At 44.9% G+C, this 60,948-nt stretch overlaps 1 protein-coding gene across 4 annotated transcripts; it reads right to left on the minus strand.

Moving 5' to 3' along the window:
• Positions 1-29,437: 29,437 nt before the first annotated feature.
• PPP1R3B (protein phosphatase 1 regulatory subunit 3B) lies at positions 29,438-40,441 on the minus strand. 4 transcript variants are annotated; one of them, XM_019921610.3, is made up of 3 exons: positions 40,242-40,441; positions 39,391-39,519; positions 29,438-33,772 (listed from the first exon to the last, which is right to left on the minus strand). In XM_019921610.3, exons 1-3 carry the CDS (start codon positions 40,376-40,378, stop codon positions 32,893-32,895), a joined length of 1,146 nt encoding a protein of 381 aa, XP_019777169.2. In that variant the 5' UTR covers positions 40,379-40,441; the 3' UTR covers positions 29,438-32,892. The 4 variants fall into 4 exon arrangements, with proteins under 4 accessions (XP_019777169.2, XP_073654850.1, XP_073654849.1 ...); XM_073798749.1 differs by lacking the exon at positions 40,242-40,441 and adding an exon at positions 38,511-38,680 and having other exon boundaries at positions 39,391-39,601; XM_073798748.1 differs by lacking the exon at positions 39,391-39,519.
• Positions 40,442-60,948: the final 20,507 nt, after the last annotated feature.

Consider the following 60,948-nt stretch of genomic DNA (forward strand, 5'->3'; position numbering starts at 1 on the left):
TGAAAGTACTTGGTAAACTTGGAGCACAATCTAAATGCACTGCTGTGGATGTGAGGCAGAGGGAACATTTACTCTGTCCCATTCATGAGGTTCAAATATAAACTCTCCATTCCTGGGCATTCAGCAGAGAGCAAACACATTCTATTTGGCTTCCGCATTGAATGAAAAGTAAACAGTACCTTTTCAGTTGCTTTGCTTCCTCTCTTTGCCCTTCAAAACAAAGCCAGACTCTTTAAGTGCTTCCTGCTGAGTTGAGAAAGAGATGCTGGATTACAAATCTAGCCCCAGGTCATAGGGCCTTGGAGGAGGGGAAAATGGGGACGTCAGAACAAGGACATCCAAAGACTCATACACCTGGTTCTTAGTTAAGGGATTGGCCTTTTCTCAGTCCCCAAACCAGGGCCAAGTACCCTCAAGACAGTTGCCTTCTTCTTCCATGGGGGTAATGCCAGAACACATAGGAAAGCACTTGGACAATAGCACAGCTGGATTGTATCAAGTGTTACTATGACGATAAGGATGAGGTTCCCTGGGCTGGCCTGGGAAGTTCGGTCCAGCGGCTTGACTTTGGATCACGCCTTTCAGGATTCCTGTGAGAAGATTCCTAAGTGAATCCAAAGTCCTATGAGTTTTGTCCTTGAAATGTCTGTCACTTCCCTTCTGTTGCCATTCTCCATCTGAGGTCCTTCAGTCTCTTTCCTCCAATCTCACCAGTCCATCCTATGTGTCCTGAATACTGCCTTTGTGGTGGGAATTAGGATCTTCACAATCTAGACTAGCCTACTTTTCCTGCCTAAGTCCCAAACAGACTCCTGGCCCCATCACATTTGTGCCGTAGCTCTCACTGTCACTCCCTCTGGAGGTGCTCTTTTTTCTCTCTTACTGTTTACACCCTCACATCCTTCAGGACACTTTGTGTTCCCCTCATCATGAAGCCTTTTGTGACGGTTCAATCCCACTGCTCTTCCTCCGTCCACTGGTAGACTATAGTATAGTATGTATTTTCCGTGTTACTCTTTGGCCTTTAACGATTTTCTGTTCCTTGTACATTCATTTACAACTTGCCTTTGTACCAGGCACTGTACTGGGGACTGAGGAATCCAGTGGTGAAGCAAACAAATGTGGCCTCTCCCCAGAAGAAATTTGCCATTTAGTAAGTAAGAAGGGAGATTTCAAAAAAAGAAAGAGAGAAGAAAAGAAACAATACATAGTAAAGAGCATGGATTTTATTCTAAAAGCAGTGAAAGCCATTGTAGAGTGCTTTAAAACATTTTTAAAGAGCTTCATTGAGGTATAATTGACATATAATAAACTGTGCAATTTTTATTGGGGTATCGCTTTTTTACATACTATACATATTTAAAATGTATATAACTTGATAAGTTTTGACACATGTGTGTACTCATAAAACCATCTTCACAATGTAGTGAGCATACTTATTATCCCCAGAGTTTTCTTGTGCTCCCTCCTTCCCTTAGCCCTTGCCTCAAATGCTGATTAGTTTGAATTTTCTATAAATAATCCTATAGTATATGTAAGGTCGGATCTTAACAAACGGCACCGCGCGAAACAGAGGAAAGCTTCGAGTGAGCTTTATTAGGGAGCGCTCCCGGGCGAGGTTCACTGGTCCGAGAGAAAGGGGCCAGAGAAGTCGCACCCGGGCGAGGGTTGGGCAAGATTTTATAGGGAAAGAAGGGAAAGGGGTGTGGTGAATCTGGGAGGGCGCAGGGTATTCCTTATTTGGTGGTCTTTTCGGGTATCCTGGGGGACCGTTACTCCCACCCCTCGAAAGGCGGGAAGGCTGGGCTGGGTTCAAAGTCCCCAGGTCAGTTCCTGGAACTGGGTGGTCCGGAATGTCTCCAGGGCAGTTTCTGGAACTGGGTGGTCCGGAGAATTTCGGTCTGATGCAACCTGTGAATCTGATTGTGTTCCCCTGCCTCGGGCCAGTTGGCCTTACAGTATATACTTTTGTGTGTGCTTCAGCATATTTATTTTGAGATTCATCCACGTTGTGTCATGTATCAATAGTTCGTCTTTTTTACTGATGAGTAGTATTCCATTGTATGATATACCCATTCGTTTATCCATTGACCTGTTGATGGACCTTTGGGTTGTTCCCACTTTGGGGCTATTATAATGTTGCTGTGCTATTATAATGTTGCTATACCTGCTAGAATGTTGCTATACCTGCTATACCTGCATACAGGTATGTGGACATATGTTTTCATGTCCTTTGCGTAGACAGCTAAGAATGGAATTTCTCAATCATGTGGTAAATTTATGTTTAATTTTCTAAGGAAGTGCCAGGTCTGTTTGACCTCAGGGCCATCATTCTATTCACATCAGCTTATTGTAGAATAATGTAGACATAGACAAAGATGGTGACGAAGGAAAATAATCACTAACATTTATTATGTTTCCCATATTCTAGGCATCGTGCTAAGAATTTTTAAATGCATTATTCCTTAATCCCTCCAAAAAACCCTCTGAGGTAGGCACTATGATTAGCCTCATGTATAGAAGAGGCACCTAAGACTTTTTGAAATTGAATAACTTGCCCAAGGTCTCTGACCTACTAGCAAAGTAGCTAGAACCTAAACCTAGGCTTTTCTGACCCCAAAGTTTGTATTTATAACCACAGTGTACGTAAGAGTAAGCCAGTGGACACTAAACTCAAGACACTTGCCTTATGCTTTGCTTTCTCCTCAGACTCGGGGTGGCAGGGTGGGGGCTGGGGAAAGAGCGTTCTGTGCCTACAGGGGGGGTTCTGTTTCGCTGAGATGCTGGTCTCAGTTTGTTTTAACTGTTAGTCTAAGAATCTGAGCAAAATAGAATGTGCAGGATACACTTAGAATTCATTTTATGGATTACTCTAGAACTCCATAGAAATCATTTATCATGTTGACTCCAAACATATGACTATATTTAAAAGGTATTTCTTTTTTACTCAGTTTAGATCATAGTTTTTTAGAGGGCCTCATCCATCAAAACACAATAAATGGAAAATGACTATATAAAGAATCCTGAGACTCTGTGATATTTGGAGGCAGAATGATAGAGCTGAGAGAACATGAGTTTGGGAGTAAAAGAGACTTGGATTGAATGCTGGCTCTGATATTTTGTACTTAAACTTCATTTTCGTCACCTGTAGAATAGAAATAGTAATTATTTTAAAGGGTTGTTTTGAGGATTACAGAAGATTACAAGTCAAAACCGTAGGTTCTCAATGAGTGCCAGATTCTAGTTTCTTTTTCCACTTCACTTTTTAAAAAAGGACACACACATCCTGGCTTAAAACCTAAAGCCCTGGGCTTCCCTGGTGGTGCAGTGGTTGAGAGTCCGCCTGCCAATGCATGGGACACGTGTTCGTGCCCCGGTCCGGGAAGATCCCACATGCCGCGGAGTGGCTGGGCCCGTGAGCCATGGCCGCTGAGCCTGCGCGTCCGGAGCCTGTGCTCCACAACGGGAGAGGCCGCAACAGTGAGAGGCCCGCGTATCGCAAAAAATAAATAAAAAATAAAAATTAAGGTTTGATTAAAAAAAAAAAAAACCTAAAGCCCTTTCTGCTTGAGAGTGGTGATCCTCCCAAACCATACACAAAATTGTGTATGTTTGTACATGTGCATTTTGGTGGGAAAATGTCCCTAGCTTCCATCAGATTTCAAAGAACTCCATGATTCAAAAACAATTCAGAACCACCATGAGACTTTTTTTTATTCATTTTGTCATTCAGCGATATTTACTGAATACCCACTATGTATGGGTCAAGAATTTTATACAGATAAACTCTGTCCCTCCCTACCTTTAAGGAGTTTCCAGTTAAGAGTCATGAGTAAAAAACTGCAGTGTGTTGTCAATTTGTGTATGACCACAGTAATTACATACATCAGAGAGAAAGCTTGTTGTGTGAAGAAGAAAGCAGAAGATTCCTAGGGTGGAGGTGAGCATGATAGAATCATTGCAGGGGAAAGAGTCAGGAATCCAGGACATACATTTCCTGACTTTCATGTGTTACTGGCAGTCAGCTGCTCCATTGCTGGAGAAGACAGTGCGGGTTGTGCCCTGGATAGAAGTGCCTCGCGGGTGTGTGTGTGTGTGTGTGTGTGTGTGTGTGTGTGTGTGTGTGTGTGTAAGGGGTGGAATGGGGAGTGAGGAAATGCACCTGGCTCTCCCCTTACCAGGTGGAGCTCTGCCTACCTCGAGGGGCTCTTTTTTCTAATTTGCTCAAATGTTCTGTGCGTGCTGCCAGCCCCATACGGTGCTGCTAGACAGTGTCAAATTTCCCTTTAGTAATTTTGCTGTTAAACTTTAAAGTGGATCAGCTCAGGCTTCCCTGGTGGCGCAGTGGTTGAGAGTCCGCCTGCCGATGCAGGGGACGCGGGTTCGTGCCCCGGTCCGGGAGGATCCCACATGCCGCTGAGCGGCTGGGCCTGTGGGCCATGGCCGCTGAGCCTGCGCGTCCGGAGCCTGTGCTCCGCAACGGGAGAGGCCACAACAGTGAGAGGCCCGCGTATTGCAAAAAAAAAAGAAAAAGTAAAGTGGATCAGCTCGAGTCCTGAAACAAAAAAGTGTGCTCTTTACTCCATTGATCTCTTAGTGGACGTATTCAAGATGACAGTTGGATTTCTGTGTTGACAGTGTTTTGAAAATAAAGAAGGTGTCTTCCAGGCAGTTAGCAAGACGAGTTGGAAAAATCCTGAAGCCGGAGGGGAGTTGGGGTATTGTGTAGCTCCGTCCTCTCATTTTATAGATGAAGACCCTGGGGCCCAATTATGTGACTTCTCTGAGGTTACGCGGCTGTTCCTCAAGCACGGGCTGCCGTTGATAAGTAAAGCAGCCACAGAGCGAGTGGCTCATGAAGGCACACTGGATGTTTCCCTCTCATGGCTGTGAGCGCTGAACAGTGGGAAAGGGCCTCTGTGCAGTCAATCCCATTTCTGCCGGCCCTGCCCACAGGGACTGGCTCCACCTGCCCCATTGCATCTTGGGGGCCAGAGCCTGTGCATGTTTATTCTTTCCAATTCTGCACTTTGCTCTTTTATTTTTACTGGCCCTGCAGTTGTGTTTGTTCCTGGAGCCCTCTTCATACATATTGCAGGCGGCCCTGTGTTTACTTGAGCTCAGGACTAAATATAACCTCTGCTATCGCCAGAGACATCCTTACATGTCAGCCCCTTTCCAGTGTGTGTGCAAATGCCACTGCAGCCTGCAGACCCGGGACGGGTACAAATGCTGCTTTCATTTCATGGGAGTTCACTTTAAAATGGAAACTGTGACCGTAAACACGGATGGCCGGGTTCAGGAAGAAATTAGTTCTTATCACAGGCGGCTCTCATGCGTTGTCTCTTGTGTGCAGAAAGCCCGGTCTCCAAATCATAGGTGGGACAGGGCCCTCTTCTCCATTTAACAGCATGGCAGGTGCCCCTTCTCCATCCTGTGGGCCCTTCAAAGGGAAATAGAAAGTGTCTGTAGCATCTGTCACAAGCTTCCCTCGTTTAGGACCTTCTAAAGTATCCCTGGAAGAGTCTGGTTAGTGGCTTTCCATAGTGCCAGAGACCTGAGACCCAAGTTCTCAGGAAATTGCCACCACAGTCCACGGAGCACAAGGACAAGCTTCCAACCCCACACCCTCCAGGAAGCTCTCCCTCACTCTCCTATCAACCTTGCTCTCTACCGTCTATAGTAATACTGTGCTGGTTAAAAGTTGTCTGTATGGTTCATAAATTATTTTGTGGTTTTAATCTGCAAAATGAGAGTGAAAGCTCTTCAGAATTGTAGTCTGTGTCTCCTTACCTTTACCCATTCACTCTAGTCTGTGCTGAGAAAACAGTTGCTTGCCAACTTCCCATCTTCTTGCAAACATGGAAAATTCAAGCTGGCATTTCTCCTCTTCTCTGAATCTGGTAGAATCTGCTATGGCCTCCATTCCAGGGCTGGTGAACTACGGGCAAGAAGAGGTGGCCTCGAGTGACGGCAGGACCTCTTCTAAAATACACTTAGTGAGAGAAGAGCGAGGACCCTGCTCAGCTGATCGACCTAGGGACAGTAATAGAACTTGAAACCACATTGCCTTCATATCCTCAAAGTGGGTCTGAAATCAGATCCTTTAAAATTTCTCCAAGGTTCATAACGTCAGAGATTCACTCCTTTGAAAGAATACTATTTGCAGTGATATCATTTCCCAAACCAGCCTCCCTTCCTTCTAGCAATTATTCAGCACCTACTGTGTACACCTACTGTGTGCCCTGGGTCAGCAAGGCAGGCCGACATGTACTTCTTCTACTCACGGCCTTTACTATCTAGGAGAAAAGACTTACCCACCAACGTGTTAGAAGGACTTAGAAAGGACCATTACATAAGCTGTCTGGGCTGCTTCGGGGGTTGTCAGGAGAGCAATTTGGATGTTTAGAAGCAAAAGACACATTGGCAGGGGTTCAGGGAGAGTAAGAAAGTAGAGAAAGAAGATGGTTTTGTTTGATTTTTGAGCTTGTTTCTACCCCAGGAAGGAAGCAAGTGGAGGAGGTAAGATTGCAGGTCCTGGAGAAGGCATGAGAGGGGCAGCAAATGTGATCCCCCCCCCGGACAAAGAGAGAACACATGGGGGAGGGGCAGCACCCGCCACGCTTCGTGTGCTTCTCAGTCAGAATTATTCCTCATCGTCTTGGCTATAGATGGCTAACTAGCGAATTTTCTGCATGGCTGGCCAGCCAGCTACTAAGCCTGTTCTTCAGAAGTTCTCCATTTTTGTGTTCGCCGTGGGTGAGGAAGGGAAATCATTCTCGCTCTTTGCCCCCAGTTGTATTTACAGGGTCACCCCCCTGCTATCAGGACTTGAGTGAGGACACAGTGTCCCACACCGTTCATCAGAACAACTGTCTGGTCAGTGTGCATCTACCATCGGCCGCAGGGCTGTTGCTGGGGGTACGGTGGGCGCTGATGGTCAGAACTGGAGAGTCTCTAGTCTGGCTGTGACATCCAACAGCAGAGAGTGGGCCTCAGGGGGCCTGAGGAGGGTGTCCTTAGGTGCCGCTGAGAACACAGAGGACGGGAGCCTGTTGACAAGGAGGTGGGGCTGGCTGTGAGCTCAAGATGGGGCCTCTTGATTTTCAGTGATTCATTGTCAGAACCGGAATTTCAGGGTTCCTGTGGCCTGGGATCTACATAGGTAGGCGTTTGAAAACTAGAATTACTGGGTCATTAGGTGGTATTCAGTGTGGCTATGTCCAGAGTGTGAAAGCTTCCCCCCAGAATACAAAGCAGGATCTTATCTTTACTGCATCAGTCAGACAAGATATTACACTGGCTGTAAGATAACAGCCCGCATCTCCCTTGGAAACAGGCAGAAATGTCTATAAACAATAAATGCAGATGAAAAATGCTCAGCTTGTCTTTTAAATCAGATTGAAGACCCATTCATTTTGTTCACCGTCATATAGTCTTTGTTATGCCACAGCCCACATACAATGAGAAAACAGGAGTCGTGGGTAGCCCAGCACCTGGTAGATGCTTAGAAATGCTAGTTACCTCTTGACCCCCAACCCCATTTCGCTTGTTCTTGAAGGAAGAAAGTCTCAGCCCCGTATACACTTGGAGGCTTTTTTCACAACCTGCTTCCTTTTCTTGCGTTCAGTAAAACATGAGCACCAATTGTGTGCTAGGGGATGAGATGAAGTCCCCACCCTTGTGGAATTTAGATTCTAGTAGGAGAGAACGTCAAGAAACAAAGTGTATAATGTCAGACAGTGAAAAGAACAATGAAAAAATAAAAAAAGAACAGGGTAAGGGGAGACAGCAACTGCTTTTATATCTTTATTGGGTGCATTTCAGCAATTTCTTTCCCCAGAAATGCTTCCCGACTCCCCTTACTCTTATCTCTCCCACCTTTGTTACGTTGTCATTGATTCAGATCTCATTGCTGTTTGGACTTTTCCATTTGGGTTCAATTTCCTTTGTAAAGTTCACCCTTTTCCTTGAGGGGCAGTGAGTAGTTACATTCTTCCAGTCTTTGTCTGACTGTATCTTTATTTTATCTTTTGCTTAGTAGCTTAGACCTGTATAGATTCTAGATTAAAAGCGTTTTCCTGCGGCACTTGGAAATATTATTCCACTGTCTCCCGAAGCTGGGGAGCAGCTTTTTATTAGGATAATTGCTGTCCTTTGCATAATTTGTCTTTTTCTCTCATTTTTTCTCTTCTCTTCCCTCTGTTTTTTTTTCTCCCTCACTTTTTCCTTTAGCTGCTTTTAGGTTTTTAAAAATTATGTGTGTGTGTGCATTCTGTAACTTCACCGTGGGTCATGTTGGTATAGGTTTAATTTTCTCTGTTCTGTTTGGGACTAATGACTTCATATCTTCAGATATGAATCCTTATTTGTTCTCCCAAAGCTTCAACTCCAGTGAAATGTCGGTCCTTCTTTTCTTCTTTTATTTCTTTTAATACTCTAATATTTTCTACCTCTTTGTCTCTCTGGCTTCATAGTTGGTAATCTATGCATATCTATTTCCCAATTACAAATTACAGTGACCTATTTTACAATTCACGTAGTCTCTCTTCAGTTTTGCTAATATACAATTAAACTGTACATTGCATTTTAATCTTAATGATGACGTGTTCATTTTTAGAAAAAAATTTCAAATCTTTTCCATTTTTTCATAATGCCTAATATTTTCTTGGAGTTTTGGCCTTTTTTGGAGGGGTCTATATTTAGTCATTTCAAATATTTCTTTTAGATTCTCTTTCAGATTGATGTTCTATTCTCTAATGCCTAATTCTTCATTTTGTTTTGTTTTCTCATTCTCAAAAATGGTGGGTTGTTTCCTTATGTATTTTATAATATTTTTTTAAAATCTAATAGAGATTGTGTGTGTCTGAAAAGCTCCTGTGGCATGGATTTTGAGAACATCTTTCTCATGGTTGCCTCTGTTTCTGCCAAGGACTCTGGGTATCACTGGCCCAGAACCAGGTCTTTACATTAATTCCTGGACTTAGGGTTTTCTAGATCACACAGGTAGATTTGAATCCCTCATCTATGCAAGACACAGGCTAGAGTTCCTGTTTTTTAGGGGAGACTTTATTTCCCCACCCAGAGTCCAGCCAGAAACAGAAAAACTTTCTTGTAATATCTTGGTACTGATGGGTAGATTTTTCTAGTCTATCTTTTACCTGAGGAGGGAAGTCTATTAGGGTCCCGTCTTAATGCAGGAATTTCAGTTCCCAGCTCCACATCTCTATCAGGCTCAAAAAGCCTTGTTGAAGTCTAATACGTTGGCTAAATATTTACTTTATAACCCAGTGCTGCACCAGGGACCTCCAGCAGCATCAGCAGCATCTCCGAGGTCGTTAGAAACACAGAATCTCAGTCTCACCCAGAGCTATAGAATCCGAATCTTCATTTTAACAAGATCCCAGGTGGTTCATGTACACACTGCGGTTTGAGAAGCCCTGCCCTGGATCATCATGTTATATAATGCTCCTGCTTCCAACCCCTCCCCTAGAGAAGGGACAGTGTCAGCTCATGTGTTTTCTGGCTTTGTTTTGTTTTGTTTTTAAACTTTCCTCCGCATTTTTGGGAAATGAGAATTTCACTGTCTTTCTTGGGAGCTCACCTATGCATTTAAAAACACTTGTGTTGAAACCTTCTTAGTCTGCCGTATCACCAGGCCTGGAAGGCCAATCCTACTGTCTTCACAGTCCAGCACTGAGTATTTAGCAGCTTCCTATACAGCCCCTTGCTTACTGCTTTTGTATGCAGACAATCAGTAACTGTAGCTGCCACTGTTCCAATGATAGGTTAGAACTGATCTTTTGAAAGTTACAGAGTAAAATGGATAATTTTTGTTTAGTTTTCTTCCCTTGCATGGTGGTCTCTTTTTTATATACTAATGCTTTTGAGACAGGCTGGGACCTGGGACCCTTTACTGCAGTGCCTGCGCCCGGACAAACGTCTCCTTGAACAACACAATACAAAGAAAGTGTAAGGGACTAAAAATAACTGTGCGCATGCGCAGTTGGGGCAAATTGTGAACAATAAGATACAAAAAGGCCAAAACCTAACTGCCGCTTCTGAGGTGCCAGGAAGCAAAAGCAGGATCCTGTGCACAATCCCCGCACACAGCACCACCAAGGGGGTGGGCAGACCCCCGAAGCACCCCTCCGGCCAGATCCACCTACCTGCTCCCACCCTCATCCCATTTAAGGAACCAGGTCACCCACTGCCTGGGGGAGTGAACAAGGGAAACTCTTACTTGTTTTCTCTCCCTCCAGTCCCAGTAAAGCCTTGCCTGAATTCCTCATCTGGCCTCTTATCAATTTCTATTGGTTGATGAGTCCAAGAACCCAGGTCTGTAACACTTTGACCCATTACATCCTCTGGTCCTACTATGTACTTTTTTTTTTTTTTTGGCTGCATTGGGTCTTCCTTGCTGCGTGCAGGCTTTCTTTAGTTGCAGCGAGAGGGGGCTACTCTTCGTTGCGGTGCGTGGGCTTCTCATTGCGGTCGCTTCTCTTGTTGCAGAGCATGGGCTCTAGGTGCACAGGCTTCAGTAGTTGTGGCACATGGGCTCAGTAGTTGTGGCTCGTGGGCTCTAGAGCGCAGGCTCAGTAGTTGTGGCGCATGGGCTTAGTTGCTCCAAGGCATGTGGGATCTTCCCAGACCAGGGCTCGAACCCGTGTCCCCTGCATTGGCAGGCAGATTCTTAACCACTGAACCACCAGGGAAGCCCCCTACTATGTACTTTTTATAGAGCTGGGTCCGGCTCAAGGCTAGACCCCCTCTTGTGCACCATGGAATTTCTGTAGTGAGATGGGAGAAATCGGTTGTGCTCTCAGAGTCACAGGCACCAAACAACACAGCAGGGGCCACTTTATTATCAGACACCTCTTTCAGAGCCCCAGTTGAACAGTGGGTTATCTCAGCCCGTGCCCAGTCAGCCTACATGTGCAGGCCAGTAAAAACAGCTGTGGAAGCAGCTCTCTCCAAATTCATTAACAGGCATTAATTATGCACTCGTCTATGGCATTGCAGTGTCTCAGGGAAACCCGAAGGGGAGGAGGAAGCAGCCCCTGACTTTGGGCAGCTTATCATCATGTGGTAGTGAGCCATCCATACCCAAAAGAATGAGAAGGAAAATCCCGAGATGTTAGATAAGCAAGTGCCTCCTGGAGAGGTAGGGGCTATACAGAAATGCTGAGGGAACCTCGATTCAGAGAAGGACCTGCAGAAGGAACTGCGGAGGTGCAGGGTGACATCATCCCTTCACTTATTAAATTGCCACTAAATCCTTATCCCCTGCCTGCTTCTTCTTGGGGCAAATCATTCTCCTTTGTTTCAGAGAGAAGTTAAGAGCACCTCTGCCCTCCCCTGCCTGGGTAATCCATCACATCAACCACAGAGACCTTAGCTTTCTAACACCATTTGGGGAGATCTGCTTGGCATAAAAAAACATATCTTCCCTGCATGAGATGAGGAGAGATTTCAGCTTTCTTCCCACCTCCTGTGGGGTACATCTGGCCCACAGTCCCTGATCATTGTTTGCAGAGCTTTAATCCAAACGTGTACATTGTTTTTTGAATGGCAAAAGACTGGGCCAACAATAACCACAGGACTTGATCTGCTCCGTTCATCTGGAGGGCAGGGTTATTATATGAAGCTCCCTTCCAGCCAGTCTGATGTGCTCTTTGTTTCCTGGGGAGCCAGGATCATTGCCTTTGAAACTTTGCTTACAGCGCACCCTCCCCTGGAATCCCTTACCCCATTCCTTTCCAAATCCTACCTGTTCTTGAATGCCCTCTTACACGGGTGACTTTGTATCCGCACTGATTTTTTGAAACTTCATTCATATTGAAGTTCATTAGGAATTGCTTTTTTTGTATTATTAGGAATTGCTATTTTGTCTTTCTAACTTATCTCCTGAAATGTATTTTAAGCTTTTTGAAGTCAGAGAACTTGTAGCATGCAGCACAGTTGGCAGGCATAGAGCAAGTTCTCAAAGATCTCAAGAAAGTCTCTTGATTCCAGACTCATAAAATGACTCATTTTCAATATACACAATTATTCCCATGCTCCAATGAAACATTTCTATATGATGGCCAGGTTGTTGTGGAAATCATACCAAAGAGTGGCTAAGAACATAGGACTGTCTTGTTTATAATGGTTCTAGGAAATGAGCCAGGTTTTCCCTTGTAGGAGGTGGATTGCCTCACTAGTGCTTACCTAAACACGGTGCCCCCCTCCACCTGCCATCAACACTTCCTACCACCTTCTTTCTCATAATAAAATGAGAGATAATAAAATGTCACATCTTCCTCACTTTATATATTTGGAAGCTCTGTTATTAGGTGTATACACATGTGTAATTGTTATGTCTTCCTGATAAATTGATACTTTTATCATTATGAAGTCAACTTCATCTGATATTACTGCCACTTGGCCTTATTATGCTTACTCTTTGCATGGTGTGTCTTTTTCCATCCTTTTACTTTACTTTTGCTTGCAACCTGTCTATCTTTACAGTTACAGTGAATCTCTTGTAGACAGTGTGTATTTAGGTCTTGTTTTTTTAAAATCCATTATGACAACCCCTGCCTTTTAATTGGGATGTTTAGTCCATGAATACTTAATATACTTTTTCTTATGGTTGGATTTAGGCCTACTATTTTCTACAGGCATACTTCAGAGATATTGTGGGTTGGGTTCCAGACCACTGCAATAAAGCAAATATCATAATAAAGTGAGTCACGCTAATGTTTTGGCTTGTGGATGTAAAGGTTACGTTTACACTATACTGTAGTCCATTAAGTATGCAGTAGCATTATGTCTAAAAAAACAATATATGTACATTGATTTAAAAAATACTGTATTGCTAAAAAATGCTAACCATCATCTGAGCTTTCAGTGAGTCGTAGTATAACATCAGAGATCACCGATAACATCACCATAAGAAATATGATAATAATGAAAAAGTTTGAAATATTGCAAGAATTACCAAAATGTGACACAGAGATACAAAGTGAGCAAATACTGTTGGAAAAATGACACCCGTAGACTTGCTCAATGCAGGGTTGCCACAAACCTTCAATTTGTAAAAAGCATAATATTTGCAAAGTACAGTGAAGTGAAGCATAATAAAATGAGGTCTGCCTGTAATAATGACAGTTCATGTATTCTTTGCTAGGCACAGTGCTAAATGTTCCATAAGCATGATCTCATTTAGCCTCTCCAAAACCTTTCAATTCAGTATAACTGTTACTCTCATTATGCAAGTGAATTAGTGAGACCTCAAATGATCAAGTGATTCGTCTCTCAGTCACAGAGCTGGAAGTGTATGGAAGAAGGACTAAAGTCTGGATGTGCCTAAATTTAAGGCCTCTTTTCTTATAAGCTTAGAGTGGATCTGGGTTTTACTTATCCTTCCCTATAGACAAAACATGATCGCATAGTTCACAGCCATGTAAATATATACCCTGAATATTTACTTTTCTGATTCCCTTGTCTCCTTCCTAAGTAGAGAGAATATCTAGGTCCAAGTGGCCCCTGCAGTGCCAGGAGCCCAAAATGGGGGGAATCTCTGTGGATGGTGAAGACTTGCTTTCATCGGAGAGACAGGGGGGTCTGACTGCAGCCCTCATTGTTGCCAACTTCTGGTATGAGGTTGGGCAAGTCATTGTGCCTTATTTTTTTTTTTTTACCTCTGCTTCCTCATCAGTAAGTCTGGAGGAACTCTGAGATCTTTCTCTAAACTACTTAGCCTAATTCTCAGGTTTATTTTTGGTGCCAGGAACTAGAAAGAAGACTCTTGGCAAAGTTTTGCTTGTGGACCATGAATTTAACAGTATCCATGGTAACTGTCCTTGATATCTTTAATACCCAGATATCTTCCAATAACTTAAATCATAAAACCAGGATCTCTCATTCTTAAAACAGGATTTTTCAATCTCTGACTCCATCTACAGGCTGCCTCCCCCCCACATCTGTCATGTTCCACTTAGTGCTATTGGCCTATCTGTCATTGCTTGGGAGAGCCAGGATCCTGGCTGGGTCACTTTTTGGTTTTCGAGCTCTAATTCTTACAGATGAAGCAAACTTAAGGGTGCAGTAGCCATCCATCTTGGTAGCCTGCGCTCTGGAGTTGAGTGGTTGACCTTTCCACCTAACAGAAAAAAATCTACCTGCTTAACCTATTCAGGATGGGCAGAAAAGGTGTTTACTTTTCCAGTTCCCTCATGGGGCTCGGTTTCCATGCCTGCACTTCAGTCACCACTTGCAGCCCTAGACTCACAACACAGTAGGCTGGATGTGGGCCTGTTCTCTGAGGACTTCATCAATCCATAGGTGTTCATTAAATACATCAAAGAATTAAAATCCTGACTGAAATGACTCCCTGTCACCAGCATTATGTCAGTTTCTGGAATCAATAAGGCCCATCTCCCCCCTTCCTCACCCCCACATTGTTGTTGTTTTTTTTAAGATTTATTTGTTTTATTTATTTATTTGTTTATACTTATTTTTGGCTGTGTCGGGTCTTAGTTGCGGCACACAGGATCTTCACTGAAGCATGCGGGATCTTTCATTACGGCTCACCGGCTTCTCTCTAGTTGTGGCGTGCGGGTTTTCTCTCTCCAGTTGTGGTGCGCAGGCTCCAGAGTGCATGGGCTCTGTAGTTTGTGGCACACAGGCTCTCTAGTTGGGGCACGCGAGCTCGGTAGTTGTGGCGTGCGGGCTTAGTTGTCCCGCGGCATGTGGGATCCTAGTTCCCTGGCCAGGGATTGAACCCGCGTCCTCTGCATTGGAAGGCAGATTCTTTACCACTGGAAAATGACAGTTTGGGCCAGAGCTGGTGGAGGCCTTCGACTTCCTGATCTTTCCAGAAATGGTTCTCATAGGTGGAGTGTAAACTGTACTTTCCTTTTGACTCACTGTGTAACTGTGGGAAATGAATTCAACCCTTCAGTGGTCCATGCGTGAATGATAGGTGCCCAGGTGTTGCCTCTCATAATTTTGTGACAGTGAAGACCCTTCAGATATTAGGAGAGTCTTAGAGAAAGTGACCTTACAAGGGTGACATTTCTGGTCACTGCTTAAAATGATAACAATATTTAACTAGGACTTTCTGGTTTGTCATCAGTTTATGGCCTCAATTGCTCCGAGCACGCACTCTCCAGGTCATTCTGGGGATGTCTAAATCAGATGTTGACATTTTACGGTCTGTGTGCTAGACATCGCAAGGACCGGATTGTCCCACATGAGGGGCCAGGTGTTGCCACTTTTGCTGATGACTTCTAAGTGTCTTTTCCCTCTTCACACTTCTGCTGCTTCCCAGCTCTGATCCACAGTTGCTAACCTAGACCTGCTGGGGGTTGGAGTCGCCAAACAAGAAGAGAAAGCCCTTATCTTGGCAAAACTTTTGAAAAGTTTCCACTTCCTTATCTAAAGAGGGAAAATATTCTTGCCTTAGAAGGAAGACTTAAGCTTTCCCAGGACTGCTAAAACAACCATGGGTGAATAATTAAATGCTGTCAAATTCTCACAGCAGGAATTTCCCAGAAGGGCAAAAGGTATGCCATTTAACTTCTCTAGGCCTTAATTTTCTCATCCTTAAAATGAGGCAATAGGAGGCACAGGGGATCCAAGGTTCTTTCCTATCTCAACAGTCTGATTCTGTCTTTTTACTATTATTGTGTTCAATTATCATTATCAAAGCTGGTATACTTAAAATTATTTATTTTATTACCTTTTTTCCCCCCTAAACAAAGTAATCTCCAAGCTCCTCTCCTTCCCCTTCTCACACTTTACTTTATAAAGTACTTTATAAAGTACTAAGATTAGTACAAGCCCATGACTTCTGTCATGTTCTAGGTCAGCAGAAGACAGGAGGATTTCATCCTCCTAGGGAACTATTTCAGGTCTCATCACTGACTTGAGTTTTCCTTGGTATATACAGTATCATGGAAGAATTTTTATTTCTAGCTAACACGTCTCCTCTATGCTAGAGACCCACCCAAATATTCTAGCTTTATCTTCTCAACAGAGTCCTATTCTTGTATTTCCAGCTACCCATAGGAAATTTTCACTTGAGAAGAACGTCTCACTCTAAGTCAATCAACAGGTATTTCTGAGCAGCTATTATAAATCCAACATTATGAGTAATCTAGAAGGTGCATTAGACATCACCCTTGCTCTTAAGGATCTTAAATTGAAACTGGGGAGAAAAAACTAAAGAACATCCAGTCAGGAGACGCTTGTCGAGGGCCTCTGTGTGTGGGAAAACATGAAGCCTGATGGGTAGTGTGGCAACATATCTCAATTTTCCAGGAACCGTCCTACTTATATATGTATTAGGATAATTATTGATTAACCCTCTGACCTTCCGAAGCATCCTAGTTTGGGTGAAAAATTATAAGCTTGCCTTAATGTTGGGGAATGACAGGGCCTTGGTATCCTCACCCGTGGGAGTTAGAACAACAGAGACGACTACCAAAGCAACTGAGAACCGTGAAGATTAGTGCTTTGTTAACACGGGAAAGCCGCTGTCACACCCTGGGCATTTTTTAGTTTGGATGAGGCAGTTCCTTTCATTACCTGAGATATTTGTATAGGCTATATTGTGTTGTTGGTTAATGGAATGCAAAGGGTTATTTTCTCCAGGTTAAAATTCTGATCAGCATTTATGTCTCTGAGATGGGCTTAACCTATTGCTGAGACGTGTCAGATCTTTTATTTATGGGAAATAGACCACGAAGAAGCCTTAAGGAATGGGCAGGAAGTAAATGGCAGCAGCTTGTGTGTCCACATAACGAAAAGGGGCGTGGGGTCTCATCAGCTCAACTCAACACCATGCCCGGGTATCTACTCCAAGCCAAACACTGGCTTTTACTCAATAGGGCAGAAGGAATTTTATGAGCAAAACCTAGAGGTAAGAGGTAGTGTGGGGAGTGTGGGGACCGCCAGACAACTTGGCATCGGTGGGACGTGGGTCAGTGGGTAGTAGGGAATGTGGCTATGGAGGTAGGCAGAAGCCAGATGCTGGAGAACCTACATCAAGAAGCAAAGTGCTTTTTAAGTTTGGAAATGAAATGGTACCTCAGATAGAGCTCCATCCCTAGGGCTCTCACTGCTCCGGCAGCCACCGCATTTGCAGCAACGTGATCTGGTTTTCAGGGTTTCTGATGATCCCTGAAAACCCTCTCTACCCGCTCCAGGGCGCTGTTCACATACGTGCTGCTCATATTTTCAGACATAACAGTGCTGATGAGATTGTTTCTGGAGATCCAGGACAAGCAATGCTAACCAGGAGGGAATAACCAGCCCGGGGCAGACAGCCCCATGTTTGATGTCACCTCCAAGTGCTACAGAGGAACTGGAGCAGGAAGGACCATTGATTCACTGGGTCAAGGCAGTGGTGTTTGTGTTCTTCCTGAATGTGCCACAATCGCGGACAGTGCTGGGCTGGCACTGAGGATCCTGCTGGTTCTTCCATGGTTCCTCCAGTTGGTGGACTTGGATGGCCCCTAAGGCCATGTGACCCAGCACGGTGCACCACCCCCAAGCTGCTGGACCCTGGAGTCCCTCCCACTCTGAACTGCAGTGTACCAGTCAGGTGATCATATTTACCCTGGCAACACACATTCTCAGCAGCAGAAGTGGAGCAGTATGGTTTGGTGCATAAACACAGGAAGTTTAAAAAAAAAAAAAAAGCTCACACCAGTTTGGACTGAGCCAGTAGAATCCACCAAAAAGGCGAAATGTAAAACTAGCAGGAAGCACCGTCTCCAATCATGCGAGAGAGACACGCCAACAGAAATTTTGTTCAAATAATAGAATTATTAACAGATAGGCGACCAAGAACTTCTAAAATTGAATGCAGATGCTTGTTTTCCGGTTTGCTAGACACAAACACTAAGCATGATATTTGTAAGAAACCTCCCTTTTAGGTACAGGGGAGGTTTTCCTTAAAGTTTTATGAAACTTTTTCCCGTCGTTATTTCACTTAGACATGTTTCCTTAATTAGTATTTTTTCTTCTCCGTTGCAAGAATCTAACCAGTGTTCATTCGGTGAAGAATTAATGATGAGCTATGGGAGTAAGGAGAGGTGTTCCCTTCCTTTGAGGGCCATATAGATGCCAAGATGGAAACCATCTTGAACAGAGAACGTCCATGAGGTTGTTGGTACTTGCAGCTTGTGCTGGGTCCCGTGGGTGCGGATCACTTTCATCCAAAATGTTTTGAGGAGTATGTTCTGAGCCGGACACTTGAGAATTATATGCTTATGACTATTTTTAACTGTGACTCACAAGAGAGAACTGCATGGTAACAGCCTGCTTTATGAAGTTTTAATCCATGTTTCACTGTCACTATGACAGTCTCTGATGACATGAGGGGCTGGGTCCAGAATGTAAATCAATGTACTACTTCCTTCAAGGAGGAAGTCAGGCTTTGAAAAACCCATCAGCTGAACCACGGTGTGCTTCATGCGGTGGTTGATGTGCAGGGTGGCGCAAGCCCCTGCTGATGTGGGAGGTGAAATCTGCAGACTGCAGTTTGACACATGCTGACATACACATTACTGTCACTTAGGTCACCATTTTGTTAAAAAATAAATTTATTTATTTATTTTTGGCTGCGTTGGGTCTTCATTGCTGCGTGCGGGCTTTCTCTAGCCGCATCGAGCGGGGGCTACTCTTTGTTGCCGTGCACAGGCTTATCTTTGTGGTGGCTTCTCTTGTTGCAGAGCAGGGGCTCTAGGTGCGCGGGCTTCAGTAGTTGTGGCGCGTGGGCTCAGTAGTTGTGGCTCGTGGGCTCTAGAGCGCAGGCTCAGTAGTTGTGGCCACGGGCTTAGTTGCTCCACAGCATGTGGGATCTTCCCAGACCAGGGCTTGAACCCGTCTCCTCTGCATTGGCAGGCGGATTCTTAACCACTGCGCCACCAGGGAAGTCCCAGGTCATCTTTCTAATCTATAACTCTTAATCTGTCTTGATAGATTTTTTTGAAGTACAGTTGATTTACAGTGTTGTGCCACTCTCTGCTGTACAGCAAAGTGACTCAGTTATACACGTATATACATTCTTTTTTTAAATATTCTTTTCCATTATGGTTTATCCCAGGAGATTGGATATAGTTCCCTGTGCTGTACAGTGGGACCTTGTAGTTTATCCATTCTAAATGTAATAGTTTGCATCTGCTAATCCTAAACTCCCAGTCCATTCTTCTCACTCCCTATAACTATTAATCTGTCTTAATTTAAAAAAAATAAATTTTGTAACAATTTCAAACTTCAAAAAAGTTGCAAGAATAGAACAAAGAACTGTGTGTCTTTCACACAGACCCTTCCAAGTTTCACTCATGATGTGCTTGGTAGCAAACATACCAGTTCTCCACCACATGATCTAGTCTGTTTAGATCTTGAGTTTCATGCCCTTGACCTGTATGAAGATTACATTTCCTAGAACGACCCTTGGCTTAGGTTTATCCGTGCTTCTTCATGATTAGTCCCAGGTTATGCACTGAGAGCAGGATTGTCATGAAGGTGACATTGTGTTCTTATTGTACCCTGTCAAATGGCCTGTGATGTCACTTTGTCCCGTTAACTTTGTGTCCCAGTGGTATCTCTGATCACTTGATTAAGAGAGTGTCTGTCCCATTTCTCCACTGGAAAGTTACTTTTTTCTTTTGTAATTGATACATATCATGTAAATATTCCATTACTCATTCCACTTTCACATTCCACTTCCACTTCTTTTCCACTTTTCACATTCACACATTCACTTTCACTTCCACTTTTGTTTCAGCACCCATTGATGTTTCTGGGCCTGAATTTATTACCGTGATGTTTGCCAAATGGTAATTTTCTAATTGTATCTTTCTTACACATTTACTAGTTGGCATTCTATTGCAAGGAAATTCTCATCTCCCATTTGTAAATGTATCTGTTTATAAACAAATGAGTTATTGTTCATTATAATCTAGTATTCAATGGGTTATTATCTGTTATTTTCATTAATTACCTTGATGCTCAAATTGACCCAGATTTTGACAGTAGGAGCTCTGCAAAACAGGCTTCTGTGTCATTTTGACATGTGCCCATCACTCTTGAGCACTGGCTTCACAACAAGCTGTTCCTGGCTTCTCTTGTACTTTCCCTGCCCCAGCTCGGGATCAGCCAGTTCTCTAAGGAACTTTTCATGCAGAATGATATTAGAAGCCAAGATCTGGGTGCTAAGTGTGTGCAATGCTACTGGAGTGTTGCTTCTCCCAGGCCCTCCCAGTGGACAGAGCTAGGAAATACATGTATTTTTATACACACACTCAGGCATACACACATATGTATGTATGCATGCGTACCTTTCCTTCTTTGCTTCTGTCTGTTTCTCTGGGTCCCATTATCCTTATATGCTTATTTGCTCAATCCACTGTATGTAGCCATTCTTCCTAACTACATGAGGCTGCCTTTCCATGCTGCTCTGATACTATCCTTGTAAAGGTCATCATTCCTAGCTGTTGCAAGCCACCCCTGTCACCTTGCTTTAATACCATCCTTGCCCAGGCCCTGTTAACCTCCTGCTTGTGCCTGCCCAATGACTGTTGGACTGAATTAGGAAGGAAGGGAAGAAAAGAAAATTTTTGTTTCTGTTTCTTTTTTTTTTTTAATTAAAAAAATTTATTTATTTATTTGGCTGCACTGGGTTTTACCTGCAGCACACAGGATCTTCGTTGCCGCGTGTGGGATCTTTAGTTGCAGCATGTGGGATCTTTAGTTGCGGCCTGTGGGTTCTTAGTTGTGGCACCCAGGATCTAATTCCCTGACCAGAGATCGAACCCATGCCCCCTGCATTGGGAGCATGGAGTCTGAACCACTGGACCACCAGGGAAGTCCCAAATTTTTGGCTCTTAATTAGAAGAAAAAGTAAGCAAAGGCTAAATGGAAATTATCTGCAATGATTACTTTTTCGTTCACTAGTACACTCCAGGATTTAAGCTATAAGACAGCCCATCTACCTTTATGGTATGACTATAGACATAAAAGGGTCTTAAGTGCCTCTAAGTCTACTTCAGGACTGTAATTATGAGCAGGAGGTAGGGAAGAGGCAGATGCTTCTGCCTTCTGTGCTGTATTTTGGCCTTGGCTGTAATAGCAGGGATAGGGCTGTCAGCATAGAATGCTTGTCAGCTGGTCTAGACATGCATCATGCCTAATGAAAGAAGAAAGAAAAAACGATTGATTTTTCAGTGGTTCTCACCAAGAGGTTATACTTTTCACCTTCAAGGTGGCCTTGACCTCTGCTGAAATAAGCACCAGAAAAATGAATGTGTTCCCATAGTTGGTAATGACTGTTACCTAATTATGAGGTCACATTTCCTGTCACTTGGGCAATAAGTAATTGCCATTCCTTCCAAGTTGATTGCAGGCTCCTTGAGGGCAAGGTGCAGGATGGTTACTTATGAAATCTCCCACAGAGACTTGCAGTTAGTGGCCGATTCGTAGCTGATGACTCAAGGTTTGATTCTCCCCACCGTTCACCCAGCCAGACCATTAACCGTAATACTGGGCAAAGACTCACACCTATTTTCCTGTAGTGGTTTCGTCACCTCCATTGTTCACATGTTAGAAATTATTCAAATCTGTAAACTTCTGAACTGATTAGGGAGGCAAAAGCGGAAGTCAGCCCTTTTGAATTTCATCATCTCATCCTCCCTTCGTCCTTGCCTCCCTCCCTGCCCCTGATTCAAAGGCTGGCAGAAGTTGATGCAAGAATGACCTTGACCTAGGTAAGAAAATGGCTCTGCTGCTGAATTGTGCTTCTTCAAGTTCAGAGCCGGCCGAGTGGCAGGACATCCAGGCTTGGGACTGCAGTCGGAGCCCTGGTTGTAGGCTGGCTTCTGCTGGGAACTCTCTTGTTCAGCTTTCATCAGGTCTCCTAACCTCCCTGGGCCTCATTGTCTGCATCTGTAAAACTGGAGGTTGGATCTCATGATCTCTTTACAGCCTCTGGTTCTACAGTTGTCTTACTCGGGCCTTGTGAAATACTGTGATTCATGGCCACATCCTGAACGATAGCACAAAGGTAGCAAAGTGACAAGGAAAACTGAGAGTAAAAGTGTAGTTTATGATAACACTAGAAAGACCATTCTCCGAAAACTCAAACCTAAACCTCTTTTTCTCGGTGTGTGTGTGTATATTTGCTTGCAATTACAGGAAGAACTATAGAAAGCCACTTACAGCTGTTGCTGGAGATTATTTTTAAATTTATATGGAAAACCAATCCCTAGAATAGCTAAAACAATTGTGAAAAAGAAGAATAACGTAGGAAGACTCACTACCTAAGACTCACTACCTATTAGGTCTGACCGTACAGCTAGAGCGATCAAGGCTGTATGGTATTGGTGGAGGGATAGACAAATCCATCAGTGGAACAGAATAAAGAACCCAGAAATAAACCACACAAATATGCCCAACTGCTTTTCAATGAAGATGCAAATTAATTCAATGGAGGGAAGAAAGCGTCTTCAGCCACTGGTGCTGAAACAAGTGGATCTCTCTAAGCAAAGAGAATGAACTCTGAGCTCAGCCTTTCATCTTCTATAACAGTTAACTCAAAATGAATCATATATTTAAATTTAAAATGTGAAACTATAAAAATTTTAAAGGAAAACATAGGGAAAAATCTCTGGGATCTTGGGCTAGTCAGAGAATTCTTAGACTTGACACCAAAAGCATGATTCCATGAAGGGGAAAACTGATAAACTGATAAAAAGTAAAAAATTTTGCTCTGGGAGAGTCCATGTGAAGAGGGTGAAAAGGCAACCTATAGATTAAGAGAAGATATTTTCAAACTACACATCTGACAAATAGTAACACCACCAAAATCTGATAGGTTGTGGAGAAACTGGATATATCACCAGTGTCATTGTAAAATGGGGCAGCCACTCTGGGAGACACGTTGGCAGCTTCTCACAAAACTAAACACGGGACTACCATCTGACCCTGTAGTTTCACTGGGCATTTACCCCAGATCAGTGAAAATTTATGTTTGCAGAAAAACCTGTACATGAATATTCATGACTGCTTTATTCCTAACAGCCCCAAATTAGAAACAACGGAAGTGCTCTTCAGTGTATTAATGGTTAACCAAACTGTGGGACATCTATACCATGGGATAATACTCAGCAATAAAAAGGAACACATTTGATCCGTGGGACAAGTTGGCTGAATCTCCAGGGAAGTATGCTGAGTGGAAAAAGACAGTCCCCAAAGATTACATACTATAGGATTCCATTTATACGACATTCTCCAAATGACAAAATTATAGAGAGGGAGAACCGAAGAGTGGTTGCCAGGGCCGAGGACCTGGGTGCGGTGGGAGGACGGAGAGGGAAGAGGCGGCATGCCTATAAAAGGACATGAGAGATCCTTGTGGTGGTGGAAAGGTTCTGTTTTGACTGCACCAATGTCAGCATCCTGAGTGGGACATTGTGTGACAGTTTTGCCAGATGTTCCCACCGGGGGAAGCTCGGTAAGAAGTACATGGGCTCTCTCTTATTATTTTTTAAAATTTCATGTGAATCTACAATTATCTCAAAATAACAAAGTTTAATTTAAAATAAACATTGGCTTCTCTGTCTGGGCTCAGTTTGATACAAGTAAATGGAGTTAAAAAATGTAGAATTTGGGAAAAGAAAAGACTAAAATAACCTTTGGAGGGATTGATTATAAATCGCTTGGTGACAGTGATACGTCTTTTTCTTTCTATATTCCCCAGAGTACTTGGCCCCAACCGTCAGCTTACCCATAGAAGCACTCAGTAATGTTGTTTTGTGTATCACTGTTAGTATGGAGTAGAAGTTGCCTTGTCAAACAGTTTAATTTTTGTATGTAAATGTAAGACACGCACGTACCGTAATAAGCAACTCAGATGTGGTTGTGTGTGAATAAGCCGATGATTTTTTGTGAAAGGTGGTAATTAACCTTGATAACGTAAACAAAACATAACTAAAGTCCTTTTGCATAATATGGGGTTAAATCGTTGTGTTTTTCTCCCATAGAGGGTGTTTGCTTGTTTGTTAGCTTGCTTTTGTTTTATTTTACAAGATATCCTTGACCTACGTTCACTAGCATAGGAAGCAGGGGCAGTGAACTGTGCTCTAAGGCACAGGTTCTCGCCTCTATTTCTGGAGCCCAGGGCTCTTAGGAAGTGTCTCAGGAGTGTGGGGTGGGGGGAGATGGCTGTGGTTCCCTGCTTCCAGCAGTATCCACCTTAGGCAGCTCTCTCTCTTGTCTATTTTGCAAATTGGGTTCTTGTAAGATTTGGTTTAAGAACAGATTCCAGTGCTTCGTAAAACCCCGTCGTTCGCCGTTTTGCAGGGCTGAGGTTGCAGCTGGAACCCAGTGTCTCCAAATCCCCCTTCTGGGGAGATTGTGGAGAGGCTGAGCAGATAAGGGTGAGAGTGCTGTGTAGGGGTGAAAGCACCAGTGGCATCTGGCATCACTCTTTCTCTCCTGCTGCAGTCACTGCCAGCAGTGTTGTGTATTTAGTGTTGCCTTTGCCCTGGCTGGGACAGAACACACCACCTGCAGAAGCTCTGAGGCAGAAGCTCCCCATTTCAAAGCAGAAAAATGAACCAGTGTGAGAGGGAAGTTTGCAGAGAAAATACTTTTTGATTTTTCTTTTCAGTCTGTGTTTTGTGTGTGTGTGTGTGTGTGTGTGTGTGTGTGTGTGTGTGTGTAGTAGTAGTAGTAGTAGTAGTAGTAGTAGTAGTAGAAGAAGAAGTAACACACAAGTAACGTAAGTCATGAAGGACCCAAGGTGTGAGGTCGTTGATCAGTTGATGAGAAAAGCAGCTGGGGACTGGAGAATTCAAACCAACAAATGCTTATTGCATGCAGAATGTGCAAAGCAGTGTGCAAAAAAGAATTTATGAAAATATGTGGGGGATATTTCAGTGTTTGTTTTAATAGGTAATTGATTAATGGTGAATAATTAATATTAAAATAAACTTTAATAAAATGGTGTGATAAGATCAGCAAAATGTCACTTGGCTAATTCCACATTCAAATGGGACCAATATGTCCACCAGAGGGCAACTAACTAGGTGGCCCTGGGAGTGAGCCCAGCAGGTGGGGAGTCATTTTCTGTTTTCAGTGCAGGTTGTGATGTGTGGTGTAGCTATGTTCTCTGAGGAGGGATGAACCCGGGGAAGCTTAACCCACATCTGGTGATGGAGAGCTCCCCTTGGATGTATCGGGGCTTCGTAAAACTTTTTCAAGTCCCTGCAGCACTAGCATTGGGGTCCTCTCCACACTGCCGCCCCTCCTCCAGCACTGGGTGACAGTAAACGCCAGCCATAGGCGGTGACAAAACTTAAAACAAAGAGCATGTGTGTCCACATCACAAAGATGGCCATCGGGGAGGAAGAGGGGATCTTCAGGGCTGAGGCCTGGAGCGTTTTGGAGATGAATTTCTACTTCTTTGGTCTCCTGTGGTGCTTAAGGCCTCTTGAACTTGCTGGGCCAGAGAGAGAGGAGCTGAGACCCTGTAGTTTGCAGAATTCCTGGGAGCACTTAAGTGGTACTTTCTGGGGACTGGGGCTTGGAATACTGCGAGATTCAGCCTGTGTCTCAGTCCACAATGAACAACTTTCTCCGGGAGCTTGGTGATGCCCTATTTTTGGGCACAAGGGTTGGGGTGGAGAGGTAGTAGGACATAAGCCCAAACCATTAATAACCCCTTTCCTTTTAAATTCTCTACTCTTAAGAGTGAATTGGCTGGAGTTTCCAGAGGGCTTTTGGCCATCAGCACTACAATTAGGAAACAAAACCTAACCAACAAAAACACATCTAAACCACAGACAAAATCACCACTCTGTTATAACCCATCCACCCAAAAGCACTACGCAGCCAGAACTGATTCTGGCCCATGACTGGCCAGGGCTTTCTGAGCTCCCTGAGGGTCTGAGAAGATCCCAAAGGCCCAGGATAGGTAAGCCCGACAGGCCTGGCACAGTAGGGTTGGCCCAGCTGCTGGTTTACACGAGCGCTCCAGGGTCATTCAGAGCGCCCCTATTCATTCTCAAAAGCATCCCAGTTTGGACGATAAAATTATATGGTCTTTAAACAAACAAACTAAAAAGCTGACTCCAGGCCTCAGCTGAGGGTCTACAAGTCACCTCTGAAGTCTCACTCTTTCTATGTGACTCTTCAATCGGGGTCAGCAAACTACGGCCAGCAGGTCAAGTCCAGCCCTTGGCCTGTTTGTGTATGACCCACAGCAGAGAACGGTTTTTACATTAAACATTTTTTTTAAAAAAAAGAAGAATATGTGACACAAATCAAATATGATCTTCAAAGCCTAAAATATTTACTATCTGGCCCTTTACAGAAAAAGGTTGCCGAGCCCTGATCTAGCCGCCTGATCTTGCGTTTGGCGTAGAGGGCCAGGGGCCTGGATTATCATTGTCTTTGGCTCCAAAGAAAAGAGTATTGTGTATCCCCATCCTACCTTGGCCAAGCTCAAGTCTGGCAGAGGGCCTGGTGCCGGGGAAGTGCATCAGTGTCTGTGGAATGAGTGTCAGCTACCAGAGAACCCCACGTGGACAAGACCTCTGTTGCGATTCCCTGTCTCCTCTCCAAGGGTGGGTGATGGCAAAGGGGGAGGAACAAGGGTTGGGGCGTCCTGTGCTACAGGTGAAAGGCAGTGCTGGCCCTGAATCTAGCCCGTCTCCTCGAACACATGGGGAGCTACGGGGCCCTTTGGTGGTTTCCTTCCGTCAATCACATCCTGCTGTCCAGCTGGGCCCTAGGATGCCCAAATCATTTAATGTTGACCTTTATGCTTTTGTGTGGTCAGTGGTCCTTGCCATGTGCCTTTTGTGTACAAAGATGCGTGTGTTCACCCCTCCCCTGGCGATCGCATCTTTCTAGCCTGAGGAACTTCTTCTCAGAATCACCCTTTTAGTCTCAGTTCTGTGAGAGAGACTCCAGTTTGGGGTGACACTTCTCGGAAAAAGAAAAAGAGACCCTCGTGCGCAGTCCTCTCAGCTGTCACCGACTGGCTCTGTGACTTTCGGGAAAACACTGAGGGCCTTCAACTCTTCACCCGTAAAAAGAGCTCCCTGACAGCGCTTACAGTGCGAACAGTGATGGTTTTGTGAAGTCCAAGCTGTTGTCTGGAATGCTCTTCGTGCCTGTGATCCTTACAAAGAATACAAATAGTGTATGTGGTACTTCTTCCAAGTTTATATTTAGAACCGTTTTAAAAACAAACAACGTTGGCCAACTCTGAGAAGTACTCAGGCCACCGCCAGAGCCCCTGGTTACCTTATTCCTGCTGAAAACACTCAGAGCCCCGTCAGAGCAGTTGACAGGGGGCGGCAGGGTCAAGGCCAGAACCCAGGCTTTCTGACTGCTGATACCTCTGGTAGCACCACCCACCACTTTACACGGCTCCCAGAGGACTCACCTGAAACATGTCTCTTACAGGGTTGGGTAGAAACAGCACCTAGAAACAGCCTTGCACACAAGCAATAAATGTTCCACTGAATTATTTGGATATTTGCTATTCTGGGGACATTGCTCTAGAAAAGTGGTTTGGTCGTTTTTTTGTTTTGATTCCTTTTTACTCCAGACATCTCTGGGATGTCTGTCTCACAAGTTAGAATTATGTAATGATTATGAAAACCACATTGAATCACAAGTAGACATTCATAAAACCAGTGTTATTTTTTTCCCCTTCCCATTTCTGTGGAGGCAAAAACGTGGGCAGTGTTTGCCAGGCTTGAGAAAGGCGGTCATGCATGTAGCTCACTTTGGGCGCTTACTGACTGGGTGCTAAGATTTTAAATGCTCTGACGTTCCACGACAGAAGCACCACTGCCTTTCCCGGCGTGGCCAAGACCGATTGGCAGGAAACACCTGGCAGCAGTTTACCTCCCCTGCATCCCATCTTCTGAACTTGGAAATAAAACATCTCTAAAATCTTATTTAGGGTGAATGTCCTGTACCCAGTGGAGACAGGGCCCCACCAGGAGCTGCGTGGTTTTGCCGCTTGCAGAGTTTGTCTGATCAAGCAGTGCAAAGCTATGATAGCTGCTTACAGTTTTCCCACTGCTGCGTATACACCAAGTCAAAAATATGCTTCAAGAGCAAGTGACAGGGTAGGAAGAGACCTGCCCTTGGATCATTAAAAATGATTCAGAACAACACGGCCCCCTGTACCACTTCCCTGGCAATCACTCTCTTAGGTGTACCCAGCCTTGGCTGCTGTACAACTTAGAAAGCAATTACCCCCCTTCCTCTGAACTTTACAGCTTTTCTACTTAGCCATTGATTGTGTCCTGTCCCTTTTGGAAACCGGCATTCCAGATGTGGAAATACACAGACTGAAAATGTTCCTCCCCAGCCTCTGACTCTAAGAAGAGAGTAAGTTTTAAAACAGGACACTTTCAGTTTTGTTTTCAACCTTTATTACATTTTTGCATTTGAGATTCAAACAAACCACTCTCTTACACCACACAAAAGGCATCCATTCTTGTGATTTTAAAGTGCATTTCCCCTTTAACTTTGTGTACAAAAATATGTATTTTTTTAAAACCTGTGGAACTTTCTCAACAAGGCACTTTTAGGCATGAAAATGAAGATGAGTCTCCGTTTCTACATTCACATAACATAGAAGGAAGAGTGAACCACCACCATCACAGCTGCATTCTGGGAGTCTTCATGGGTCCAGCCGACTCGAGGAACTGATAAACAAGACTGTAAAAACATTCACAACCTTACAACCTGGGCTGCAACGCTTTACAACCATAACAAGGAAAAGCTGCCCGTCAGCACAGCTGTCCTTCCCCGTCCAGAGGTGTCCCACTTCAGGAAGCGAAGATACGCTGGCAAGTCGTCTTTGATGACCCTGGGAGATCCCACTGTGTGTGTAACTTAGCCCCAATGTCAGTGATCATTTCGGGAGAGACAGGCCATCAGGACCTCCCAGAGCCGACAGCCATGTGCTTTCTCCAGCACACCACATCCATTCGAGGGACTTAACATGTGGAAAACAGGAAAGACACCGAGGTTTTCACTCACTGTCCATTGAGAGGGAAGACCTAGCCAACGACACTTCTGAAAAGTAAGCAAACACTTTTTTGGTTTATAAACATATATATACAAGCCATTTAATGTCCCAGTGACTACAAGTAACGCTTCTTTTAAAAAAAGCAAATTATATGCAAAGATCAAAACCACAAAACATTCTTTTAGCAGTTCAAGATTTACATCTTTAAGAAACAATGAGAGAGTAATGTTTTGCCACCATTAAAATTAAATCTTAGAGAGAAATTAACTCTACCTTGACTCTGAAATTGTTTTGATTTCTGGAGAACTACATAACTCCATTGTTTCTCACCAGCTCTCCTATAACAAGAATACTTAAAAAAAGCAAACAAACTCGCCCAAATGCTTCACATCTTCCAAGAAACACTGAAAGCTTATTGTTTAAAATCTGTCTTTAGATAGTCTAGCTTATTTATTGCACCTAATTTGCAAATGCTCCCCAGGACATAGCGGGGAATAAATATGAAACAGAAATGGAGCTGCCTCCCCACCCATGGACAGCTGCACCAGCGGCAGAAGGCTGGTCCTTTGGGGGCAGGTTGGGAAGGGGGCCACGTGTCATCATAACCAAGAGCTGTCTGAGGGCCAAACCTACAGGTCAGGCTGCATTCATATCTCCAACTAAGAAACCTGTCACTTTCCAAGGGGAGGGGGAAGGGTAAGCTGGGACGAAGTGAGAGAGTGGCATGGACATATATACACTACCAAATGTAAAATAGATAGTGGGAAGCAGCTGCATAGCACAGGGAGATCAGCTCGGTGCTTTGTGTCTACCTAGAGGGGTGGGATAGGGAGGGTGGGAGGGAGACACAACAGGGAGGACATACAGGGATGCATGTACATGTATAGCTGATTCACTTTGTTATACAGCAAAAACTAACACATCATTGTAAAGCAATTATACTCCAATAAAGATGTTAAAAAAAAAGGACAGCTGCAAAACTCATGGGTGAGCCTATTTTTGGCTAGGTAAATGAATCATGGACACAAACGATATTAAAGTAATTCAGTTGAAAGAAAGCATACAACACACAAACTTGGGGGTAGAAAATGACTGTGGCCTTGAATTATCCACGTGCACAATCTCCTTTGCGTGGAAAATTCCCTTTCTCCTGCTCTTTGTCTGCTGTTGACCTGCTGTTATCAGTTCTGATTGGGTTTTTTTCCCCACCTTTGTTTAGTACCAGTTGTAAGAATTATCAATTGAGTTTCAAGCTGTTTCCACTGGAAGAAAAAAAAAGATGTTTTTCTTAATTAAAATGGTGACATTATAACCTTGCAAGTGAGAAAAAAAAAAAGAAACCGGTCACTTTCTGCAATGTGTCACCTGTCTACTGCCTGTGAGCTATGAACAAGGAGAAGGCCCATAGAAGGAGCAGGTCCTGAGGCCATCTGTTGATTTCCTGGGACAGAACCGCCCCAAAAGGAGACAGACTGATTGGTAAAGAGGAGACTATTTTTCAGGTGCTGCAACCTCACTGCATGACCGTGCTGACAGGGACCTCGGGCGGGCACTTGCTTTAGTCAGAGAAGCGTCTTTGCCAGCAGGTGAGGACTTGCCTGGTGGGGTGAGCAGCCCAGGTGCACCGGCAGGGGGCTTGCAAGCAGTGCCCCTGGCAGGAAAGCAGGGGTCAGCTGGGAGGAAAGAGGGGTGGGGGAGCGTTTGTGGTGTTTTAAAAGACATACTTATCACTGAATTACCATATTTCAAATTCTGACATGGAAATGCCTTAAGATCCTTATTACTGAAAACCATACAGAAGTCACTTGAGGCATTTTTCTTACGAACAGGGAACGATCTTGATACCTTCGGTCTGTTAATAGGGAAAGGACAGTACACCTTGTACCCTTCATAAACTGGAGGAGGAGGGTGGGACTTCCTAAAGCAAAATAAATTCATGACCTATATAAGATCAGTTTTGCTTCCCATGGTGTATATTTACACTGTTACATAATAGTTCTGATCACCTGATTTGTAACACAGGGAGTACTGTCTGTGTACCTGATGTAAGACATGCTTAGATAAATCCCAGTTCTGCCCAATGTCAGCATAAAATAAAAAATGTGACTGTCCCATAAATTAATCATGTAACCCGCAGTGCTGCCCACCTAGGAGAGACATAAAAAATAAAGCAGTAGATTGCAGACTAGTCACAGCCAGTCTTAGGAACAAGAACTCCGTGGAACACCACTTGAGAGCATTTAAAAAGTCAAAACTTTTTAAAGTTCAAGAAAGAAAAACCCAACCACAAAACTCTAGGAGCCAAGACACTCCAGACCTGCTTGATGCTAATTTACAAAGCCACAGAAGCTGGGAGGTCTCTTCCAACTGATCTGGATAATGCAAGTGAAAGAAGACTCTTTGCTTGCAGAGTCCAGGAGCTGTGCCCCCAAATCCAGGCAGTGGGGCATCCCTCTTCCTTCCTCCCTGAGGAAGACCTCACTTTAGTAAGGTCAGGCAAAAGAAAAATGAGGCAGTCATTTAGCTAAGCTCCAAAAACAAAAACAGAACAGAAAAAGACCCCAACCTTCTACAAATACACATGTAAAAATATTTTTAAACACCCCCAAGGACCAACCAATTTTGCCCAAGAAAAATCACAGGGTTTGGGGGTCCATCTGACAAGGAAAGTCCCAGGAGTCTCACAACAGTATGAACCAACAGACTTTTAATGCTTTAGTCCAATGTGGTTAAGAACAAATAATATCTGATATTTCAGAGTTGGCAAACAGCGAAAACGACATCTGAGAACTCGGTGAGGTTCTTCTCCCCTATCCCTTTACGTACCCACACACCATAGGTAAGAACAACCAAGTCAAAGTCCGTGGGGGCTTGTAAGGTGCTGTTTACAACGTGGAGGTTGTAAATCACAGTCAAGATACAACCAAGCACTTCCTGAAGGTGCCGAGGATACATTTAATCTGCAAATCCAAACGTCCTGAGCACAGCATAAAAGATGACTCTCCAGGAAAAGAGATCCTAAAATCCTTTCGTGAAGAAAGAGACACGGGCAAACCAGCTTGGCAAGTTACAGCAAGTCTTGTAATTGAGCCCTCGGGTGACTCAGGGTAAGAGTGCTTAGAAAGTTCCCCCCAGCGCCAAGAGGTGGAGCTAAAAGTGTCCCCCTCCTGACTGTCCTGCCTGGCACCAGCCTGCCATGGGTGGTGACACCGCACAGCAGCCGGTTGACTTTTCATAGCTGGTGTGTCGTCCTCTGCTGGGATATCTAAGTGGGGTCAGAAAAAGGAAATGCCTGTCTCCGTCATGAGCTGATCTGCCTTTATTATCTTTTCCTGAACTGCAGATGAACTGTGGAAGAAAATCAAACACACAGAGATAAAGTGTGAAGCCCACGTAGACACGGGGCAGCTGCAACAGGCGGGGAGGCCCTGGGTGGGCGGGGAAGACCACAGGAAGAGGGGGCCGGGGGGACTGACTTCCCACACCCGAGGGGAGAGGGGCTCCTCGTCACTGAGCCACCATCCTCCGGCCTGGCCAGCGCTCCCTGCAGGCCTGGGTCCTGTCCAGACTGTTTCCAGCACCATCCTGCTCGGACCCTCATTGCCACCACGCGGGTGCCAAACAGACCACACCCCCATCTCCTCTGAGTGTGAACCCAGTTCTGTGATCTAAGCCTGGCTGGCTTGCCTGCTCGAAGAAAAAAAGTGACTAGGATCCTTTCTTTTCGAAAACTGTGCCTGATGGCAGTTCAGCTTTTCTCTGGGCTTCCATCTCCATCCTGGGGTGATGCAGCTCGGCTCCTCTGCACCCACTCAGCCCGGCTCCATCCCAGGCCGTCACTAATAGTAGGGCCCAAGCTTCTCGTATCCTAAATAACTAGGCCACTCCGGAAACAGACCATAGGAACACCGAGGGCTTCCAAACTGGTCAAAAGCTATTCCAAAATCTGGTCCATTTGGTGGCTGGGCTGTTCCCTGGGTGGATTTCAACTCTGCCCGGATGATCCTATAGTTTTTGCCTTTATTGCTGTCCCAGTACGTCTGTCCATTGCACTCATAGCACACGGCAAACTCCATCCTCTCATAAGACTGAATTTTTTCAGGCAAGCTGATTTCAAAGGAGAATGTGTCCTTGTCTGAACCTGCGTACGTGTCCTTCACGTACCAACAGGGAAAGTCTGTGAAGCTTTTCCAGGTGTCGAATGTCATTCTGACTTTCACCATCTTCTCAAATGCGAGGTTCTGCACCTTCACCGTGCCTGCAATGGCTCTGTCCTTCAAGACGCAGTTCTCCAGGCAGACGTGGTCGGTCCGAAGCCGATTTCTGAAGTCCAGGTAGTCTGCAGAGGGCTGCGAGAAATCCAGCACAAAGCTCTCGCTCTCCGCTGTCGTCAGACTCACAATGCTGTCCAGGAGCTCGGTGATGTTCAGTGGAATATCTAACGGGTCATCAAACTCGGAGAACACTTTGACCATTGTCAGGGCCAGCCCTTGGTTGTCTGCAAAGGACACCCGCTTCTTCACCTTTTTCTCCTGGACGGTCGAGGCCACCGTCCCGCTGGCTTCATTCTTGCCGCTCAGCTGAATACAAGGCCTCAGGGGTTTGCTTGACTTCGGGGAGATCTGGAAGGCAAACCGCTCTCTGCGCAAGGAGGGGGCCATGCAGCTGTACCTGCACTCAATGTCCACAGCCATCACGGGGCTAGAGCAGGCTAGAAGCCTGGCCAAGGGGAAGGAAAGAAACAGCAAGGAGGTCAGACAGATGTTCAGGCTCATCCCTCCGACAGGGACCAGCGAACTACGTTTGCCTTCATCTTTGCCCACGTGGCTACAGCTCAATATTACCTCAAGTGTGGTCCAGTGTGACCTTGGTATCAGGGGAGATTAAGAGTGTAAAGTGGGGGGGCGGGGGGAAGAGGCCCAAGGTTAAAACAAACACAGAAGTACGGAACCACTGGTTTTAAAACTAGTTCATGGGTTTCCCTGTCAGGGCTTGTTGGGGCCGTCAGTATACTGATGGGCCATGGAGAATAATGAAAACAGCGTGCTGTTTGCCGGATTTCCTAAACTTATCCCAAACAAGGAAAGTCTTTTTTTTTTTTGGTGGAGCACCTTGCTGAATGCAGTTTGGTAAATACTGCTTTGCTCCGATAAAAAGAAATTAATTCCTCCCACAAATACTGATTGGTGTTTGCTATGTGCCAGGCATGGTGCCAGAGACTGGGAATCAGGAGTGAAGACCGACCCACACTTGCTTTCATTCAGTGTACAGATTTTTATATTCTAGTATATCTTACTTTTAAAAAGTGCCAGCAATTTAGTGTTTTTAAATCTTTCGTATCAGTGAAGAATTATGTTTTTCTACAGTGAAAGTAGCCTCTATAAGAATAAAAAGCAAAGAGAATCATGCTAAAGATTAAATTAAATCTGACTTCATAAAAACAATTGTTTTTCTGTAAGTGAAAAAAAATAAGTAAAACCAAAAAACCGAAGACTGGGAAAACATTTTCCAAAAAGCACGGCAGCGAAGTTTTAATACTTTTATAAAGAGTTCTTATAAAACAATAACAAAGTCAAATATTCCATGTAGAAAAATGAGCAAGGAGCATGAATAGACAATTCATGAAAGAAATTTAAAAGTGGCTCATAAATATGCAAAGTGTCCAGCATTACAAGTAACTTAAGAAATTCAGATTAGAAGACAATGCCTGTTTTTACCTAGTGAGTTAGGAAAGAATTTTAAAAGATGATACAAATATCTGTATTAGTCTTAATGGGCACAACCTTTCTAAATCATCATTTTCGGTTCTAATGTCACATACAGGTATTAATCTTGGAAATAATTAAAAATGCGCGAAGGTTAACGTACTAAAATGTTCAGTGCAACATTATGGAGGGAAAAGGGGTGAGAAAGTAAACTAAATGACCAATAACAGGTATCCAGTTAAATCAAGTGCACCACATCCATGTGATACAATTTAATATCATCATTAAAACCATTATGTGGAAAAAGATTTAAATGGCATAAAAATTTATAATATATGATTAATGTAGAAAATGGAGAAGATAAATTGTACATAGAGACTAGACTTGTAGGGAAAAATATTACGTATATGCACAGAAAAAAGACTAGTGATATAATTAAAACTGTCAGAATTTTCCACGTGATGGGATTTCAGGAAATTTCTGTTTTCCTGCTTTGTACTTTCTAATATTTTCTAAAATAATAGACCTTCTCTTATCAAGAAAACAAAATGAATCTAATAAAACACCTCAAGTATCTTAAGATTCTTGGGCCAAAAACCCACCCAACGCTATTGCCTCCCTAAAGCCAAGCCATTTTTATTCTAATTACCATGGCAAATTGATATTCTGATTTGACAGTTCCAATGGGCTAATTGAAGAAGTCGGCGATGAAATCAGGATTAAATTCTCTAGCCTGAGAATCACAGAACACAGATCTGGATTAGTTGCGAAACACATCTCCCCTCACTACGGCAGAGGTGTCGGTGTGTGGTGGTGTGCTGGCGTACCAGCTCTCAGGCCTCCCGATCCCTACCCCCCCACCCCCGCCCCGGGAGGTGCTGTGGGATGATGGCGGTAGTTCAGGAGAAGGACAGGCAAAATGCCGCTCATCATCTGACAAGAGTGGGGACCACTGGTCCAACAAATAGTATCAGTCCAATAAATAATATCTCATTTTCAACTTCTGATTTCGTTTAATCAAATATATTTTAAAAATGAGAAAGGATGAAGACGTATTGGGCTTGATCCCATTTTCAAAAACCACCACCAAAAAACCCAGCACTTCCCCAGGATGCAGGAATCACTTAGTGGTGACCAAGTGGGGAAACACAAACATTCAGAGACAAAACAATAATAATACAAATACCTGTATTAGTCTGAAAAGACCCAACCTTTCTAAATGTTCTTATCTTAATTTATAGCCATAATGTAGTTATCTAAACATGCATTAAAGGATATCTTATCCTTTAAATAAGGATATTTAAATATCCTTTAAACATCTTATCCTTTAAATATCCTTAAATAGCCTTATAGTTTCTCCTCTAACAAAGTTAAACAAGTAAAAATTTTAGGAGCAAATTGGCTATTATCTTTTCTTTCATTTTTTAAATTTATCTATTCTTTTATTTATTTATTTTTGGCTGCGTTGGGTCTTCGTTGCTGCGCGCGGGCTTTCTCTAGTTGCCCCGAGCGGGGGCTACTCTTCGTTGTGGTGCGTGGGCTTCTCATTTCGGTGGCTTCTCTTGTTGCAGAGCATGGGCTATAGGCGCATGTGCTTCAGTAGTTGTGGCACATGGGCTCAGTAGTTGTGGTTCACGGGCTCTAGAGCGCAGGCTCAGTAGTTGTGGTGCACGGGCCCAGTTGCTCCGCGGCATGTGGGATCTTCCCGGACCAGCGCTCAAACCCGTGTCCCCTGCGTTGGCAGGTGGATTCTTAACCACTGTGTCACGAAGGAAGTCCCTATTATCTTTTCTTATACCCATTCAATTGTTCTGGAAAGGAAAGTTCTGACTGAATTGGGCAAGACAGCTTTTTTAAAAAAAGGCAGAGGGTTCAACATAAAAAAACAAAACAAAAACCCTATACTTACAAAGTACTTGAATTTTTCTTTTCCCCTGTTCATTGCAAAACTTTGTTAGAATGCACTGGAATCACATGTTCAGTTCTACTTTTAATACAGGTAGTTTTTGCTTTTTAAATTAAATGTTAATTAAATATAACCAAACAGCAGGCAAAGTCTTGCATCCCAGCACCCCCCCCCCCCCCCGACTCTGCCCACGCCTGACAACCTGGGTGTGAACTGAGGAGGAAGGAGGGGTTCCTCCTCTGTTGTAGCCGCTTCCTCCCTGCCTGAGTCAGCACAAGGTCAACTGCAAGCTCTCTATATGAGTGTCCCGCAGGCCTGCAAACCATCCTCAGGCATGCTTTCCAGAACCACCTTAAAACAGCTCATTAGAAAATGACTGGGAAACTCTCAAGCTATTGTGGAAACAATTCTAAAACAAGGAGATCAAGCAAAGAATCTGCATACTTGCAGTGGACTGCAGTCACTCTCAAGGTCTAATCCTGCAGGTTAGAAAGGCTTAGTTGAAGGCCTTGGTAAAGTTTCAGTGTTTGGACCCAGCAGTATAAACATGCCCCTGAGATCCCGTTTATCACCAAGCTTTAAGAACTGGGGGTGAGGAGGTGAAGCTGGAGTCGGAGCCAGAGGTAATTAAACAATTCCACTGGCACTTTCTGGAACCGAATTGGTTTTGCAGCATTCTCCATGGAGGGCAAAAGGAAGGTGAACCACCTGGCGGCCCAGGCATTCTTCCCAGGCTCCTGCTCCAGGCCCATTGCACAAGCACCCCTACCCAGAATCCCTTCACTTTTTTGGTGTCACCAGCACTAACCCCGGTGGCTTCAGTAGAGGGTGCAATCTGACTCTTGGCTCCCTTGCCTATCCTCACAGGTAGATTCCAGCTTTTATTAACCAGATCGGTCTCCAAGAACTGGTGCACCGAAGTGCTGGTTTGGTGTAAGCCTTCCTGATCATCTGCTCAGAAATTCCCACATGGACCGTGACAGGGATGACCAACACCCAGACGTACTCGTAGCCACGGAGACATGCAAGGTAATAGTTTCCTAAATCCCTGAAAGGAAGGCACCTGGACAAGTGTTTTGTCCTCAAATGGCATGAAAATTATCAGTTCCAACACAGGACGCATAAGGCTGTACCTCAGGGCCCCTCTTATGACAGACTCTTAGGCCGCTCTTTCTCATGCCCATGCCAGGGGATGTGAGTCACCAAGGTTGGTCTGGAGAAAAACCAGAATGAGATGTGGACACACAGTTGAACCAGCACAGCATGACATGGGACCTGGATACCAGTTTGTTGCAGGACAGGGTCACGAGAATGTGAGTAGCTGTTACTCAGACCAGAACGGATTCTCAAAACCTTTGCTTCTAAATAGATGCCTAGGAGATCAATTTTGCCCCATGAGAGACCAGACATGCACCAAGGGTAGATTTCAGTGTTTCTGGTCAAAAGAGGGCAAACCCTAACACGCCATGCAAAGACAGAACATGGATAGTTTTGCATAACTGCTTTCCGTGTTCCTCTAGTGACAAACAACAGACCCTCTCAGCCAGGGTTAGATATTGTGGTGATTCTTCTCTAAAAACTATCGACTTGTACAGAAAATAACCCCACGACCTTCACAGTTTCAGGCGGCTGAGCTACTGACTCTCTGGCTGTGCCTTTTATAGGAAGCAAATCTTTCTTTTGTATTGAGGCCAACACATTGCCTCCTCCATTCTCTTGTACTCTGATAAGAAAAGACAGAAAAATCAGACGCACCAAGAACCCAACAGGAACACTGAAACAGCATTAAGTAAGCATTCGCAACCAGGTTACCAGGTATAATTTTTTAAAAGACGCGGCCACTTACCCCTTCGGCATTTCTTTATTCCCTCCCAAAAGGCTTGGCTGCCACAGTATGAGTAAAATTGGCATCTTTCCCTTGGTATTCAGACCATGGGGCCCTTATTCACAGCCCTAGAAGCCACTTGGACTCCTCTATTCTGTCACCATCATCCAAAGCATCTTTGAGATAAATATCTGTGGATGAGGTGGCATATTATAGGAAAGAGATAAGTTAAAATGGCAGTGTCTGCCATCTAAAAATGTTCAATGTGAAACACAGTGCACTGGCCTAGGAATACCTGCACATGGCTGTGCCACTTGGGGCAAGTCACTCAACCTCTCTGGGCTTGAGCTTTCTCCTCTGAGATCCCTTCCAGCTCTGACATTCCAGGTTGCTAATACTGCCTGATGGTTCTCTTCTCCCTAACTTTTCCCTAAATACCTCAACTTCACTTTTGTAGTCAGTCCTCCAGCTGTCTTCACTTTAGTCTTGGCTCCTGGATAACCCTGCCAAGTGAACTATTTCCTCTTCTCTGCACCCCAGCCCCCAAAGCCCTAACACTCTCTTCTCCTGGACCCTGGGTCTCCCAAGGAGGCCTGACCACGCAGACCACAGGCTCCAACATCTTCTAGCAACTCTCCAAGTCCTCAAGTCTGTCCTCAACTTTCTCCTCCTCTGCGGGAAACAATATCAGGACAGAGCCCAAATCTTCTAGTATGTTCTGGGCCCCCTAACCCCTCTTTTGCACTGAGTCCCTTCCACACCCCTTTCTCTGGATTCAAAAGGGTGGCACGAACAGGACACAGGCCAGAGCGTCCTGCCCTCTGTGTCCTGGTCCCGCCAGGCCCGGGCTGCACCCCGCCCCCAACCCCTCCCCGAGGTCCTTCGCCTGTCCGGAACCCACCTGTTGGGCCGCGGGGAAGCCCCCTTTCCAGCTGGCTCGCTGCATCGGAATGCCCGGAGGGAGGTGGCAGGGGAGGCTGCCGCCACCAGACTACGTGAGCCTCGGTGTGTCCGGGAGGCAGGCCTTGGGCTGGGTTCCCGGAGTTGTGACCGGCAGGGGGAGGAAGACGACGAGGAGGAGGAGCCCTAGTTATCACACCAGGGCGGGGCAGCAGGGCCACCCGAGGCGGAGCGGCGCCACGAGAGCGTCCCCGCGCGGCCACGTCGCCCCCGCTGGCCCGGGACAGCCCGTCTGGGGACCGGGAACCGGAGGTGGCTCTGCTCCGGGAGGCCCCGGCCGCCGCAGCGTCCTGTGTCCCGTCGCCCTCGGCGGCCCGAGAGATCACCAAGTGTGTTTCCCTACGTTGTACCGGGAAATCGAGGCCGGGGGAGAGACGAAGCGACTTTCCCCTGTGCTGAGACCCCATCGCTCAACTCCGGGGACACTCTCTAGAAGTGTCGGGTCCCAGGTGGAAAAGCCTTGTGTCAGGTTCGAACTCGTCACAATAGGGATTAAGAGTATCTGAAGTCCCAGCCCCCAGCCCCCGGGCCGCCCGTCGCGGCCGGGACCCCCACCTCGGTGCATCACGTGGGTCCGGCCAGGCTCCATCCCACCTCTGGTCCCTGGATTGCCCTCCCCACGTGGAAGCAACAGCCTCCTTGAGCCCTTCTAAAGTGTACCACTCCCAGAGTGTAACTGCAAGTTGGACGGAGAAAGTGTAGGTGGCACGACCAAAGACGGCCCCCGCTACGCGCCCTCGCCGCCGTCTCCGCGGCCGGGCAGCCGGCCTTGCGGGCTTGGGAGGGACGTACCTGGTACAGCTCATAAGCCCCGAGGTGCGGAGGCGCCAGCCCGCGGCAGCATCCGCGCCGGGGTGGCAGGGGCAGCGGCGGCGACAGCAGGAGCGGGGGCCGGGGCTCAGGTCGGCACCCTTCGCGGGCAGCCGCATCCGTCTGTGCGCGAGAGCTGCCCGCCCGCCTCCTCCCTGCGGCCCCTCACACGGGACTCGGTCTCCCAGCCGCCGCACGGCTCCCTTTAACTTTGCGACCACTTCTCCCCACTCGGGATGTTATCCTAGACCCCCTTTCACGTGAACGCCCCCCATAGCCAATGGGCGCGCCCGGGACGCGCGCCGTCGACCAATGGCCGTGGAGCCGCGGTCCCCCAGAGCACCGCCGCGCCACGTGATCGGCTGCGCGCCCGGAATGATAGGGCTGGCGTCCAGGGCCTGCGAAGAGGGCGGTGGGTCATAATTTCATCAGAAGCCCGAGGACCGGCGCCAGGGGGCAGAGGCACTTTCCTACAGCCTAGCATCCCGTTACAGCAAGAGGGCTGGACGCCGGCGGCTGGCAGAGTTCCCTCTCCCTAGGCAAAGTCCTAGCCGGGCAAAGTCATTCTACACCCGCGGACCTGGTTGCAGTTGTATTCCGCCGTCCCGCCCGCCCCGCCTTTGTCTTACACTTCAGCTACCGGGGGTTCGCAGATGACAGTTACTTCCCCCATCACACGTGGAGCCCAGAGGAGCCCCAAGAGAGTGCCAAATGCGTTCCCCTCCGTTTTGGGTGGAGCCTTTTCGGGATCAGTATCCCCAGCTCCAGCGATAGTGTCGAAAGTAATTACTGAACGCTTGCTTTGTGCCCATCACGGTCCAGGTGTTACTGTGAAAAGAATACAGTAAAATCCTTTTTATGAAGTTGTTATTGGGGCAAAGAACCAATACCCATCTCACAGAATACCGCATATATAGTTGAGGGTTTCTCAGGTAGGTATATTTTCGAGGAAACTACCTGAATTGAATCTGCATGAACAGATTCAGCCTGTACCACGGGGCCTCGGTGATCTCTGTGCTATGCCTTGAGATCTGTAGAGAATGAGGAGCTTAGAAGAGAGCTTAGAAGCCCCTCCTCCCATATGAGATCAATTTAAATATGCATGTATATAGTCATATATATCATCTCCTTGGTGATCAGCTCTGCGCTAGCCACTTTAGGGATGAGAATCCCAGTTTTCCAGTTTTAATGAATTTTGGAAATTAATATAGGATTGCCAGCTTTCTAAGGTGCCAAGTAAAGACACTAAAACAAACAAATCCTACCATCTTCTGTTACCATCTTTTATTTTTAAAAGAAGTACTCTTTAACAGCAATAACAATAAAATGCAGGAAGGGCATAATCTCAAGAGTAGAGGCTAGTCCTTCACATTGCATATGTTTAGCTTTCTGAAAATTCATTACATTGACTATGGCATATGGGAATTTCTGCTGTAAGAGATTTTAAAGCAGCTTCTAATTTTACTAGGAATGTAAGACAAAAACGCTAGTCCACTACAATAATCCAGTTGAAGCCTTCAGCTCTATAGAGAACTTCCCCAAGACTCAGTCTTCCTGTCTGAAGGGTGATCATTAGTCCTCTTCCTTCTCTTTCAATGGACAAATCTGATAAAGGACCACCTGTGAAATTAGCTATTGGTAGGCGATTGGCAAATAAAGTTTCTGTGCAATATTCCCTTTGCCAACTCTAAACCCCCTTTTATTAGCTGATGAGTAGGTTGAAGATTTATGATGCCAAGTGCTGGCTACGTTTCTCAAGTGGAGGGAGCATGCTGGAGGAGTGGGCAGAGATAAAAAGCCAACAGGTATTGCAAAATGTATGCAGGCAAAGGGCGATCTGAACCAAACTGGGAAGGAGTTGGGACAAGTAAATACAATTTTATAGTGTTAGGTTTTGGAAGCATCTTCCTTACATAGATCTAGGAAATCATCCCTGTGGTTTAGGTGACTATTTCAGTCCGGGAGAGTGGGGCTAAACTTAGTTGTGGCACACCCCGGTCTTGGTAGGTAGGAGTGTAGCGTCTATGAGTTTACAAAGAGCGCAGTCTTTGCGATCAGGATAGAGCTGGGATGCAAGCTCTGGAGAACTGTTCCAGTAGAATTCACAGCAGTCCCGAGTTTCAGAACCTGAGAGCTGGACTGGCCCTTAGACACAGTCTTGCTTCACCCTTTCATGTTATAGCCACAAAGAGGGAAACTGAAAATGGAAAATTTCAACCTGTTAGTCAATGCATACCAAGTTCCTTTTCTAATATCTGGCTTTGAATTGTAGCCTTAATTTCATTTAATAAGCCAACCCTCCTCCCCGCAAAAACCAGGAAGCCTAACAGTGGCTAAGCATAGCTAATGATCTTTTTACCATAAGCTGTTGTTTTTCATGGCTGTTAGTAGCACTGTCTTCTTCTTGCACTTGGGCTCATCTGTGACTTTTTCAGTTCTCTCTTACACATTTGTTCATTCATTCAACAGCACACTATTAACTACCGTAAACCTGGGTGCTGGAAATGGAAAAATGAGTGAAATATTATCTTACTCTCGAGAAGCTCTTAAGCTAATATATAATGATGTGGGATGAATGTGTGAAAGGCAAATCTTTCTTAGGGGAGCTAAGAGGAAGACTGTGCATGTCTGGCAGTGGGGCAGGGGAGGGGAAAGTCTGAGAAGGCTGACCTTTGAGAAGTGACCGTTGAGCAGGATCCTGAAGGGGGAGTTAGAGTTTAGGGGTAATGGGAAGAGAGCATGGCAGGAATTGGAAATGGCACAGAGTTCTATACGTTCCCCCAAAGAATTTCCATGCCATTGATTAAAAATTAGATCCTCTTTCTGGCTTAAATATTGGACGCTGCTTCCTTCTGCATGTGTAAACAGCAGCTTTTTTGCTCATCCAGAAAGTTTGAAAATATATTGTTAGTGCCTTATCTGCTCCTCAACTGAAAACATTTCAAAAACAGCTCAAATCATGCAAGATTCTGGAAGAGAAATCTTTTTCTTTCTTTTTTTCTTCTTCAAATTCTAACATTGCTTCTCTTTGAATGAAAGTGATTGCAAAGTGAATCTAAATAAAAATAACCAGCATCGAGTCAGAACTAAAGAAGAGAACATTCTTTTGCTAGATCAGAATAGAAAGTGGGGAAGACTGTTTCCAAACTGCTTAAATCCATTTATATTTAGACGAGTGGAGTTGTTTGCACCTGTCAGAGCTGCAGACGTGCTCTGGGTGCATCATGTTACCTGGGGCCCTCTGCTCCTCTTTCAGACTTGACTGAAAGGGACTTGCTAGGTCATGTTTTATGGGACAGGCAGAGGAATACGAGCCAAGGGATTCTGTAAGCCTCTGTCTACGGAGAATGTGTCCTTAGCGTGGGGAGAAGAGCTTGAGTAATTTACATGTCAAAGCTCCTAGAGCCCATCAGTGATTTACACGGTTGAGGGCTTCTGAGTTTCTATATGATGCTGATGTAGGGACCACTCCTTTAAAAGTTACATATACAGAGCAGCTTTTATTCCCTAGCTTTATATCTTGTGCAGTGCTTTGTATGATCCAGATATATCTTTAATTTGTATTGTGTATTATTCTTATGAATATAAAACGAATACAAGATCACTGTAGACACTGTATTTTGTGGAAAATACAGAAAAATATAGAGGTGAAAACAGAATCAGTACCACCTAGCCATAACTACCAATGTAACTCACTGTCTTTTCTTTCAGTATTTATTCTGTGCATAATAGTATAGTATAGGATCATAGTATTGATATATATAAAATTTAATATCTTAACTTTTTAATCATGACTGCTAATTTTGAGTGTATTAGTATTATTATAATTTTTCTGACATGCTTTTTAATGACTGCATAATATTCCTTCATATAAAGAGACTATAATTTATTTTCTTATTGTGGGATACTTAGATTTTTTTCCAAATTTTCTCTATTGTAAATAAACTTTGATAAGAATCTTCATATTTAAATCTTTGTCCACAGCCCTGATTATTTCTTATAAGTCTGTTTCCGACAGGGTACAGACGTTCTTCAGACTCTTGATTTGTATTGTCAGATCATTTTTAGGAAGATCAGTATTAACTTTTTATTCACTACTGGAGCAGTTTAAGAGTCAAGTAATCCTAATTAGGTCTTGGTTTGTGGACTTTGGACAAATTATACCTCATCTTACAAAAAAGCCATATGAGAATTTTCACTAGTGAATCATAGACTCTGTGCCTGGGTGAAAATAGCTACACACTTGTAGCTTTGAGTCTCAAAATACACAGCCAATTTGTGTTATGAATGGGGACTTCATAACCCATATTATTAACTTAAATGATATTAAGTGGTGGCTGGTCAGAGAGAAAGGCAGAGGCTGAGAACATGGGGTACCACTTTGCCACAGGCTTAAAAGGAATTAGGCAGAACCCAGTATGTATTTATATTCTTTGCTGATTCATCCCCCGTTTGTGACTGGTGTGATCATAAATTATAGTTGAACATATAACTATATACATGTGATGCAACCTGTACCATCCGGAATGTCATGACAAGTGGCATGCGCTTTTGTGAGAATGACATGTCAAGCTGCTTCGAGAGTTACGACAGGCCGCTTGGCCTTGTGTGCCTTGGATCTTCGGCCTGTTCGGCTGCACGCCTCCGCCTCAGATACTGCAAGCACTTGGGGCTTTTGTGTAGATAATTGCATTTTGGCTGGTTCCATCCTGATCTTGACAAAACTGCCTGGATTGTCCTCTTAGAAACAGGCAATGATATAATTTGTATAGAGAAAACAGTGACTCACTAGAGGGATGAGGAAAAAAGACTATTTAGGTGCAATAATTTCTAAATGTACACACTATGTTTTCCCACAACTTTACATTCCTATCACTCCTCTTTTTGTTTGAAATTTAGAGTCAGAAGCTGAACTGACTTCATGGTTTTCCTTCTGATCATTTGATATCCTCTAGAGAATTACAACTTAAAGACTGCATTCTTCCTTCTCGAAACTCATGGTAACGATCTCTCCACACAGAGCCACAGGCTGTCGGGGCAGTTAAAGCTAGGAAGTCACCACATGTTGAGAATATTCTGTCTCTGCCCTCTGCCTTGCGTGCGTTCCCAAGGAGGCACAAATCTCAGGGAGCAGTGGGAGAGCCATCGTCTAACGTTGTTAGTTCACCTACTGCATAATAAAATGCAGGGGACAATAGTGCATTTGTTGTAAAGGCTACTCAAGCTTGTTATAAAATTACAGTTCACCAAAAACAACAACCTGATAACTATTTGTATGTCTTACTTGGCAAGCAGCCAGGACCATAAAATATACAAAGCCAAACTTTGACATCTAAGCCTTGGAAATTGATATGACCATATAGTAAACCTTAGCAAAGATATCTGGCATGATTCCTATTTTCTTCTGTTAATACTTTGGTCGTCTTCAAATGCAGAGCCCCTGATAAGTAGGGTCTGTTGTCTCCTATTTTTCTTATTAATCCAAAAGGTGTAATAACTTAAGCTTTCTTCCCTGATTTTGACCCTGGGTCTTTTTCCTTCCTTCTTTCTTTCTTTTTTGGTATTACTTTTTAATTTGTAAAAATCTAGAAATTTATCTCTCCTAAGATTAGTCAAGAAGCATTTCTCTTTCTTACAAAGCAGCATTATCCATCAACTTTCAGGAACAATCCAAAGTCATAGGTGATGAGAAGAAGGAACATATTACAAAATATAAGAGAAGGTTTCTGGTTTAACTTCCTGTAAAGATTCCTAGGAAGACACATAAAAATATAAAAACTCATATAACTCTCATGCCCTAGACACAGTAAAATGTAGTTGGTTAAGAGCTCGGTCATCTGGCGGTCCTGGATTTGAATACTGACTCTGCCACAATGAGCCGTGGACCTTGGAAAAATTACTACCCAACTTCGTGCTTCTGTTTTCCCATCTGTAAAATGGGAATACTAATGCCTGCCTGGCAGGGTTACTCGGAAGATTTCCCAGAACACTTTCTGTGTAACCAGGATGACTCGTTGCACAAAACCCAAGTGCAATGAAAGTCACATTTCTGGATTATTCTAAATACAGTAAAATCTGGATCTGAACCCTCTACTTACCAAGTTCAGTAAGAAGCTTAAATATCGGTTGTTGTGTGCAGCTCCTCAAAACTGGGAACAGGCCCTTTGTTCTTAGGCTCTGCGGTCACTGCCTGCTCCTTTTGCAGCCCACCTGCTGTGGAGGTCACATCCTCACCACCCACCCACTGCAGCTGCTGTTCAGGCAGGCTTCGGTGAGGCCCCCTTGCAGGCCTGGCATGAAGGTCCTGCACTCCCGGATCTCAGCTTTTTCCCTGTGAGCAGGATGTCAGCTTCCATCACCTGTGGAAACTTCAGATCCCACAGATCCCAGGCTCTGGGATTCACCTCCTCTTCAGGGTGGACCTTTCTGCAAACCCATAGAAGCCCCAGGCACTATGCCCTCCCAGTCTTAGACAGTTCTGAACCCTTTCTGTAGGAGCCAGAATTCCCAAACAAAGCGTTGTGTGGGGGCTATTTCTGCAGATGATCCTGAAACTCGAAGGAACTGTTAGCACCTTGTTAGGGCTAAGAGTCAAGACTTTAGGGAAAAAAAGACCTACCCTTTTCTCTGGTGTAAGGTGTTGGGATATGTGAGAATAAGGCACACACGTATATGCTGACATATTTGTAAACTACCAAGCACATGGTAGATATTCCAAGGACATCACTGGTTTGCCAAATACTCCCTCATTTGAGGGTAGGTGAACAGAAACAACTAAGATATAGCTTAGGAAAAGGGGAAAGGGATATCCCTAAAGACTTGGGAAAGGAGCAGACCTCTGAAACAGGCTTACTACAGGAAACAAAAGAAAAATTTAAGGTATCTTTGATTACAAAAAGACATGGTCTTTGTAAATTACATAAAAAACTCAGATGAAAAGTTACAAGCTGATTTTTTTTTAAATGTGCATTTATCCTGTATGGTTCATTGCTTTCTTAGATAGTCCTGCCATATAATAATTTTTGTAGTAAACCCTTAGTAAAGTATAGCACACACTTTGAACAGTCAACAAATTTGAAGTGTATAGATTAATGAATTCTCATTATATCCATCCACTAGCACCACAGAAACCCCTTTTATTTCCAATTCTTGTCACTCTTCCCCACAGGGGTAAGAATTATACTGATTTCTAACACCATAGCAAGATGGTTTCTTACAAAGCTAAACATACTTTTATCATGCAATCCAGCAATCATGCGTCTTGGTATTTACCGAAAAAATTGAAAGTTGAAAAATTATGTCCACACAAAAACCTGCACACGGTTTTTATAGCAGCTTTATTCATAATTGCCCAAACTTGGAAGCAACCAACATGTCCTGTAGTAGGTAAGCAGGTAAATAAACTATGGTACATCCAGGTAATGGAATATTATTCAGCACTTAAAAGAAATGAGCTGTCAAGCCATGAAAAGACAGAGTGGAAACTCAAATGCATGTTACTAGTGAAAGAAGCCAATCTGAAAAGGCTACATACTAGATGATTCCAACTATATGACATTCTAGAAAGGAGAAGACTATGGAGACAGTAGAAAGGTCAGTGGTTGCTGTGGGTGGATCCGGTGAGATGAATAGACAGAGCACAGAGCATTTTTAGGGCAGTAAAAATACCCCGTATTATATTATAATAATGGTGGTATGTGATAACACATTTGTCTAAACCCATGGAATGTACAACACTAAGAGTGAACCCTAAGTTAAACACCCTGTTCATTCTGGTTGATTGTACTATGTCAACATTGACTGTACTGTGTCAAATGTACCAAAAATGGGACATTTTTTCATCCTTGGTAAAAAATGTACCATTCTGATGGGGTGATGTTGATAATGGGGGAAGCCGTGCATGTGTGGGGCGGGGGTGTATGGGAGCTCTCTGTACTTTCGTCTCAATTTTGTTGTACACCTAAAAGTTCTTTAAAAAAAATAAGGTTTTTAAAAAAGTTAATAACATGAGATATGAAGAGAGATGAGATACGAATGGATGGCGAAAATGCAATCAAACAGTTAAACTCCATTGTGGAAGTGGAAATAAGCAAAACTGACAGTGTAGAAGATGGAATCAGTGAGGGACTTCCCCGGCAGGCCAGTGGTTAGGATTCTGCGCTTTCACTGCCGACGGCCTGGGTTTGGTCCTTGATTGGGGAACTAAGATCCCACAAGCCATGCAGCTCAGCCAAAGAAAAGAAAGAAAAAGGAAAATCGAATCAGTGATTTGGAGGTTAACCTTGACAAGTCTACCAGAATGTATAGGAAAAGAACATTGAGTTAGAAAGAAATGATAACAGAAAAATGAAGAATTGTTGAAAAAAGAAATAGATACTATGAAAGAGAATGGGAATCCAACTGAAGAATTATAGCACTATTAACAAAAACCCCAGAACAGTAGAAAAAGAAGTTATAAAAACTTTTATTGAAGAAAACGTTTCCAAGCTGGAAAGAGACCAGAGTATATATAGATTGAATGGGCTCACATATTTCAGATAAATCAATTTTAAAAGACCCACATCTAGACACACACTTAAAACATTTTTGAATTCCAAGGACAAAAAAAAAAAAAGGTGCTACAAGTATCCAGGTAGGAAATAACACCCCCTGGAAAACAAATTATTGATGGAAGAAAAAACACCAGACTGACTTCTGACCTCTTTGTAGTAACAATACTAACTGTCAGAAAACCATGGAGAAGCATCTAAAAGAATTTTATACTCATATACATTTTTATATGTGTACATGACCTCGCTTCCTAACACTTCCCAATTTTCTTATCAGATTTTCCCTGACATTACAAAATATACCAATGGGACTGAGTAGTACTCAGAAAGAGTTCTAGCTTATCCACCATGCTGATTTAGTTCCTTGGTGAGGTTCTCACACTACAGGTAAAAGTCTATTTTGTGCCCCTCACTTCTCCTTGGTTTTAATAATCATCTTATCTGGCAGTGGGAGTGTTATTTGCTGCTGAGAAAAGAGGTCTGTCTCCCAGTGACGTGTTGAACCTTCCCTCTCCCACTCCAAGGGTGGTCTATTGTTTTCCTTACCCGTGGGAATTTACACTTTGTGGGCGTAGTGTTTGCTCAGGTGGAAGAGCTTCACGTAAGTCTTGGCTCCTTAATTTCACTCCAAATGCCAAGACTTCCATTTATAAATTATATTGAAAAATCGTAGACTACTGGAGTTAAAAGGACTTTGTGTTTTCTAGTTCAGCACCCTCTGTTTCCAGGTGAGAAAGCGAAAAACCAGAAAGGTGCCATCGCTTGTGTAAATTCATACATTCATCTTCTGTTTGACTTGGGCAAACTAGGCTCCTGGTCTCTCTGCATCCCCCTCCAGGCAGACTGATGGGCAAAATCTATTGAAGGGCTCATGTGAGCCAGTCTTTACAATGAGGGAGGGGCTCCTGAAGGCCAGTGGTCAAAGCCCACGGAATGGCCAAGTGTGAAGCTAATGACCACTACTCAAAAGGCCAGTGAGTTTCCAACAATCAGTGGAGACACACCTTCAACATGGCACCTTGAAGTAACCAAAAACCAAAGGTATTCAGTACGGAAGAATCTGAGGACACAGGCGACATGCCTCCAGCCGGTTCTCCGAGTTCTTCCAAGTCTTAACTTTCAAGGGCTGTGGTAACAAGAACGTTTCCTTTCTAAACAAGCACACTTGGCTCGTGGTACCTGACATCCTATCTTCAAACACTGACCAAAGTCAAGGGTCAGGATCAGAGCCTGCACTTGTGGGTCCCATAGCCTTTCGATTTGGTACTTGGATGAGTCAGGAACTCATTAGACTGTACAAGTGGGAAGCCCCACTCCAACTAGCTTAATCAAACAAACAAAAAGAAGAAGTAAATTGGTTCATATAACCAAATACCAGGAAGGCAGGGGTGGGCTTGTTTCTAGGATAAACTCGGCATCATGGGGAACATGCCTGCTGGCTTCTGGGGGCTAACGCCAACCGCACTTAGAGTACGGAAAGGAAGGAGGGAATCTCACCTGATGCCAGCATACAACTGTACACTGGAGGACCAACAACTGTAGTCAGAGAGGTGGCCCAGCCCGGCTCCATGCCCACTTCTCTGTGGAGGAGCATTTTCTGTCACTAAATTAAAGAGAACGGGCCAGAAATAGGTACAAGGCTGATGTGAACAATAGCCATTGTTTCTGTCATTACCTGTAGAGGGTTTGAGAATGTGGAGAAGATAGCACATGCTGTCTTTCTGATGTTACTGCCACCTTGGATTTCCAAGAAGGAAAGAAAGAAATAAGTAATTCCCTTCCTTTGTCGTCCCCTTCACCACCATCACCAAGCGCGCTTCGGGAAGGTACGGGATGCTGTCTCCCGGTCAGGAAGCGCTGCTGAAGAGCGCAGGAGCTCAGCACCTGTGCTGGGTAATGAGAGTCTGCAGGGCTTTGGGGAGGATTTCTATCCTCTAGCAAGAGCCACTTCCAGGGGTCTTGGTGACGCTCTCTCCCCTCCCCTAGATAAGATATTCACCAGCAGGGAGAGCAGGAGAACAGGTTTACTTGGTGCCAGGCAAGAAACAGACTCAACGTGGGGTCGTTTCAGACAAGGCAGAGACATCCACGCTGGAGTTTCCGAGATGATGTCCTTCTGCCCTGTGTGGGTGGTGGTGCAGTCCCGGTGACCCAGGTTAACCCTTGGCTCCATCACCGTCCAGCTGGCTGGTGCAACTCTAGCAAAGTGACAGCTGTGACCTCCACGGGGGAAAGCCTTCTCGCCAGCTCCTCGGCTTCATTTCTGTTTCTTATACTCCACAGGCCCAATCTAAACAGTAAGGACTTTCCTTCATTGAGCGTTCCCTCAGTACCAGGCACTTACATACTTTGTACCAGTGTCCCAAAAGGTAGGTAGTTCTGTTATCCCCTTTTTATAGGTAAGAGGCTCAGAGAAGTTAAGTAACTTGCCTAAGATCACACAGCAGCCAATAGCCGAGTCTTGATTCAAAGTCAAATCTGTCTAACTTCCAAAGTCCAGGTTCTTTCCAGCACACCAGGCTGCAGCTCACAGCAACCAGATGAAAGAGACTGAGAGCCCCACCTCAGGGATTTCTTGTCTTGATCCCCCAGTCTGCTAAATTGAATTTTAGGGTCTTCACCGGGGCCCCAGCGGAATAAGTTGTGAATTTTGCAAGCATAGCCCTTAATTTAATTTGGCCGCCAGGACAACTCCCTCATTCACAGGCAGGCAGTGAGGAAAGGATGATTGGATTACTGTGGCTGGAGGAGGAGAGGATTGCAATCCCCCTGGCCAGCTACAGCACAGGGGCAGGAAGGAAATCTGGGGAGGTGGGGCAGGAAACCGTAGGGCTGGAGAAAAGAGAGGAAGAGAGGGGACGTATGGGGAGGAAGGTTTCAGAGGCTTATGCGGGGTAAAAGGGAAAGGCCACACAATGGAGGAACAGATGCCAAAAATCCCTGTTTTTGGGAAAAAGCCAGACACAGAACAAAGTTCTCCTACCCCAAACAATTCTCAAGTCCACCCCACATCCTGAGACAGCATACAAAAATAAGTAAACGAAACAACCTGCTAGAAATGCACTGAAGGTAGAAAATTCCACAGTAACCTCGAAGGAGTTAATCTATCTATTCAACCCGGCTTCGTGACAGTTGTTCAGGCTGGGTGACTACCTTGGGGCAGGGCAGCTAGAAATCTGCCAGCTTTTCTGGCTTTGTCACAACCTGGGGACACAGGGCTGCAGTGGGTGAAAGGGGTGTCACACTTGGGTCTGTGGTGTGTGGTCGGGAGAGGAGGCTCCGGGTGACTGACCCCACCCTCTCATCTCTGGGCCCCCTTCCGTGGCTCCCCGCCAGCATTGGCACTTGTCACACTGCCTCTGAAGTGAGTGACCCTTGCAAGACGTCAAGAGAGGGGTGGTCACTGGGGAGGGGGACGGTTTGCCAGTGGGTCATCTTGGACATGAGTTTTATGTTCTCCCGACCTTTGTGCCTCGAGGACTCCTGAGATCTGAAAGTAGACCATTTTCTCAAGGTGGTCACATAGCCTTAAAGACACCCTGCCAAAACAAAAATGAACTTTAATTCGAATTCACTCCAGTTTAAAACATGAATGCGTGCCATCTGGCATTTTTATGAATAAGAAGAAACGTTGTAGAAGCAAGTAATGAAAATTTCAAGGCGCCGAAACACACTGGGCAGTTATAAGTTAGGGCTATAAGGATTCTGAAAAAACCTTCACTGGGATAAGTGTTTCTAGTGCTTTTCTGATCACTGCCGGCTGTGGAACAACGTCACAGAGGCACTTCCAGACCCTACACTCATGCTGCCTCCTGGCAGGGAAACCCACCTCACCCTTTCCTGGGGAAGGTAGAACACCAACTGTGATCACCCTCCTTACAACAGCACTCAGGGGCCTGAGGTTTCCCAAGCCGCTTTCTCTGTTTGCCAAACACTTAAAGGTATTTAATGTAATTTTAATTGCAAATGTGTTCAATACCTGTTTGTTTAAATCAGACTTTTTGATTAAGGGACAGACAAAATTGGATAGAGGAAAAACCAGGAAAAGAAAATCATTTTATATTTAGGGAAACATTGGAGAAAAAATGTGATAATGTAAAGAAACAGGGCTTCGCTGGTGGCGCAGTGGTTGAGAGTCCGCCTGCCGATGCAGGGGACACGGGTTCGTGCCCCGGTCCGGGAAGATCCCACATGCCGCGGAGCGGCTGGGCCCGTGAGCCATGGCGGCTGAGCCTGCGCGTCCGGAGCCTGTGCTCCGCAAAGGGAGAGGCCACAACAGTAAGAGGCCCGCGTACCGCAAAAAAAAAAAAAAAAAGAAAGAAACAAAGGAAAAACAACAAAGAAGATATATGCTATTGTTCTCCAAAGTGCCTTGGGTGAAACACTAGTCCCCAGAGAAATTCATCACTAAAAGGTTTCTGGGATCAAACAAATCCGGAGATTTTGACAAAGTGTCACCCTCTTTGGAGATTCACCGTGCTTGGGAGCACATTGAAGGCTGACAAATCCCGCAGTGAGGAAATCTGGCTGTTTATTTAACCCGGCACTTCCCGAACTGCCCTGAGAACTCGTGCTTCCTGCAAAGTTGTATTTTACTGTATGGAAAGCAGTAAAGACAAAAAAAAATGAACATAAGTGAGCATAACTGAAACTTTAGAAAGAAATTCTAACGGAATGGGAACATGTATTATGCGTGATTTAATTCTATGTAATGTTAGCCCTCCATCTGGAGCAAAGACGGGAATAGTTCCAACAGACATGCACTGAACCCCTGTTCCTAGAACAGGACAATCAGGATGCCTTCTTTCACCCAAGCACAGAATCAAGTGACAGTGCAAGAAACAGAACCAGATGGAAGAGATTAAATCGACCAGTTCAAGGCTTATCGGTAAGGAATGAAGGCTTACAATGCAGACACATACCGACGGGACGCGGGCTTCCCTGGTGGCGCAGTGGATAAGCCTGCCAATGCAGGGGACACAGGTTCGATCTCTGGTCCGGCAAGATCCCACATGCCTCGGAGCAACTAAGCCTGTGCGCCACAACTGCTGAGCCTGTGCTCTAGAGCCCGTACTCCGCAGCAAGAGAAGCCACCCCAATGAGAAGCCTGCGCACCACAACTAAGAGTAGTCCCCCTCTCCGCAACTAGAGAAAGCCTGCGTGCAGCAACGAAGAGCAGCCCCCCCCCCAAAAAAAGACGAGATGCAGTGCTTCACTTGAGATCAGCCCTAGTCCTAGAAATACACCCACCCACGTTAATGTTTTGTGTGGGTTTGAAAGGAAAATCTCTTCTTTTAAAAATAGAGGAGTGTGGACAGAAACATAGAAGAGAAGCCCATGTAAAGACAGAGGCAGATATTGGAGTGATGCAGCCACAAGTTCGGGAACGCCTAGAGCCACCAGAAGCTGGAAGAGGCAGGGAAGGGTCCTCCCCTAGAGCCTTCAGAGGGAGCGTATAACAGCCGACACCTTGATTTTGGACTCCAGCCTCCAGAACTGTGAGAAAATAAATTTCTATTGCTTGAAGCCAAAAAAGAAAAATAGGGTAGTTTTTATCTTTGTAGGATCAAAATTCACTCATTCATCCATTCATTCATTCAGTACAATTGATTGATTGCCTGTACGTGTCAGTCAGGGCTGAGGATGCAGGGTGAGTGAGTCGGACTCCCTGCTGTGTTGGCTTTCACCATTGGGCAGAGGAGAGATGGAAACGACTACAGGCCAGTGGGATGGGTTCTTTGATAACGTGATGACTAGGGCTGCTGGACTGAATCCAGGATGCAATTTTAATTGAACCCAGCATATCCACTTTGATCCCTAGAGCAGTTAAATGGTGCTTTCTTAGTGGCTGAAACAACCCAACACATGGTTGGTTGTTTGTAAAACCAAACATTAACTACTGCGCTTGGTAATATATCTCTTCTGCTACAGGCCCTGGAAGCAGATATCAGACAACACTCTGGAAGATGCTAAAAACCATCCAAAGATAAAATGTGGAAATTAGGATTTCAGTTTTGTTTTTTTTTAATTAAAAAAAAATTGAAGTATAGTTGATTTATGTTTCAGGTATACAGCAAAGTGATTCGGTTATACATATATGTATAGTCTTTTCCAGATTCTTTTCCATTATAGGTTATGACAAGGTACTAAATGTAGCTCCTTGTGCTACACAGTAGGTCCTTGTTGTTTATGTATTTTATAAATAGTAGTGAGTATATATTAACCCCACTTTCCCAGTTTATCTGTCCCCCACTTTCCCCTTTGGTAACCATAAGCTTGTTTTCTGTGTCTATTTCTGTTTTGTAAATAAGTTCATTTGTATCATTTTTTTAGATTCCACATATAAGTGATATCATATGATTTGTGTCTTTCTCTGACTTACTTCACTTAGTATGGTAATCTCTAGGTCCATCTATATTGCCACAGATGGCATTATTTCATTCTTTTTTATGGCTGAGTAATATTCCTGTGTGTGTGTGTGTGTGTGTGTGTGTGTGTGTGTGTGTGTGTGTTGTATATACCACATCTTCTTTATCTATTGTCAATGGACATTCAGTTTGCTTCCACTTCTTGACTCTTGTGAATAGTGCTGCTATGAACGTTGGGGTGTAGCTTTGGCACTGCCCTGCTTCTTAACTTCTGTCAAATATGTCAGATGCCGAGGTTGTTTGTGTGGATCACAGGAGCACTGGCCGGAATGACAAATGTCTTTCAATTGCTTATTATATAAATGGGAAAATAGAAAACTACTCACGAAACCCCTTTCTGGTGAAGGAAGATTTCTATCAAGTTACCTGTGTCAGCCAAAGATGTGTTTGGGGGAATTCGACCCCTTCAGAAAGGGAACATATATAGTCTCCTTGTTCCTGGCCACATTTTAATGTTGGCTGCATTTTAGCCTGTAAAGGTTCTCTACACAAATACTGTCCGTTTTAATACAGCATTACTTGCAGTAATGGGCAGGGCACTTGAGTCAATCCCACCACCACCACTCAGCCTCATCCTCTAAAACAGACAATAAGCTATTCCGCAACCATAAAGTTCTCTGAGTGTGCGTGCTACCCTGGGGACCTGCAGACAACGAGAAGCAGCCTGAGCGTCACCAAGGCACCTCGCCATCCAGCAGCCACCAGCAATCCCTGGGAACTGCAGCTTCAAAGGTCGCCATTTCCATCCATCCACCTCTTGATGGTACTGCCTTTAACACATTGGGAGCTGAACCCCAGCCTGTTTCTGAAGGACCCAGATGAAGTGTCTACTCTAGTTTAGCGTGAATGTACTGACAAAAGCTGTGCACAGAGCCTGGCAGCCTTCCCCACACTTTTCCTTCCTCTGATAGAGTCTTCCTTACCCACCTGCATTCAACTGAAATGTCGCAAGCTCAGAGAGGTCCCCGGACCACCTGACACCCTAGATCCTTCTTGCCTGTACCCTTCACAGCAGTTCTCACCATGTGTAATTATTTCTCTTCTATTTATTTTCTTGTTGGTGCTCTGTCCTCTCCAACTAGAAAGCGAGCCTTAGAAGGGAAAACCGTGTCTCCTCACCTCACCTCTGCCTTTCCCAGAGCACAGACAGGGCCTGTTGACTGGATAAAAAAGAATTATGAGACAAAACTATCAGAGACAATTTTGTATGGAAAAGCAAAAGGAAGATTCCCTGCTGGTTTTGTTCACGGATACTCATGTATTTTTGTTCTCTCTTATCAAACAACTGACAACTTCTGGCTGTAACTGGATCAAAATGTTGGGCAGTCTGAAGCAAAGACAGCCATCTGGGCTCCTGAGTGCCAACCAGAGCCAGGTGGGCACATCTATTTCAGGGAGTGCCTTCCACTTTGCTGTGCTGAACTAGGTGTCAATAGAGAGTCAGCGATGGAATGTATTTTTTAAAAAATAGTAGCTGACAGTAGTGTCACCAGAATCAAGAGGGGCCCAGAGCTGAGGGTAGTCTGTCTGCAAGGCAGGCAGGCAGGGGTCAGGAAGTCTGTGAGAGTTTAAGGGCAGGTAGCAGAAAGCAGAATGCCACACACCGTCTTAAAGATTCTTGGTCCCGAGAGTAGCATCTGGGCATCTTCTGGGGCCCAAGTGGCAGGAACTAAGAGAAATGGTTAAGGTCCTCTAGCCGAGAACATCCAGTTGGCCACATTTAGCTAAAGGTAAGGAAGAGATGTGAGCTTAAGAGTGGAGGACAGAGAATCAGCAGCTACAGATGAGCAAATATTTTCATACCCTCAGAAAAGCAGCAGGTCCAGCAACTAGATTAATATCCATCCATCCATCCATCCGTCCAACCATCTGTTATCCAGTTGGTGTATTGTGACGGACCCACAGCATTATGCCAGACCGTGGGGAGAGAGAGGTAACTCGATGTTGCCTTTGAGGAGTTCATGGTCTAGTGGGGGAAACAGGCATTTAAACAGATAAATACAACACGGTGATCTGCGCTGTAACAGAATCTGTACCGGGAACTGGGAACACAGAGGAGCAAGCTCCTCTCTCCCCACCTGTGCCAAGGAGGTGGAATTTGAGCTGATCCTTGAAAGAGGACGTGGAGTTTTCCAGGTGGAGAACATGGGGTGGATACTTTTAGACAGAGAAAGAAAAGCAGCTAGATGTGGGAGAATCTGGAATGTTGAGGGATGCACAGACGTGTCATGTGGATGAGATGTGAGGCACGGAGGAGAGCTGTGTGGGGTCGGGGGAGTGGGGGACTGCACTAGGGGTTGACCTGGCGGTGGGAGCCCTCGTGTGCCTCGCCAGGAAGCTTGAGTCCCATCTTCTGGTCATTGGGAGGTCTCTGGAAAAGAACTGCATGACTAGATTCTGGGTTGTTTTACACACACATAGACAAATCTGGGTGGCAGAAAGTGTCTAGACGAACGCAGAAATGGAAAGTTGGCTTGATAACAGGTCATGAGAGATGCTCGGCCAGAGGAATCTAGACAAGCGTCCAGATCTCCAGTACGTTCAGAGACCAGATAATAACGCATGTGTGACGTCTCTGGGTTTGATTGTTCTGTCTAAAGAATTCAAACTCAAAATGTCAGGAATGCGCTTTGCCAAGCCAATCACGTGAGTGGTGATGTGACTTTGTGAGCCTGTGATCCCTGCTGTGGAGAATGGGGCGTCGGAGATGGCTTTTCACGAGGGGAACTGTAGCAGATGCTGTGGGCACTCTCTGCTCAGAGCCCATTGGTTCACCCTGGGGGTCGTCTGCAGATAGCTCCCTCCAAGCTGATGGCTTCCTGCGTCTTTCTGCCTGAGAGCATCCCCTGGCCAGGGAAGCATACCTGGCCACATACGGGGCCAGCGAGAAGTGTCAGGGCGTTACTGCCCCATGAACAACCTTCAACCAGTGAAGGACAGGAGTAGCTAGATAAGCACCCCCCAGTTCCTTGCTCCTTGATGGGCCAGTGCTGAAGTCTACACAGTTTCTCAAAGGGTCCCCAGCAGGACTTAGTCTCCATTGCCCATAGCAGTACTTCACTCATTAATGCCACTTCATTGGCTGTTTCAGGAGGGGTTACCTGGAAGACAGACCCGGAAGTGGAGATCTGCCTGCAGGAAGTTTATTGGGGAATTCCCTTGAGACCAACACCTACGAGGAAGAGAGGAGGCAGGATTGGGTAGAAGGGGGTGTTGAACTGCAGGGCACCTGCAGCCTCAGAAGATCCCATAGTCAGCTCCAGAGCGAAGAGAGCCCTTCAGAGTTGACCCGCTTGAGATCAGGATGGGGGGGTGGGCCATAATATCCTCACACTGACTAGTCAGTGGATGTAGGCTGCCCCCAGGGGAGGATCGGGTGCGGCCGCTCTCCTCTGCCCAGAGCAGTTCCCAGGGAGGGACTCAGCGAAGAGCCATCAGCTGCCAACCCCCCTCGTAGCTGGGAGGCTGAGCGTCTCAGGCCTGAGGGGGGACCTGGGCAGGGAGCCACAGCGCCCACTACGTCCGGTGTCCTCCCTTCCCTGCCTTTCGTCTCACTCTCTCACCATCCTGAGGTCGTCTCCCAAATCAACCACCTGCACCCAGATTCATGTCTCAGGGTCTGCTTTGAGGGAAACCCAAACAAAGACAGGAATCGTAGGAGGTGCACATTTGTTTCCGAAACCCAATCTGGTAGCAGTGTGTAAAATAGGTTGGAGGGCTGAGAGACTGCCTACATGGACCAGAGGAAAGATGACATCAGTCATCCATGTGAGGGGGATTACATTAAGAGGATGCCTAAGGGAAACAAGCTCAGTGAAAGTGAAACTGGCTCAGTGAAAATAAAGTATGCAAAGAAAGGAATGGTATGCAGATGAGAGGAGTTAATTTGGTTTTGGAAATTTTGCACTCGAGCAGCGGCTGGTGTGCTGTCTGCGTTGTTTATCAGGCGAGTAGATATTCAGGTCGAAAGAGATAAACAGAAGAGTTGGGTATGTGGCAGTGGTCGTTGAAACAATGGAAGATATTGTTAAGGGAGAGAGTATAGACATAGAGAAACCAACTAACAATCTCTGAGTGTATACAATGTACCAGACGCTATACCCGGGCAAAGTGCAGATCCGTAGAAAAGACCAACATCTACAAGATTAAAAAAAAGGAGGCAGACAGTTGAGAATAGCACTCAGTGATGGCAAAACGGCAGCTCCACCAACCTCCACTCTTTCTTGCTCCACCTACTGCAGACATCACTCGTCGATCACCAGGATTTTCTCCAGAGAGCTTGGATTTGCCTCAGCATCCTTCCCAACACCAGGAAGCAGCACTAATCGATCAGAAATGACCCTTGAGAGAAAAACTCTATGCTATCCTTGACATCATGGAAGCCAAGAGAAGAAAGGCTTGCCCAAAGAAGAGGGTGGTTGGGAGCCATGTTCAGTACTAGAGAGGCAGATGAGAACAAAGCCTGAGAAAAGCCAGCTTAGTGAAGTGGAGGTCCTGAGACTGTGGAGAACAGTTTTAGGAGCAGCAGGACAGCAGCCTAAGTTCAGGACTCAAGCAGACGCTAGCATTTCCATCTGTTCTCTGCTCAAGGGAGCACTGCACTCGGAGCAGGAAATCATCGAGTTCCTAGTAACCCACTGTGATGCTCTATTCTTTATCTCGAGAAATAAAAACAATTAGATTTCAGGAAGCAGTTAACAATTACATCTTCTGTCTGGATAAAATTTTACTTAATTTTCCAAACCTGTTTTAAGAATACAATACACCCCTTATTTCTCAGAGACATTAGATTGGCCCATAAGCTGTATGCATTTTGTTTGCATGTTCCATGATTGCATTGGGTGGATGTTGGAAAGGGTTTAAAAAAAACCCCTAGTGGCTGCTGATGTGGGAAGAGCATTTGTCAACGATATCTTCTGCTTTCTATATTTATGACATTTGACATAAAACACAGAAGATAAAACCAGAGATGGCGTGGAGATGGCTCGCAGGAGAAAACGAATAAGGGACTCAGCCCCAGGAATCATCCCAGCTCTGGCTCTAATCTAGGTTCGACCTTGGGCCAGTTGCTTCACCTCTGTAGTCCTTTGTTTCTTCATCTAGAAAATGAGAGTCCCGGCCCCGGGCACTCTAGTTCAGAGAAAGACTATGATTCATCTCTGGCCAACCCACCTTTACCCGCAAATTCATCTGGTGGAGTCCTCATCAATAATTTATACACACCTGCAGGTCAGCTCTGCATTATCAAGTTTCTCTGCCTTGTTCTGCTTTCGGTTGAAATAAAACCCCCTGTCCTCTGCCATCTGAAGACACCACCCAAAGTCTGCAATTTTACAGGTCAGAGTTGATGACATCTAAGGTGCTTTCGAAGTCTGACATTTCTAGGAAGGGACCATCCATATTAATTAAGTGCTGGATTCTCAGGATTCCTTAGTATTCTAAAATATGGGCAAGCTCACTCATCTGTGTACGCACGAGGAATTTGGATATAACTGCAGATCTGGTTACTGTATCAATTGGGCCACATCCAAAGGCCACAGTGCTCTGCTGCCTGAAATTCAAGTGTGTTCTTACCCAAAATGTTGATGAATACCTAAAGAATTAAACCCCTGGCCAAAGCCATTAAAGTCATTGGGTAAACTTAAATGAAAGAACAGGGTATTATATTGTTGTTAATGATAAATCAGATGTCAGGGTTTCCTGCTGGCCCAC

This window comes from Tursiops truncatus, chromosome 21 (genome assembly GCF_011762595.2).
Source record: "Tursiops truncatus isolate mTurTru1 chromosome 21, mTurTru1.mat.Y, whole genome shotgun sequence".
Classification (NCBI taxonomy): Eukaryota; Metazoa; Chordata; class Mammalia; order Artiodactyla; family Delphinidae; genus Tursiops; species Tursiops truncatus.

Excerpts from the sequence above, each read along its gene's own strand:
- PPP1R3B (XM_019921610.3), bottom strand. The coding sequence starts at position 40,378 with ATGCGGCTGCCCGCGAAGGGTGCCGACCTGAGCCCCGGCCCCCGCTCC. Across the intron at positions 39,520-40,241 it reads GGGCTTATGAGCTGTACCAG|CCCAAGGCCTGCCTCCCGGA; the intron begins GTACGTCCCTCC and ends CCGGGAACCCAG. Across the intron at positions 33,773-39,390 it reads GCTTCCCCGCGGCCCAACAG|GCTTCTAGCCTGCTCTAGCC; the intron begins GTGGGTTCCGGA and ends CCCCTTGGCCAG.